At 44.8% G+C, this 70128-nt stretch overlaps 1 protein-coding gene across 1 annotated transcript; it reads right to left on the reverse strand.

Annotated features, from left to right (window-relative positions):
• Positions 1–20314: 20314 nt before the first annotated feature.
• Positions 20315–41422, reverse strand: psmb1 (proteasome 20S subunit beta 1). Its single transcript, XM_055639256.1, has 6 exons — positions 41203–41422; positions 39604–39711; positions 29194–29275; positions 28123–28252; positions 26133–26239; positions 20315–20662 (listed from the first exon to the last, which is right to left on the reverse strand). Exons 1-6 carry the CDS (start codon positions 41295–41297, stop codon positions 20477–20479), a joined length of 708 nt encoding a protein of 235 aa, XP_055495231.1. The 5' UTR covers positions 41298–41422; the 3' UTR covers positions 20315–20476.
• Between the last annotated feature and the right edge of the window lie 28706 nt (positions 41423–70128).

Raw genomic sequence — 70128 nt, forward strand, 5'->3', positions numbered from 1 at the left:
AACGGGGATGAGGAAACACTATTGCACACAGAGAGTTGTGAGTCTGTGGAATTCTCTGCCTCAGAGGGCGGTGGAGGCCGGTTCTCTGGATACTTTCAAGAGAGAGCTAGATAGGGCTCTTAAAGATAGCGGAGTCAGGGGTATGGGAAGAAGGCAGGAACGCGGTACTGATTGTGGATGATCAGCCATGATCACATTGAATGGCGGTGCTGGCTCAAAGGGCCGAACGGCCTACTCTTGTCAATTGTCTAAAAGACAATCCTACCCTATCTCAATCTGCTTCCTAACTCTCTATATTCACTCTGCAGGACACTTCTTGCCTATAGGGTGATTTCACTAAAGGTCACTGGAGCGTGGATCCGCACCCACGTGACCAAAATTCTCAGGTGGAGGACACATCCGGGTCCCGGTACATGTTAGTGGATGGGAAAAATCGCATTTTCCCACCCGTTAAAAACATAGAAAACGGCGAGGTTGAGAGCTGCAATTTACTGTGCCAGTCGGGGTGACTGTGAGGCACAGCTACCTAGATTTACAGGGGAAAATCTTTAAAAAAAAGCTACCTTTTTTATCTTTATTCATTTGTTAGATGAGAATTTTTAAAAGTGAAAAATCACTCGGTAAAAGTTCAAAATCGGCCATGGTTCTCAGGTTGGTTTTAACATGCAAAATCAAAACGCTTCTGAAGCTGCATTTACCATTTAAATAATGATAAACTATCAATGCATTTTTAAATAAATTTCACTCAGATGCAAGCTAAGGAATGTGATAATTATCAGCTGTCAGTTGGACAAAATTAGGACATTTTATTATTTGCCAAAATATGTTTCTCAATGTTTCTTGTTTAAAGCCTGCACATTCACCCAAACAACTTATGTATTAATTTATTTAAAAATGCATTGATAGTTTATCATTATTTAAATGGTAAATGCAGCTTCAGAGGCGTTTTGATTTTGCATGTTAAAACCAACCTGAGAACCATGGCCGATTTTGAACTTTTACTGAGTGATTTTTCACTTTTAAAAATTCTCATCTAACAAATGAATAAAGATAAAAAAGTATATAATGCCTTACTTTTGATGAAATTCAGCGGGAAAACGCGATATTTCCCGATATTTTGGACCTTTAAATATCCTCGGCAATTGTCGGCTCCTGACTTCCGGTGGATAGGCACCTTCAGTTCCCTCTTGAATTTACCTTACTTGCTATCTTTTTTTCCCCCTGTAAATCTAGGTAGCTGTGCCTCACAGTCACCCCGACTGGCACAGTAAATTGCAGCTCTCAACCTCGCCGTTTTCTATGTTTTTAACGGGTGGGAAAATGCGATTTTTCCCATCCACTAACATGTACCGGGACCCGTATGTGTCCTCCACCTGAGAATTTTGGTCACGTGGGTGCGGATCCACGCTCCAGTGACCTTTAGTGAAATCACCCTATATCACTTTCTCTATCACGTTAGCCTGCATAACTTCAGCTACGACAGCAGTTAATTTTGTGAATAAATTAGGAAAAGAGAAGAAAGTGGCCCGCAAATTGATCAGCCTCTGCCATCAGTTTGAGTTGGCATCGAGATCCAGAGTAAACAGCAGGAAGAACAATTGGCCTAACCAGTCCATCTCCTTTACCATCAGGTTTGTCTACCTGAAGGTACTGGAACCAAGGCATGTAAAATAATTCGCTGGAGCTGATAGACAAAGATTGGGACCATAGGAGCTTGATGACTGGAAACAACTTGATCCACAGGTGTGAGGTGCTTGCAGGGCTACTGCACTTGGCATTGGTGTGACCCAAGCCCCCATCTCCAGACCTGAAATCACCCAAGCCATTTACTAGTTCTGGATCAAAGATGAGGCAGGTCCAATGGGTCTTGATGCACAAATCCACAGACAATGAATGCAAAAGCATACCCAACATCGCATTCATCGACAATGACCTTCAGCTGCGCATAGAGCCAAAGTATATAGGCATCATGGGTCACCATGTGCTGAGATTCTAGCTCTCCCCGGTGTTGTGAAAGATGGGCCAGTCAGAGGACTGAGCAAAGTGCCAGTCAGCTGGACATTGTTGCACTACCTACCCGTAATGAAAGTGTTCCTCCAGACCAACACCTTTGACCATAAGGCACTGCTCAGCATGGAATGTCCTGCAGAACAAGGAATCAGTGAATCCTGTGAGATGGTTCTGAGCGTACTGCCCAGATAGTCTGGCAGAATGCCTCATCAGTAGAACTTACCAACAAACACCAAGAGCTTGTTTGGCTGGAGGTGAGAGGGGCCCTTCCAGCCAGAAATTTTCTATGCTAACAGTCTTATTCCTAATACCTGCTGCCCTTGGAATGGCTGCTATGGAGAGGACACAGGTGTCCACTTCTTTGCTGAATGTGGATTTGTTAAGAGGGTCTGATGAAAAATGCAAGATTCCTTGTCTTGGCTTTTCCCAAGCAGCTGGTTAACTCTCGATTTTTGGATTGTTACCTGGGACACATTTAGAGACAGATGTCAAGTGTGGCTGGAAGACCATCAATTTGGTGAAAGGTTTGCCTGAAAATTGTTGGATTTCCAGCACGGTGAGAGGTCTGTAAGGGAATGTTTTCGACTAGCACACAACAGGAGTATGCACTGAGGGATACATTGAAGCTTGGTACAGCCAGCATGGAACCGATGTGGGGGAGGACCACAGACTGGGTCCTTCCACTAGTGGACTTCAGGGGTCTGAGTCCAGTGGGGACGGTACCCGGACATGGCGCCGACAGACAAGAAGCCGAAGCAAAGAAGTCGAAGTCAAAGAACAGAATGGAAACAAGGGTGAAACGCCAGTAAACCGGAAGAGTCCGAAGACAAAACGCCTACTAACCGAAAGGATGGGATGCCTAAATCCCAAGGAACCAAAGAGCTGCGTCGCCTAAAAGCAAACTTACCGAATGGCTGCTCTGTCGAAATGCCACTTACCCGAAAGGCGGCGTCGCCTACAGGCCAAAGGTCCGACTGGCGCTCGACAGAAAAGTCCAATAACGGACTTGACGTTGCCGGAGGGCAAGACATGTCAGCGATTGGTCCAGATCCCCGCGTCCATCACATCACTATGAAGGCATGAACATTGTCCCAAACCTCCGCTCCACCCGACCCGCAGCCCGCGGAGGGTGGCCGTGGGAGAGTGGGGGCTATACACCTTTGGCCGCTTTCAACTTGGTGCTTGGGTTCAGATTGCCCAGTCACCTATGGCTTGTTTGGGAAAATGAATCCCACGCTCCCATTTCTCCCTTCCTTCTCACCCCTCTTCTCCCTCCTCCTATCTCTCCACTCTTCTTGTCTTCTCTCTCTTCTCCTCTCTCTCCCCCATCTGTCCCCCCCCCCCCCCCCCCCCCCCCCCCCCCCCCCTCCCCCCCTTCTCTGCCCCTCTCTCTCCTCCGTCTCCACCCGCGAGAGCGTCCCATAGTCACTGACCACGGTCGGAGGGAGGGGTCGGAGGGGGGAATCACCCTGGTGTGGAGGTTGGGGTCCGATGGAGGTGCATCGCGGTCTGTGACTGTGGGACGCTCCCGCGGGTGGAGACGTATGAGAGAGAGAAGGGGAGTAGAGAAGGGAGAGAGAGAAGGAGAGAGAGAGAGAGAGAGAGAGAGAGAGAGGGAGAGAGAGAGGGGGGGAGAGAGGAGGAGAAGAGAGAGGAGAAGAGAGAGAGAGAGAGAGGAGAGAGAGAGAGAGAGAGAGGGAGAGAGAGAAGAGAGAGAGAGAGAGAGAGAGAGAGAGAGAGGGGGAGAGAGAAGGGGGAGACGGGAGCGTGGGGTTCATTTTCCCACACAAGCCATAGGTGACTGGGCCATCTGAACCCAAGCACCAAGTTGAAAGCGGTCGAAGGTGTGTATCGCTCGGGACAGCCCCCACTCTCCCACGGCCACCCTCCGCGGGCTGCGGGTCGGGTGGAGCGGAGGTTTGGGACAATGTTCATGCCTTCACAGTGATGTGATGGACGCGGAGGTCTGGACAAATCGCTGACATGTCTCGCCCTCCGGCAACGTCAAGTCCGTTATTGGACTTTTCTGTCGAGCGGCACTCGGTTCTTTGGCGTGTAGGCAACGACGCCTTTCAGGTAGGTGGCGTTTCGACAGAGCAGCCATTCGGTAAGTTTGCTTTTAGGTGACGCAGCTTTTCGGTTCCTTGGGTTTTAGGCGACCCGCCCTTTCGGTTAATTTGTATTTGGGCATCCCATCCTTTCGGTTAGTAGGCGTTTCGTTTTCGGACGCATTTGGTTTATTGTCGTTTTGGCCTTGTTTCCATTCCGTTCTTTGGTTTCGACTTCTTTGCTTCGGCTTCTTGTCTGTCGGCGCCACATCCGCACACGAATGGGCACATCCCATAGATTAACTGCAGATAAACGCCGCACTATATCTTTTGCTTCTCTTCTGGCTCGGCGAACAATCCTGCTCAGGTGGACGGAACCTACCCCGCCCACTCATACTCAATGGCTGACAGATATTACGTCCTGCCTAAAGCTCGAGAAAATCAGGTACTCACTTCAACATTCAAATGGAAGATTTCAGAAAGCGTGGGGACCTTTTTTAAATGTATTCCAGACTTTATAAATGCTTGATCATCAAGCACAGTTTAACAGCTTCACAGTCTACCCATTCGTTTATCGTGGATTATTGTTGTGACAGGTTGATATTTGCATATGCTCACTGGCAGTGACTGGGGACGGATTATTATTTTTGGTATCTCATTTTTCTTTTATTGTTGTTGTCTTGTTATGTGCTAGCATAAGTTGTTTTTTATTTATTCTTTTTTTACACTCTGTCAGTAACAAATAGATAACTTTGCACTTTGTTATGTTTAGAAAACTAAATTAAAAAGATTTTGATTTTTAAAAAAAGCGTTTTGCACAGTTCTTTTACATTGAATATACATTGTATATATATATATATTTCATATAGGTATATGTATATATATATAAGTCATGTAGCGATCCACGCGTTGTGATTCAAAGTGATCTTTATTAAGGCAGAGAACAACACACACGCAACTGGGGAAGGATTTCTCAGAATTCTGAAAATATACTAGGGCACACCCCTTAACCATGTGACAACTCCTTCCCGCCAAACACAGTCACGTGACCCTGCTAGCCCTAGTGCCGAGGGTTCGCTCAGTAAGTGGCTTAACAACCGGGTGGCGCCACATGACCCCCCCCCCCCCCCCCTCCCAGAGGCACAAAAACAAACCTGCAGATGAATGAGGTGGCCCAACCTCGTACACCCATCACCCTTCACAGGGGACACAACCGGCATAGGCGAAGGCAGGAGTGGCCGGGACCATGGACACCTCCTACAACGTGGCTGGGCCACCTGCACTGGCTGACCAATGTCCAATTGAGCCGGCTGACCCTTATCCAGAACAAAAGTTGTAAGTCCATGTTGCAGCACTCGAAAAGGACCCTCGTACTGTTAATTTACGAGTCTAATACAATCCCCTTAATCTGGTTCCAGTCAATCACTCTGTCAAACACTGGTTTCTGAACTTCTTTTGTATACCATTTAACCATATAACCATATAACAATTACAGCACGGAAACAGGCCATCTCGGCCCTACAAGTCCGTGCCGAACAATTATTTTCCCCTAGTCCCATCTACCTGCACTCAGACCATTACCCTCCATTCCTTTCCCATCCATATACCTATCCAATTTATTTTTAAATGATAAAATCGAACCTGCTTCCACCACATCCACTGGAAGCTCATTTCACACAGCTTCCACTCTCTGAGTGAAGAAGTTCCCCTTCATGTTACCCCTAAACTTCTGTCCCTTAATTCTGAAGTCATGTCCTCTTGTTTGAATCTTCCCTACTCTCAATGGGAAAAGCTTGTCCATGTCAACTCTGTCTATCCCTCTCATCATTTTAAAGACCTCTATCAAGTCCCCCCTTAACCTTCTGCGCTCCAGAGAATAAAGACCCAACTTATAACCATATAACCATATAACAATTACAGCACGGAAACAGGCCATCTCGACCCTTCTAGTCCGTGCCGAATACGTATTCTCCCCTAGTCCCATATACCTGCGCTCAGACCATAACCATCCATTCCTTTCTCGTCCATATAACTATCCAATTTATTTTTAAATGATAAAAACGAACCTGCCTCCACCAGCTTCACGAAGCTCATTCCACACAGCCACAACTCTCTCAGTAAAGAAGTTCCCCCTCATGTTACCCCTAAACTTCTGTCCCTTAATTCTCAAGTCATGTCCCCTTGTTTGCATCTTCCCTCCTCTCAGTGGGAAAAGCTTATCCACGTCAACTCTGTCTATCCCTCTCATCATTTTAAAGACCTCTATCAAGTCCCCCCTTAACCTTCTGCACTCCAAAGAATAAAGCCATAACTTGTTCAACCTTTCTCTGTAACTTAGTTGCTGAAACCCAGGCAACATTCTAGTAAATCTCCTCTGTACTCTCTCTATTTTGTTGACATCCTTCCTATAATTAGGCGACCAAAATTGTACCCCATACTCCAGAATTGGCCTCACCAATGCCTTGTACAATTTTAACATTACATCCCAACTTCTATACTCAATGCTCTGATTTATAAAGGCCAGCACACCAAAGGCTTTCTTTACCACCCTATCTACATGAGATTCCACTTTCAGGGAACTGTGCACAGTTATTCCCAGATCCCTCTGTTCACCTACATTCTTCAATTCCCTACCATTTACCATGTACGTCCTATTTTGATTTGTCCTGCCAAGATGTAGCACCTCACACTTATCAGCATTAAACTCCATCTGCCATCTTTCTGCTCACTCTTCCAACTGGCATAAATCTCTCTGTAGACTTTGAAAATCTACTTCATTATCCACAACCCATCCTATCTTAGTATCATCTGCATACTTAATAATCCAATTTACCACACCATCATCCAGATCATTGATGTACATGACAAACAACAGTGGACCCAACACAAATCCCTGGGGCACCCCACTAGTCACTGGCCTCCAACCTGACAAACCACCATCCACCATTACTCTCTGGCATCTCCCATTCAGCCACTGTTGAATCCATCTTGCTACTCCACCATTAATACCCAACCATTGAACCTTTTTAACCAACCTTCCATGAGGAACCTTGTCAAAGGCCTTACTGAAGTCCATATATACAACATTCACTGCTTTACCCTCATCAATTTCCCGAGTAACCTCTTAAAAAAATTCAAGAAGATTAGTCAAACATGACCTTCCAGGCACAAATCCATGTTGACTGTTCCTAATCAGACCCTGTTTATCCAGATGCTTACATATATTATCTCTAAGTATCCTTTCCATTAATTTGCCCACCACTGACGTCATACTAACAGGTCTATAATTGCTAGGTTTACTCTTGGACCCCTTTTTAAACAATGGAACAACATGCGCAGTACGCCAATCCTCTGGCACTATTCCCATATCTAATGACATTTGAAATATTTCTGTCATAGCCCCAGCTATTTCTACACTAACGTCCCTCAATGTCCTAGGGAATATCCTGTCCGGACCTGGAGACTTATCCACTTTTATATTTCTCAAAAGTGTCAGTACTTCCTCTTCTTTGAATCTCATAGTTTCCAGAGCTACTCTACTTGTTTCCCTTACCTCACATAATTCAATATCCTTCTCCTTGGTGAATACCGAAGAAAATAAATTGTTCAATATCTCCCCCATCTCTTTTGGCTCTGCAGATAGCTGTCCACTCTGACTCTCTAATGGACCAATTTTATCCCTCGTTATCCTTTTGCTATTAATATAGCTGTAGAAACCCTTTGGATTTAGTTTCACCTTACTTGCCAAAGCAACCTCATATCTTCTTTTAGGTTTTCTAATCTTTCTTGAGATTCTTTTTACATTCTTTATACTCCTCAAGCAACTCATTTACTCCATGCTGCCTATAATTATTGTAGATCTCCCTTTTTTTCCGAACCAAATGTCCAATTTCCCTTGAAAACCATGGCTCTTTCCTATTTTTACTATTTCCTTTCAACGGAACAGGGACATAAAGATTCTGTACTCTTAAAATTTCACCTTTAAATGTACTCCATTTCTCTTCCACATCTTTCCCATAAATCAAAATGTCCCAATTTACTCCTTTTAAATCCTTTCGCATCTCCTCAAAGTCAGCCTTTCTCCAATCAAAAATCTCAACCCTAGGTCCAGTTCTGCCCCTCTCCATAATTATATTGAAACTAATGGTATTGTGATCACTGGTCCCGAACTGTTCCCCAACGCATACCTCTGCCACCTGACCCGTCTCATTTCCTAACAGGAGGTCCAGCACCGCCCCTTCTCTAGTAGGTACTTCTATGTATTGCTGCAAAAAACTATCCTGCACACATTTTTACAAACTCCAACCCATCCAGCCCATTTACAGAATGCGTTTTCCAGTCTATGTGTGGAAAATTGAAATCTCCCACAATCACTACCTTGTGCTTACTACTAATATCTGCAATCTCCTTACATATTTGCTCTTCCAATTCTCGCTCCTCATTTGGCGGTCTATAATACACCCCTATAAGTGTTGCTACCCCTTTCCCATTTCTCAGTTCCACCCAAATAGCCTCCCTAGACGAGCACTCCAATCTATCCTGCCAAAGCACTGCTGTAATATCTTCCCTGACAAGCAATGCAACACCTCCACCTCTTGCCCCTCCAATTCTATCACACCTGAAGCAACAAAATCCTGGAATATTTAGTTTCCAATCACAGCCCTCCTGCAGCCATGTTTCAATGATCACCACAACATCATACTTCCAGGTGTCAATCCAGGCTCTAAGTTCATCCACCTTTCTTACAATGCTCCTAGCATTAAAATATACACATTTAAGAAACCCACCCTCTCTTATTCTCTGTTTATTGTATTTTTCTTTTCTCTCCTCTACATTTTGGGTCAGAGTGCTACCATTCTCTGCCTCCTGCCTCACACACTGACTGCTAGCTTTCCCAATTTGAGTCCCTCCCCCCAACCATACTAGTTTAAAGTCTCCCCAGTAGCCTTTGCAAATCTCCCCACCAGGATATTGGTCCCCCTCGAGTTCAAGTGCAACCCGTCCTTTCTGTACAGGTCGGACCTTCCCCAAAAGAGGTCCCAATGATCCAGAAACTTGAATCCATACCCACTGCACCAGTCCCTCATCCACTCATATATCCTCCACCTCGCTCCATTTCTACTCTCACTGTCGCGTGGCACAGGCAGTAATCCTGAGATTGTTACCTTTCCAGTCCTTCTCCTTAACTCTCTACCTAATTCCCTAAATTCTTCTTTCAGGACCTCTTCTCTTTTTTTACCTATGTCGTTGGTACCTATATGCACCACAACCTCAGGCTCCTCTCCCTCCCATTTCAGGATTTCTTGGACCCGTTCAGACACATCCCTGACCCTGGCACCAGGGAGGCAAACTACCATCCGAGACTCCTGTCTGCGTCCACCGAATCGTCTATCCGACCCCCTGACTATAGAGTCCCATATTACAATTGCCCTCCTCTTCTTTTCCTTACCCTTCTGAGCAACAGGACCGGTCTTTATGCCAGAGGCCCGGCCGCTGTCGCTGTCCCCAGGTAGGCTGTCTCCCCCACCCTTACTAAAACATGAGTACTTATTTTCAAGGTGTACAGCCACCGGGGTACTCACCAGTCCCTGCCTCTGCTCGTTGCCCTTCCTAACTGTGACCCAGTTTTCTGTCTCCCGTGGTCTTGGAGTGACCACCTCCCTGTAACTCCTATCTATGACCTCCTTGCTCTCCCTGAGCAGACAGAGGTCATCGAGTTGCTGTTCCAGGTTCCTAACACGGTCTCTTAGGAGCCCCATCTCGACGCACCTGGCGCAGATGTGGACGTCTGGAGGGCACTCAGACTCCATGACCTCCCACATCTGACATCCAGAACAGTAAACTGCCCTGGCCCTCATTCTCCCCCTTATCCTGGATACAATACAAAGCCTTACCCGGGATACAAGCCAATCAGCTGCTTCCTCTAGTCCTGTAACGGCTGCTTCCTTTAGTCCATTCAACCAATCAGAGGCTTCCACCAGCCCCCTTAATTTGAAGTGTGATCTGCGAATGGAACGTTGCAGATTTTGGTCGCTCCTCCCTCACCAACGGCTCCTGGGCCTCTGTTGAAACAAGCCCCGCGATGGGTTTTTTAACTCACCACAGGAAGGTCGCTCCTCCCCCACCAACGGCTCCTGGGCCTCCTTTGTTCAACCTTTTTCTGTAACTTAGTTGCTGAAACCCAAGCAAGATTCTAGTAAATCTCCTCTGTACTCTCTCTATTTTGTTGACATCCTTCCTATAATTGGGCGGCCAAAATTGTACACCATACTCCAGAATTGGTCTCACCAATGCCTTGTACAATTTTAACATTACATCCCAACTTCTATACTCAATGGGGATATCTTTTATCCAGTGGGGATATCAATGGGGATATCAATGGGGATATCTTTTATCGGCAGTTTTATTCTGAACTGCCGCCGCGACGTCAACCGCCTCAACTTCTCCACTCCCCTGTCTCACTCCAATTTCTCCCCCCCTAAACGCACTGCCATTGAATCACTCCGCAAAAACCCAGATTGGGTTATCAAACCAGCCGACAAGGGAGGTGCCGTGGTAGTCTGGTGCGTCGATCTCTACAAAGCTGAGGCCACGCGCCAACTCTCGGACACCTCCTCCTACTTACCCTTGGACCATGACCTCACTGACGAGCACCGGGCCACCATATCTAGCACCATGACCGACTTCATCAATTCCCACGCCCTGCCCGACCAAGCTTACAACCTCATCATTCCCCAGCCCCGCACGGCCCGTTTTTACCTTCTCCCCAAAATCCACAAACCCGGCTCTCCCGGCAGACCCATTGTCTCTGCTTGTTCGTGCCCCACCGAACTCATCTCCACATACCTTGACTCCATACTATCCCCCTTGGTCAAATCCCTTCACACCTACGTTCTAGACACCTCAGACACTCTCCGTCGCCTCCGCGCATTTCACTCTCAAGGCCCTCACCCCCTCAACTTCACCATGGATGTCCAGTCACTCTACACCTCCATCCCCCACCAGGATGGCCTCAAAGCCCTCCGGTTCTTCCTCGACCAGCGGAGCAACCTATACCCAGCCACTGACACCCTCCTCCACCTAGCGGAGTTGGTCCTCACCCTCAACAACTTTACGTTTGACTCCTCCCATTTCTCCAAACACAAGGCGTAGCTATGGGCACACACATGGGCCCCAGCTACGACTGCCTCTTCTGACTGACATACACTACAAACCAACTGACTCACATGGCTATCTCGACTACACGTCTTCCCACCCTGACCCCTGTAAAGACTCCATCCCCCACTCCCAATTCCTCCGCCTACACCGCATCTGCTCCCAGGAAGAGACATTCCACACCAGGGCATCGGAAATGTCCTTGTTCTTCAGGGAACGGGGATTCCCCTCCGCCACCTTAGATGAGGCTCGTACCAGGGTCTCATCCATACCTCGCAACACTACTCTCTCTCCCCATCCCCGCACTCGCAACAAGGGCAGAGTCCCCCTAGTCCTCACCTTTCACCCTACCAGCCGGCAAATACAACAAATAATCTACCGCCATTTCCGCCACCTCCAACGTGACCCCACCACTCGCCACATCTTCCCATCTCCCCCTATGTCTGCCTTCCGCAAAGATTGCTCCCTCCACAACTCCCTTGTCAATTCTTCCCTTCCCTCCCGTACCACCCCCTCCCTGGGCACTTTCCGTTGCAACCGCAAGAAATGGAACACCTGTCCCTTCACCTCCCCCCTCAAATCCATTCAGGGACCCAAGCAGCCGTTCCAGGTGCGACAAAGGTTCACCTGTATCTCCTCATATTCAGCACCTCATATTCCGCCTGGGTTGTTTGCGTCCGGATGGCATGAACGTTGAATTCTCCCAGTTTTGCTAGCCCTTGCTGTCTCCTCCCCTTCCTTAACCCTCGAGCTGCCTCCTCCCATCCCCCCGCCCTCGGGCTCCTCCTCCTCCCCTTTTCCTTCCTTCTCCCCCCCAACCCCCATCAGTTTGAAGAAGGGTTTCGGCCCAAAACGTCGCCTATTTCCTTCGCTCCATAGATGCTGCTGCACCCACTGAGTTTCTCCAGCATTTTTGTGTACCTTCTATACTCAATGCTCTGATTTATATAGGCTAGCATACCAAAAACTTTCTTTACCACCCTATCTACATGAGATTCCACCTTCAGGGAACTATGCACAGTTATTCCTAGATCCCTCTGTTCAACTGCATTCCTCAATTCGCTACCATTTACCATGTACGTCCTATTTTGATTTGTCCTGCCAAGATGTAGAACCTCACACTTATCAGCATTAAACTGCAGGGACAGTCTCAGATCTACGCACTCGAGCTCTCAGTAGCCTCGCGCAAACAGAACATAAAGAAACAACCGACATGCCCAAACTAATTACTCGCACTTTTATACCCCTAAACGGAGGCGGGGACACTGGCGGGAAGCGAAAATATAATGGGATGGTCATCCCTACATGTCAACCACTTCTTACAGATAAGAGTTCACATTAAGAGTGCGCATGTTGTTCCATTGTTTAAAAAGGGGTCTAAGAATAAACCTAGCAATTATAGACCTGTTAGTTTGACGTCAGTGGTGGGCAAATTAATGGAAAGAATACTTAGAGATAATATATTTAAGCATCTGGATAAACAGGGTCTGATTAGGAACAGTCAACATGGATATGTGCCTGGAAGGTCATGTTTGACTAATCTTCTTGAATTTTCTGAAGATGTTACTCGGGAAATTGATGAGGGTAAAGCAGTGGATGTTGTGTATATGGACTTCAGTAAGGCCTTTGACAAGGTTCCTCATGGAAGGTTGGTTAAGAAGGTTCAATGGTTGGGTATTAATGGTGGAGTATCAAGATGGATTCAACAGTGGCTGAATGGGAGATGCCAGAGAGTAATGGTGGATGGTTGTTTGTCAGGTTGGAGGCCAGTGACGAGTGGGGTGCCACAGGGATCTGTTGGGTCCACTGTTGTTTGTCATGTACATCAATGATCTGGATGATGGTGTGGTAAATTGGATTAGTAAGTATGCAGATGATACTAAGATAGGTGGGGTTGCGGGTAATGAAGTAGAGTTTCAAAGTCTACAGAGAGATTTATGCCAGTTGGAAGAGTGGGCTGAAAGATGGCAGATGGAGTTTAATGCTGATAAGTGTGAGGTGCTACATCTTGGCAGGACAAATCAAAATAGGACGTACATGGTAAATGGTAGGGAATTGAAGAATGTAGGTGAACAGAGGGATCTGGGAATAACTGTGCACAGTTCCCTGAAAGTGGAATCTCATGTAGATAGGGTGGTAAAGAAAGCTTTTGGTGTGCTGGCCTTTATAAATCAGAGCATTGAGTATAGAAGTTGGGATGTAATGTTAAAATTGTACAAGGCATTGGTGAGGCCAATTCTGGAGTATGGTGTACAATTTTGGTCGCCTAATTATAGGAAGGATGTCAACAAAATAGAGAGAGTACAGAGGAGATTTACTAGAATGTTGCCTGGGTTTCAGCAACTAAGTTACAGAGAAAGGTTGAACAATTTAGGGCTTTATTCTTTGGAGCGCAGAAGGTTAAGGGGGGACTTGATAGAGGTTTTTAAAATGATGAGAGGGATAGACAGAGTTGACGTGGAAATGCTTTTCCCACTGAGAGTAGGGAAGATTCAAACAAGGGGACATGACTTGAGAATTAAGGGACTGAAGTTTAGGGGTAACATGGGGGAGAACTTCTTTACTCAGAGAGTGGTAGCTGTGTGGAATGAGCTTCCATTGAAGGTGGTGGAGGCAGGTTCGTTTTTATCATTTAAAAATAAATTGGATAGTTATATGGACTGGAAGGGAATGGAAGGTTATGGTCTGAGCGCAGGTATATGGGACTAGGGGAGAATATGTGTTCGGCACGGACTAGAAGGGTCGAGATGGCCTGTTTCCGTGCTGTAAATTGTTATATGGTTATATGGTTAAGGGCACTTACTTTGCCTTCTTGCAATTAATGTATTCAATATTTCACTCACCAAGAAGCAATTACTCTGTTTACTTTCAAACAATGCACATAAGAATTCACTTAACACACATACTATGTAGAAACACAAAATCCTCTACCCAATCACAGACCTGGGTTTAGTGTCTGTTTAACATTACCTCAGACTTAGTAGCCTTAGGCTTCTTTTGAACGAAAGCAGTTGAGAGCATTTTTACACATTTAGACTAGATAGCAACTTTTATCATTCCATGATAACCAACTCTTTGCATAAAGGATTCCATTACATGATCTTTACAAGCAGGATAGAATAACAACAGTTCGTGATTCAGTAGTCCAACGGTGATGATGATGGAGTTTCCATAAGTCTCTGCTTCCCGACTTTACATGGACGTAGCAGATTCTCAGGCATTCGACCAAGAGGTATTCACCTCCCAACTTTGCATGGGCGTGTATCCTCTTGAGCTCATCGCATTGGCATACTCTTCCTCATGACCAGCAGTCTGGGGTAACTAGAAGAAATCTCTTAAAAAGAAGTTAGCAGCTTAAGTTTTACCACTAATAATTTTGCAATGATGAAGATGGACCCACGCACTTCTCCCTTCTACCTTGGCAGCTGTCAGGGTTGTGAGGAGGACCTGTTAAGTTCCTTCCCACCGACCATCCATACTCTTTCTTACCCAATTCTTTATCATTACAAAATCACTCTAGATGAGGTAGTTAAAGGTGGCAGTTCAATGTACGCCGGTTGTATACTGGAATGTAAATCTCTTAAGACTTTAGTTAAAGATAGAACATAATCAGTCATTTCTGTGGTCATATGATGGAAATGAACAACTTTTGGTGTATTCTGGTTCCATGGGGTTCTGAGTGGACGATCATACACAATTTCTGCTGGGCTCAATTCTGCTCCCCCCGCTTGTGTAATGCGCATATGAAACAATGTTATGGGAAGCAATTTAAACCAATGAATTCCCATCTCCGCCCTTAATTTAGCTAATTAAATTTTCAATATTTGGTTAGCCCATTCAACAAGTCCAGCAGCCAGTGATCGATAGGCACAATGTAACCGCTGCTGGATGCTCATTTGTTCACAGAATTCTTTATTTACTTGTCCCACAAAATGAGGACCATTATCTGAACTCATCCGAATTGGAATACCATATCTCTCGCATAAGTACTTTGACTACAGTGGAGGATTTGTTATCCCACTGTCGGATAAGCCTCTATCCACTTACTACATTTACGATTACTAGCACATACCTATATTCTTGACATCTTTCCAACTCAATGCAGTCCATCTGGAGGGTATCAAAGGGACCTCCTATGGGTAAGGGAGCTTTCCCACTTCCACAGTGTACGCCTTTCCCAGGATTATGTTGTTGACAGACCAGACAACGGCCACTAATCCCCCGAGCCAGAGTCTGCAACCTCGGATGCCACCATGTAGCTAACAGCACATCGCCGTTCGCTCGGGCACAACTATGAGTTGCAAAGTGCACACAGTCAATAACCCATATAGCCAATTTGTCAGTTATACAAGTTTGTCCTGCCGGAGTAACCCACAATCCCGACATACAATCAATTTTGCAACCGAGTTGCTTCCACAGTTTAATATCGGCCTCAGGAGTGTCCTCCTGTAATCTAATAACATCTTCGATAGTTGGCATTGGCTTTTCCGAGGGAGACTTGTCTTTTCCTTTTTTTCTAGTCTGCCTCATCATTTTAGGTACAACCACCCTGCGCCACCGGGATATTTCTTTAGCTTCATGGTCAGCACGACGATTTCCTATATCTACTGGGATTGACCCTTCATGTGAGCACTACATTTCATTACAACTTGGCAACATTAAAATTTGTAACAGGTCCAACATTAATTTCTGGTGGGATATCTGTGTTCCCGTTGAAGTCAAGAATCCTCTATTTTTCCACAATTGGCCAAAATCATGGACTACTACAAATGCATACCTAGAGTCGGTGTAAATATTCACCCTTAAATGTTCTGCTATGATACAGGCTCCTATTAAGGCAAACAGTTCTGCTTGTTGGGCTGAGAATGGCATCTCAAAGGCAGCTGCCCCTATAATATTTCCTGTTTGCTCTATAATGGCATATCCAGAAAGCCTTTCTCCTAGGCGTCCGATTGATGCACACCCACCGACATACAGGGTTAGACTAGGGTTTGTCATAGGGATGTCTGTTCAACCTCCCCTATAGAAGTGTCTTTCTTGATTACAAATAAGCAATCATGCCCTAGTTCAATCTGTTCAGGTGGTTTATCGAGAAAGGACGTTGGGTTGATGTTAGTGCAGTATTTGAACTGTAATTTGGGATTATTTAACAAGGATATTTCATACTCATTCTGGCGAGCCATGGTGAGATGTTGAATCTGCAGCTGTCCCAGCAAGGCAGCAAATGAATGAGAACTGGATACTGTAATGTGCTGCTGTAAGGTAAAATTAGCAGCTGATTGTAAGTTGTTGAAGATCGCAGTCAAGATCTGTGTGCATATGGGATGTCCTTGTGCCACAGGATCAATCTTGGAGGAGTAGTAAGCTACTGGTCGATGCTTGTCTCCATGTTTCTGTGTTAAAACTGCAGTGGAGCAATCGGAAAGAATGGTACAGTAGGATTGAAATGGCCTGTTACAAAAGAGGCCTCCCTAATGCTGGTGGTGCTTGTAATAATGACTTCTTCAAATTTTTAAAGGCTTCTTCAGCTTCTTCAGATAATTGAAATTTGCCCTCCAAACTCGCAGTCCTTTGGTTGACGCCCGCTGCCCAACCGTCCGCCCGCCCCGCTCCCCTCCTCCTCCTCTCTTCTCTCTCCCTCCTCCTCTCCTCCCCCCCCCCCCCTCTTCCCCCTTCTCTCTCCCCTCCCCAGCCTCTCTCCTCCACCTCTTCCCGTCTCTACCGCCTGTGTGTGTGTGTGTGTGGGGGGGGGGGGGGGGGGGGGTGTGTGTGTGTGGGGGGTAGATACTGTGTACTTTATGTGTACTGTTACATGTACTTTATGATGTTTTTTAATATGCAATGTATTTTTTATGTAATGTTGTCCCTTGTCTGGACCTTGAGTCTGAAATAAAGTTTATTATCATTAATCTTATTGTAGCTTCAGATACACGACTAAGCAAGGGTTATTCCATTCACAGCCGTGAATTGCCCAAGTGCTACAAATTGTGAGTTTAAAAACGTGTGTTACAGTGAACACTATTTTGTTTTTCATAAACCCACGTTTCTCAATCAATGGCTTTAGAGTGTTTTTCAAACTGTGATAATGGGTTTATTTGAAGATATATCCTGACCTGAAATACCAAGAGCCAAGTTCCCATTACAGATGAAGCCTTACCCACGGATTTCCCCCGACTATTTCTCAAGATTGAAACATCTGCATCATTGTGTAACTCATCTATTAACTGTTCTTATAGATAAATGAACGCATGTACTCAAATACTGCACTCTTTCTTCCCCCTCCCGCAGGTAGCTTTAGTTAGAGCCAGGTTCAGCCATCTCGTGTGTTCCATTAGTGGATGACCACACTTACGGCCTCTTGTCCGAGGAAAAAGGAAGAACATGTAAGGTTTAGGAAGACTAAATAATTTGGGGACTTTGAGGAATATGAAGCAGGAGAGAACTCAAAATTGGAATTCTGGGGTCAAATGGGCCTTGAATGCACTGGGCAAGTAGGATTAAAGAGAATCTCAAAGCATTTTACACACATATTAAAAACAAGGGTATCTGGGGAGAGCAGGACATCTCAAGGATAAAACAGGGGCTTTGTGCTTTTGAGTCAGAGGGTGTAGGTGAGGTACTAGAAAAGTACTTTCAATTAGCATTCACCAAGGAGGACATGGGGGACAGGGAGGGTGGTGTGGAGTATGCTAATATGCTTGGGGACTTTGAGATCAAGACGGCTGTGGTGTCCTTTTAAAGAGGATAAACCAGGGGGAGTGTACCTGAGGATTACACCTGCTGGATGTGCGTCCAGCAGCATCTACTGAGTGAGGGAACTGGAATTGTGGCTGGATGACCATTTGCCTCACAACACCGGACACTCAAATTTAATCCTGGCTATGGTTGCTGTCTGTATGGTGCTTCTTATTTCTCCCTGTGACCACGTGGGTTTTCGCCAGGTGCTCCGGTTTCCTCCCACATCCCAACGACATGCAGGTTCATAGGTTAATTGGATTCTGTAAAATGGTGCATGGTGTGTAAGGCTCATAAGGCCAAAGGGCCTGTTTTCACGCTGTATCTCTTAAACTATTAAGCTGCCAGAAGAGGCTTTAGACGCAGGTAAAATGACCTTTTACAAACATTTGGAAAAATATGGACAGGGTGGGTTAATATGTTATGTACTTATTGCAGGCAAATGGGACTAGCCTAATATGCCAAAGTGCAGCATCAATAAGGTGGGCCAAAGAGCCTATTTCTGGGCTGTACAGCTCTGTGACCTGAGACTCCAGAGCCTGATGAGATCGTATGCAGTTTATTGAGGCAAGAGAGGAAATTGCAAGGGTTTAGACAAGTGATCATTGTATCCTTGCATAATAGTCAAGGTCCCAGATGACTGGAAAGTAGCCAGTTTCCAGAAACAAATGTTGTTTTGTTGTTTAAGGCAACAAATGGGGATAATCCAGGAAATTCGACTGGTGAGCCTCTTATCAATGGTAGGGAAGCTATTGCGGGGATTCTCATGGTTAAGGATTAACTTGTATTTGCAAGAGAATGGTATACTTAGGCAGTCAACATGGTTTTGTCCAGGGTAGGTCATATGTTACAATCGGGTTTTTCAAGGTGATTGAGCAAGGGTAGTGTGTGTTGTGTACATGGAAATTAGTAAGGCATTTGACAAGACCCTTCATAGTAGGCTGATCCAAAATATTAGGATGCATGGGATTCACAATGTCTTGATAGCTTGGATTCTGAAGTTAGAGGGTATTGGTGAAAATATGTTGTTTTGGCTGGAGGTCTGTGTCCAGTGGTGTTCTGTAGAGACCTCCTTTAGACAAATGTGGCTGTTGGTTAGTAATCTTGCAGACAACAGAAAATTGGTAGAATTGTGGACAGTAAAGGTAGCTGTTAACATGTACCACAGGATATTGATCTCTCACTACGAGTAGAGAGATGACAGACGGAGTGGGAACTTGTGCGGTATTACACCATGGGAGGTCAAATGCAAGGCGAAAGTATAGTTAATGGCAGGGCCCTTGTACTGAAGTACAAGGGATTTCGGGGTCCATAGCTTGCTGAAAGTTGCAATACATGCAGCTAGAATGATAAAGGACACATATTGTATGATACCTTCATCGGTTGGGGAATTGAATATAAGAATATAAGTGTACAAAACTTTGGTTACCCACATTTGAAATATAATGTGCAATTCTGGTAGCACCATTACATGAAGGATGTGGAGGCTTTGGAGAGGGTGCAAAAGTAGTTTACCAGAATGCAGCATGAATTAGAGGATATCAACTTAGATTGTTTTCCAACTTGGAGTGCTGTAGGATGAGGGAAGATATGATACTTTCTAAAATTGCAAGCATTGATAGGATAAAGCCAGAATCATTTTTGCTCACAGTGGAAATGGCAGGGCATATCTTCAATGTGAGCAGGGACAAGTTCAAAGAGATATGGAGGGCAAGTATTTTACACGGTTGGGTGCCTGGAACACACTGCCAAGTGTGAAATAGAAGCAGGTGCAATTGTGGCATTTAAATGAGTTTTAGATAGGCACTGATGCAGTTTATGGAGGCATATGGAGTATGTGCAGGCAGAAGAAATTTGTTTAATTTGGCATGATCTTGAATTCAGATGTGGGCTGAAGATCCTGTTCCATACTGTTCTATGGTCTCCGACATGGTGTTAGATAATTTGGTTTAATCCTTGTGAGCAGAGCAATAGTTGTCACGGATTCAACTCTCTATCATTACGCTTTCAAGATAATCCATGGGCTAGAACTGAGTTCTGTACTCTCAGGCAATGAGAAGGTAAGAACAGTACAGCACAGGAACAGGGCCTTCACCCAACTATATTTATATCAAACATAAGTCAATGTTTGAATTGTTTTCTTGTCTCCTTGGACCTGTGCAAAACAGTTATTTCTTCATAAAGTCCTCCTTCCACTTGTCACCATTAAATGTTGGGCCAAGTAGCTATTCTGTGGCTCTAATATTGAAGTTTATTCAACTGTAAAACGTAATGGATACCGTTTCTAAACTTCTAGTCAACCAATGCACTAATCTCTCCCTGGATTTGTTCTCAGTGATTGTTCAATTAAGTGCATCAGAATGGTATAATTATCACTAATACCTTTTAATAATTTGCGATTAGGACAGAAATGGAATAGGATTAGAAAATAAATGCCTGGATGATGAGATGCAGGTACACTCAGAAGCATTATTGACATGAATTACTAAAATCAGCTATGCTATCCTGAATGGCCAGGGCTGTTGGTGTTAATCCTTCCGAAGAGGCAGCGACTCCTCTCTGATTCCGTCTTTTGTAATGAAGCAGATCTTTAGACAGTCACCAGTATAAACGTCTCTCTCAGCTGCAGAGATGAAAACATCTTTAATTAGCTGTGTTGCTTTTTCTAGCGTGAGGGGAAGATGTTCTACCGACTCCATGTTCTTGAAACCAATCTGGTAAAGAAAATGCAGAAAATTAGTGCTACTTCCAAACATTCATCATGTTTAACCAGTAGTTTTAAATTCATTAACAATAGTACATGCAAGATTTAATTTAAAGAAAAAAAAAAAGATAAAAGGAAAAAAACTTAATGGAAAATTGTTTTATTTTGAAGTCTTGTGACGAGACTACGTGAAGAACCCGCCAGCGCATTAATACGTTGTCACATTGCGCGAGATACGAATACATTCGGAAATGCTCCACCAGAGATTTAACTGTGAAGGAAAGGTTTTTTTTGCAGGAACGGTTCTTGTTTCAACGCGGGCGGGTTTGATTTCCAAAAATGGCCAAACCAAGTAACAAGAAGAGATGTGCCGCTGAAAATTCAGCGGGGAATGATGGCAACGAAAGAGGTTGCTATCGAGCTCAGAGATGCTAACAGCGGGCTTGGAGATGCTGACAGGCACGGCCTGCACAGCAACCACTGCTAAATGGGAGCAGGTGGCCCACCCCGGTCTCGGAGTAGCTGGCAGACGCGACCTGCACAGCAACCTACGCTAATAGCTCAGAAAGGGAGCAACTTGTCGAACCAGGCTCAGAGACGTGAACAAGCGCGGCCTGCACAAGTAACCTCCACGAAAGCCCCAAAAAGGAGCAGCTTGTCGACCCAGGCTCGGAGATGCGGGCAGGTAGGGTCTGCACAACAACCTCCGCAAATGCTCCGAAAAGGAGCAGCTTAACGACCCCGGGCTCGGAGACGCTGGCAGGGTGGCCTGCACAGCAACCTCTGCGAAAGCTCCAAAAAGGAGCAGCTTGTCGATCCCGGGCTTGGAGACGCTGGCAGGGTGGCCTGCACAGCAACCTCCGCGAAAGCTTCGAAAAGGAACAGCTTGACGACCCCGGCCACGGGGAAGACCAAGTCGCAATTGGCTGTCCAAAAGGGCAATACTGGCCAGGGAGGCACTGCATGAACATCCAAGGTTGACGTTAACAGTCGACTCATAACAGTGGGGATAACTTAGTGAGATGCTGGTGATGGGGAGGTGTACTGCACTGATACAGGCAGTTCAATTTAGATATCTGAGGATATCTCCCGCTTAGAGGCTGGGAGTTTGAGGATTCCTTGAACAAATGGATAATACCTTTCAGCTCTCGACTAAAAAAGAGCTGCCAGCACTCGTGATCAAAATTCGCCATTCCTTCACGGATAGGTGAACCAAGGAAAAAGGGAGGAGGAGGAGCCAGAGGGCGGGGGGGGGGGGGGGGGGGGATGGGAGGAGACAGCTCGAGGGTTAAGGAAGGGGAGGAGATAGCAAGGGCTAGCAAAATTGGGAGAATTCAATGTTCATGCCCCCCAGACGCAGGCTACCCAGGCGGAATACTTCCTCCAATTTCCGGTGTTGCTCACTGGCAATGGAGGAGACCCAGGACAGAGGTCGGATTGGGATTGGGAGGGGGGAGTTGAAGTGCTGAGCCACCGGGAATTCAGGTAGGTTCTTGCGGACGTGGCGGAGATGTTCGGCGAAACAATCGCCCAACCTCCGCTTAGCCTCACCGATGTAAATCAGCTGGCATCTAGAGCAGCGGATGCAGTAGATGAGGTTGGAGGAGATACAGGTGAACCTTTGTCGCACCTTGTTGCGAGTGCAGGTATGGGGAGAGAGAGCAGTGTTGCGGGGTATGGAAGAGACCCTGGTGCGAGCCTCATCTATGGTGGAGGAGGGGAATCCCCGTTCCCTGAAGAGCGAGGACATTTCCGATGCCCTGGTGTGGAACGTCTCATCCTGGGAGCAGATGTGGCGTAGGCAGAGGAATTGGGAGTAGGGGATGGAGTCCTTACAGGTGGCAGGGTGGGAAGACGTGTAGTCCAGATAGCCATGTGAGTCAGTGGGTTTGTAGTGTATGTCGGTCAGAGGTCTATCACTCTGGCAATGGAGTAGCATTATATACTTGACTTCATACCAGCTGAAGGAGAACATGCTGGACAATGCTGGAAAGTATGTTAATCATGATAGCTGCCAGACGCGTGATGTACCGAAGGTTAACATCACTATCTCTGACATTCTGATTGGCTAAATGAAATCTTAAGATTTAAAGCCTCAGAGAGTTCGAAGACCTCTCACTAGAGGGATTTCAGTGTTTGCGAGGTCGGTGGATGGAACACAACGTTCTGAAGTGCAGCAAGACACCTTAGCACTGCTGTGATAGGATATCACCCCCACCAAGTTTGTGGCTGAAACCGCTGTATTGAGGCTGGTTTGAGCACCAGGCCTACACAACTAAGACAGAGCCAGAGGCCATTTTTAGGTGCAGGTTCACAGCGCTCACCATGGATACAGCGCGTGCCACACACTCAGTCTCAGGCCACGATGTCAGAGCCAGAGGAAAGGGACAGAACAAAAATTAGTGTCAGCAGATGCTGTCAATCAACCACCTAATCCTGTTGAGGTGAGTATTATTCCTACAGCTGCATGAAATGTACGGAAGTTGGAGGTATATTGAGGCTTTTCAAAAGTAAGTGGGAAAAGATAACCATTGACCCTTTCATTTAACTAGCCATAAATGGTTATAAATCTGACTTTCTGCCTGATCGGTTTCCTCCACGGCAAGAAAAGCCCAAATTCCTTTGCAATTGGTCTAAAGAGGAATATATAGCTATCCAAGTAGAGGTAGTGAAATCACAAAAAAAGGATACGATTGAGGAGATTGCTCATGAACAAGATGAATATATTTCCAACATCTTCACAAAGTCTAAGGAAGATGGAATATACCGAATCATTCTTGATTTGGCTAGTCTGAACATGGGCTTGGAATATAACCCTTTTAGAATGGATTTTTCATTCAGTAAACCTGCTAATTGAGGATTGCTTTATGGTCTCAATCTATCTCAAAGATGCATTCTTTCCGGTACCAATACGAGAGTGACAGGAAATAGTTGCCCCGCTCATCATGGGAAAGATGATATGACACAAAGATAGCTGTTTTAGCAACCTAGACATTCCTAGAAGATCTAGGATTTGTTATTCATCCATGAAAGCAAAAACTATCGCATATCCAAGCTTTTGGCATAAACTCTTCAGATAGTCTGTGACCCTACCTACAGATAAGAAACAGAATTTTGGAGATGCATGCATAGGCTTACTTAAGAATAAGAAGTCTACAATACGACAGGTTGCGAGGGTGATAGGCAAGCTGGTAGCTGCCTTCCCAGCTATGGGGCCATGCATTTTAGAGGCCTGGATCGTGAGAAGGTTCTTGCCCTAAAGTTGAATATGGGACATTTTGATAGATGTACGAGGCTGATGACAGTCGATATCCAAATACCAGTGGGGAATTGAGCACACACAAGGTACACACAGCTGGGGTGTAACTGACATCTATACTAGTTGTGGTGGCAGGTGGAATGAAGCGGACTTGAGACATGGCCATAAAATATAGCATCAACTATTTGGAAATGCTAACGGCATTCCAGACATTGAGAACATATAGTGGGAATGACCATGATATGCAAATTAGACTACATCGGGACAATACAACAGCAGCAGCGCATGTTAACCATATGGGACCTGTAAGTCTCAAGATGTGATGCACTAGCAAAGTCTATTTGGGCGCTGTATACAAGAGGAAAATATGGGTGGCAGCTGTACATCTGCCATGTAGGTACAAAATTAAAGCAGACACCAGGACAAGAAATTCTTCATTCTGCCTTATCGGAAGATGCCTCCAAAAGATAATTCAAGACGACGCAACATGAATTATAGTAGTGCCAAATTGGCCTACTCAACTATGGTTTCCATTGTAAAAAGGTCTGCTGAAAGAAGCTCCTATATTTGCTCACAGACACGAACAGTGGTTAGTTCAACCTATCACTCGTGCACCGCATCCACTGCATGATTGTATTGATTTATTAATTTGCAGGATTTGAAGAGACCCTTCGGGCTTATAGGACTATCCAGGACAGTTGGTGTGATCACTGCAGCTTGGCAAGATGGCACACAAAAGCAGTATGCTACCTACATAAAACAGGGGGAAAGTTTTGTGAAGAGACACATGTGAGCTACTTTAAAGCAGAAGTAGCAGAGGTTTGGGGGTTTCTGTTAGTTTGGTTTTATGAGAAGCGACTAATTTATTGTGCAATGAACACTGCTTGCAGTGCCTTATCATCGTATCTAGTGCTTGGAGTGGGACAAAAAACGATTGGCTCTCACCCACTGATGTTTATGGAAGGTGTCTTTAATATGAACCCTCTAAAGCCTAGATATCAAGTTGGGTGAAATGCGTAATCAGCATTATATTTTTTACACAAATTGGCACCAGCTGCATCCCTAATGTTGGAGCAGCTACTCATAAGTTAGTCATGCTTATGCCACTTATTTCAGCAAGAAGAGCTCAGTCTTTACACAATCTCCGTCTGGATAACTCGGTCATATCGTCATTATGGGAACGAATTCATAAAGCAGAGCAGGCACGGTTGGGTAAAAGTTGGAGGTGGCAACATACCCACCAGATCGGAGATTGTGGGTGTTAATTATGTGAAAAGGTACAGTGAGGTTACTAAGAGATGAAGGAAAAGCTTTCCTCATAGCTATAAAAAAGTCTCACAAGAGAGTGTTGGTGCAAATTATTTCAAGATGGATAGAATATACGCTGTTGAAAGCAGGAGTGAACACAAAATATTTTCAAGTCACACTCTACCAGGGCTGCTGGCACGTCGGCAGCCAATAGAATGGATGTTCCTCTTGATTACATTCTTGCAACAGCAGGAGGGTCAGATGAATGCACTTTCGGAAGTTTATAATAAACCGCTTAACAGATCTGGACGATTACAGATAGAATTCTGGACAGTGTTACATGAGCGGTTTGTTTATAACTCCAAGGCTAATGGGACTGTGGTCCAGTTAAGGGCAATGTACATGTATGTAAAGTTAGCATAATGTGTTAATGGCCAATGTCTTTTCTACCATTTATGGTTTATCCGTGTAGTGTGTTCACATAGATTGGTTTACTGCATGAAACCAGCTTCAAAGGCTTCACGTAGTCTCATCACAAGACTTCGATAGAAAGATTAAACGAGAACTTACCATTTGAAACTTGATCTTTATTTTATGAGAGGTTGGAGTGAGAGACAACGTGCTCTCCACTCCCAACCCTGAATTTCATTCGATATGTCAAGGGTTATTAATCTTTCTATAGCTTGAATCTGGTTCAAGTGGACTGTGGTTTCATACAGTAGCTCAGAAGATTGATGCACATACGGGCTGGCGAGTTCTTCACGTAGTATCTCACTCCAACTTTTCATAAAATAAAGATCAAACTTCAAACGGTAAGTTCTCGTTTAATCTTTCTATTTTCATGCCCTTTCATTATAGATTGACAAATCACTATTCCATTAATCAAGACTGCAGACTGGCTCACACATCCCAGACATACTCGCATTCTATTCTTTACAAATGTTGTTAGAGACAACGAGTGAAAAGGTATTACCTGGTTGTCTAGAAGCGGCTGCAGCATGGCACTGGCCGAGCCGCCAGCTTTGTAAGCATCTCGCTGATAGGATCCCACAGGATCAAAGCTGTAAACCGCACCCTTCCCTGCATTAAAAGAGTGCAACACATGATTACCATCTGCTTTAATCGATCCATTTTTACCTTTATTTTCAGTGCACTGGCAAGTGCTTTTATATTTGATCAAATTGATCTGGCTTCCTAAAACATTCCAATACAAATGAAAAGTTCAAATTGAATTCTAGTTTCAAGTCCATAAACAGTGTTCTCAAAGTAATATCCAAATAAATTCATCCATGTCTGCTGACTGCTCAGTTCTTAAGGGAGGCAACAAATAAGGCCTCAATCACACAAAAAGCAACGTAGCAGTGAAATGTTCCGAGGTTTGAAGCCTGGATTGTACTGTCAGTACCAAATGGCTAGCATGACCCAGTGAGGCAAAACTGGCAGTTCAAATAACCCAACATAGAGGTTGGACATATACATTATAGGTTTATACCAGAAACTTCACCCTTTCTGTTCATATTGAGGGAGTGCAACATAAGTTTACAAAGCTAATTCCAAGATGGCAGGACTGTCATATGCTGAGAGAATGGACCAGATGGGCTTGTATACTGGAGTTTAGAAGGATGAGAGGCAATCTTATTGAAGCATATAAGATTATTAAAGGACACACTAGAGGCAGGAAACATGTTCCCGATGATCAGGGAGTCCAGAACCAGCAGCCACAGTGTAAGAATAAGGGGTAAGCCATTTAGAACGGAGAGGAGGAAACACTTTTTCACACAGAGAGTTGTGAGTCTGTGGAATTCTCCGCCTCAGAGGGCGGTGGAAGCCGGTTCTCTAGATACTTTCAAGAGAGAATTAGATAGGGCTCTTAAAGAAAGCCGTCAGGGGATATGGGGAGAAGGCAGGAAAGGGGCACTAATTGGGGATGATCAACCATGATCACATTGAATGGCGGTGCTGGCTCGAAAGGCCTACTCCTGCACCTCTTGTCTATTTACACACTGCATTTCGTGGCTTGTTCAGTTACCATTTTCCTTAGATTGTAAACTTTGCTAAAATGTCAATAATCTAAATAAATAAGTTAATGTTAATGACTACGAACTAAAACAGTAAACAAAAGGCCCAGGCATTGACGAACCTCTTGCTAGTCAAATGCTTATGTCAGCTGCAGTTACATTCCCTGATGAGATCTGACCATTGTTGGCAAAGCCAATATTTAGTGTCCAACCTTTACTCTTCTTGAGGTCATGGGGATATGCACACCATCCAATTGACCGTCACATTAATTCACTACCCCGCCCTCATAGCCTGCTCAAATAGCTGGACTCAACATCAAATACTCCAACTAGCCGTAACTAATTCTTTCTGCCTGTATCTAGACTGGCAATTTCTGCACATCACCGTTTTGCTCAGGTTTTCCTCTGTGCTTTATGTAAAGTCTGGCCTACTGGCAATGTGCCACAGCCTCACCAGTAAGCAATACATTGCACAAACAAAGAGGCTAAACCGAACAACTGCCACATTAGATCACCTAGTCTCACCCTTTCAGAGATATTCCCTTCGTTCTACTCATTCTTCCCCTCATTCTCTGCTACCCACAACTAACATGTTTTCTCTCTTTCCCAGTACAAAGGAAAGGTCCAGACCCAGAAACATTAACACTTCTCTTTCCACAGATGCTTCCTGACCCAAGTATTTCCAGTATTTTCGGTATTCCCTTCATATTTACTCTGTCTGCAATTTTTGATGTTTTACTTACTGAGGATTAGAGTAGTTGTTAAGCTTGAGAAGTGTCCAAAAGGAGGAAGATACTCAGGAGAACAAGTAGTTGAGGGTTTAAGAAGTTAATGCACAGCCAAAGTATGTACTGCATTGGAGCAGGGCACCATGTTACCATGTGAAATGCCTGGATGACGAGAAAGTAAATGGACGTTACAGTACAACTACCGTTGAAAGCTCACCTTCTTCATCAAGGCCACCGATGATATTGTAAACATAGTAAGGAAAAAACCTTCGAGAGTACAGAATGGTGGAAAGCATTGCTGCTATTGCTCCACTTGTCATTGTCTTATTATTTGAATGTTTATACATCTGAAAATCAAGAACATAGAAACAGTAACCAATATACAAAAACTTTGGGGCTGAAAACAGAAATTATATGGTAGATTTCCAGTACCCATCTTTAAATTGCCCAACGAATCACCGGTTCCTCGCTCCCCTCCATTGAGTCTGTCCAAAGCAAGCGTTGTGTGCGGAGGGCGCTCAGCATCGCAAAGTACTGCTCTCACCCCAACCATGGATTGTTTACCCTCCCGGCATCCAGGAGGCGCCACAGGTCTCTCCGTTGCCGGTCCAGGAACAGTTTCTTCCCTGCGGCGGTCACACTACTCAACAATGTACCTCGGTGACTGCCAATCACCCCCCCCCCCCCCCCCCCCCCCCCCCCCCCCCCCCCCCCCCCCCCCCCCCCCCCCCGGACACTCCTCCCACTCCTCCCAGGAAAAACACTATGTCTGTATACATGTAAATAGATTTATTTATTGAAATCATATTCTATGTCGCTCTTCGAGGGAGATGCTAACTGCATTTCGTTGTCTCTGTACTGTTCACCGACAATGACAATTAAAGTTGAATCTGAATCTAAATGTTGTAGGAATCAATCCTGTTTCAAAGATCTTTGCGTTTACAGCACAGCTATTACTATTTTGACACTTGAGTGACCAGGTAGGTTGAGGTGTTTGAAGGACACTTTTCCAGAGAGAATACACTTCAGAGGTCTTGATTCAAATATAGATCAGCAAAGTAGAAGGAAATATACAATGTAATTAAGCATGTTACACCCGATAAGGGCATACTTGTCATTGCAACTGAGGCGAAAATGGGAGATGATCTATCCTTGATTTATAAATTTTCATCTCTACGTTTATACCAAGGAAATATACATCAGTTAAAAGTATACCGTGATGATTTCTTACATGCAACCTAAGACAGTCTCACGAATAAACAGCATTTAATTTTATGACTGCAAATACCTTTAATCTTGCATCAATGATTTTTGTCAGTGTAAGACAATCGCCATGGAATCCAGTACATCCAATCACTGTGTGATCCGTCCTAATCACAAATTATTTAAAAGAATTAGTGATAATTATGCCATTCTCATGCAATTAATTGAACAGAGAACAAATTCAGGGAGTGCTTAGTACACCAATTTAGATACAGTGCAGAAACAGACCCTTTGGCCCGTCGCTTCCGCAAGCACCAGCGATCCGTACAAAGTAACACTACCCTACACACACTGGGGACAATGTTATAGTTATATACAATTAACTGTCAATTAATACGTGTTAGAGGTTATGGGGAGAAGACAGGAGAATACGAGGGAGCGATAGATCAGCCATGATTGAATGGTGAAGTAGACTTAATGGGCCCAAACAGTCTCCATCATGTTTTAGCTCCTGAATATACTTCAACATTAGATCCACAGGCTTACAAAGAACAAACCGTTTTGCACAGGCCCGAGGAGGCAAGAAACCAATTCAAACATTGTGACTTATGTTCAACTCGTCCTGTACGGTTCTTGCCTTCTCATTACCCGAGTGCAGAGCACAATTCTAGCCCATGGATTATCTTCATAGCATAACGATAAAGTTGAACCAATGACAGTGACAGAACTATTACTCTGGTCCAATGATTCAAACCAACATCATGCCAAATTAAACTAATCTCTTCTGCCTGCAAATACGCCATATCCATCCATAAACTGCTTCAGTGCCGAGCTAAAATCCCTTTAAATGCCACAATTGCATCCGTTTCTATTCCACACTTAGCAGCATGTTCCAGGCACCCAACAATGTAAAATACTTGCCCTGCACATCTCTTTGAACTTGTCCCCTCTCACCTTAAAGATATGCCCCTCTCACCTTAAAGATATGCCCTGTCAATTCCACTCCGAGGGGAAAAAAGATTCTGACTGCAAAAAAAAAGATGTGGACAGCCTGTAATGGCACTACCAGAATTACACATAACAATTCAAATGCAGCTAACCAAGTTTTGTAAACATGACTTCCTTCTTATATTTAATGCTCCAACTGATGAAGGCATCATACAATACGTCTCCCATATCAATCTATCTACATGTATTGCAACTTTCAGGAAGCTATGGACTTGGACCCCAAAATCCCCTGTACTTCAGTGCAAGGACCCTACCATTAACTATATACTTTCCCCTTACATTTGATCTCCCATGGTGCAACACCTCACACTGTCCCACCGAGTCTGTCATCGCGCCACTCATAGCTGTAACAGATCTATATCCTGTGGTACATGTTAACAGCTGCCATTACTGTCCACAATTCCACCAATTTTCTGTTGTCTGCAAGATTACTAACCGGCCATACACATATGTCTAATAGAGGTCCCCTCAGAACACCACTGATCACAGACCTCCAGCCAGAAAATATTTTCACCAATACCCTCTATCTTACTTCAGAACCCAAGCTACCAAGTCATTGTGAATCCCATGCATCCTAATCTTTTGAATCAGCTTTCTATGAAAGATCTTGTCCTGGGGTGGGGAACCTTGTCATGTTGGAATGCCGCATTAAGTTAGCTGTAATCTAATAAGGCCGCATCCAAGAAACTTCAATTAGATACACTTCAAAATGTACATTATTTTGTAAAAATCTAACTACGTACTAACTTAGTACATAGAAACTTAGAAAATGAAAAAAAATTGTTAATTCTTTTAATGACTTTGGTGTGACTGCTTTTTGTGGGAAAGCATTTGAATATTTGGTCGCAGCATGGAGGTACGCAGTTTCAGCTGATCTTCGAGATGGGTATCCGTCATTTGTGACCTTAAGGGCATCTTGATTTGGGTTAGGTAGGAGAATGTAGATTTGCAGCAATAAGTGGTTGAAAAGCAAGAAAGCATTTTACCATGCACGTAAAAGTTAACGTACATTCTAGTATCGCATTAGAACTAAATCATGAGCATAACAGGTGTTAAAATAGCCCTCATGACTTACTAATATTTTAATTGGGGCCGACAGTCGGGGAGGATTATTTCATTGAATCTTCTTTTACTCTTTGGTATTTTAACTACGTTCATTTTAAGATTAAAATAAAAATAATAAGACGAACAAAAACATAAATAAAAATAAAAGGATATGTTCTACAAAATTTGGATTCATTCAAACGGCCGCACTTAATGGCTTAGAAGGCCACAGGTTCACCATCCCTGATCTTGTCGAATGCCTTACTAAAGTCCATATGGACAACAAACACTGTCCTACCCCACACTTGTTGTTTTACCTCCCCCGATGACTCCATTCAAGGACCCAAGCAGTCGTTCCAGGTGCGAGAGGTTCAACTGCATCTCCTCCAACCTCAAGCATTGCATCCACTGCTCTAGATGTCAGCTGATCTACATCGGGGAGACCAAGCGTAGGCTTGGTGATCGTTTCACCGAACACCTCCGCTTGGTCCGCATTCACCAACCTGACCTCCCGGTGGCTCAGCACTTCAACGCCCCCTCCCATTCCGTATCCGACCTCTGGCCTGGGCCTCCCCCATGGCCAGAGTGAGTACCACCGGAAATTGGAGGAACAGCACCTCATATTCCGCTTCGACAGTCTGCATCCTAGTGGCATAAACATTGAATTCTCCCAATTCCGTTAGCCCTTGCGGTCTCCTCTCCTTCCCGGCTCTCCCTCAGCCCTCAGGCTCCTCCTCCTCCTTTTCACTTTCTTCCCCCCCCCCCCCCCCCCCCTCCATTAGTCTGAAGGGTTTCGGCCCGAAACGTTGCCTATTTCCTTCGCGCCACAGATGCTGCTGCACCCGCAGAGTTTCTCCAGCACTTTTGTCTACCAGACAAAACCATGTTGACTGCCTAATAATACCATTCTCTTGCAAATACCAGTTAATTCTAATCATGAGAATCCTCTCAATAGCTTCACTACAACTGACATGAGGCTCACCAGTCAAATTTCCTGGCTCATCCCCGTTTGTGACCTTAAACAAAGAAACATTTGTTACTCTCCAGTCCTCAGGGACCTCATCGGTGATATGCAAGGATGCACTGATAGCTGTCTAGACTCCAGCAATCTCCTCTTGCCTCTCTCAATAAGCTGGAATAGATCTCATCAGGCCCTGGAGACTCGGGTCATGGAGCTGTACAGCCCAGAAACAGGCTCTTTGGCCCACCTTATTGATGCTGAACAAGTTGGCATATTGTGCCAATCCCATTTGCATGCAATAAGTAAATAGCACTCTTAACCGTCTGTGTTCATATGTTTCCAAATGGTTTTGTAGGAGACATCCTTGCTTAGGCTCGTTACTGTTAGTATATTTTATATATTGTTCAGATATTTCTTGCATAATTGTTTTGTATGCTTGGGGATGGGCTTTTGATACATAGATGGGCATGACATACATCGGATGAGACTAGCAAACCACAGGTCAACTGGAGACAGAAAGGGAGAGAAGGAATACAGTTTTTTACCAGTTCAGATAGTAAGAACGGAAAGCTACAATTTGTATAATAAATAAAGAGGATCTGGTATGTTCACTTTGTTTTTACAACAACTTCATTAAAGAATCAATTAAAACTGGAGATAACGAATGGAAGATTTGTTTTGTTATCGACTGTATACATATGGTCACTCCTCCCTGCCTGTGTAGCAATGACAATAGAAAGGATTGAAATTGCCATTACTGTAAATTTAAAAAAAAAATCATAATTATACCCACTTCTGTAACCTTTACATAGAAACATAGGAATTAGGTGCAGGAGTAGGCCATTCGGCCCTTCGAGCCTGCACCGCAATTCAATATGATCATGGCTGATCATCCAACTCAGTATCCCGTACCTGCCTTCTCTCCATACCCCCTGATCCCCTTAGCCACAAGGGCCACATCTAACTCCCTCTTAAATATAGCAAATGAACTGGCCTCAACTACCCTCTGTGGCAGAGAGTTCCAGAGATTCACCACTCTCTGTGTGAAAAAAGTTCTTCTCATCTCGTTTTTAAAGGATTTCCCCCTTATCCTTAAGCTGTGACCCCTTGTCCTGGACTTCCCTAACATCGGGAACAATCTTCCTGCATCTAGCCTGTCCAACCCCTTAAGAATTTTGTAAGTTTCTATAAGATCCCCTCTCAATCTCCTAAATTCTAGAGAGTATTTTACTCTAGAGAGTACTTTACTGGCAATTCAATAGTTTAAGCAATACAGCATGGAAACATGCCCTTCGGCCTTTAGCCTTACACAACATGAGCAATTTTATATGCCAATTAATCTACAAACCTGGGGTGTGGGAGGAAACCAAAGCACCGGGTGAAAACCCACATGGTCACGGGAATGGAGAAGCTCCATAGCCAGGATTGAACCTGCCTCCGTCGCTGCTAGGCAACTGGTTGTCCAGCCACAACTTCAGTTCCCTCACTCAGTAGAGACTGCTGGCCGCACATCCGGTAGATGTAATCCTCAGGTAGTCACCCTGACTTATCCACCTTAATGCTCTTCAAAAGGACACAACCACCCTCTGCTTGATCTCAAAGGCCCCAAGCAAATTAGCACACCCCACACTAATTTCTCTACCCCCCCCCCCCCCCCCCTCTTCAATCATACCCAGGGCATTCAAGGTCCATTTGACCCAGGAATTGCAAGTTCTCTCCTGCTTTATATTCCTCAAAGACCCCCAGTGATTTCATCTTCCTAAACCTTACTTTCAAGAGCGCTTGTATACAAAAACAGGGATCTAATGCTGAGGGTCTATAAGGTGCTGGTAAGGCTGCATTTGAAATAGCAGCCTGGATGAGGTCAGGAAAAGACCAGACGCCCAGCTCGGGTGCGCACCATGCCCAGCACAGGAACGGGCAACCGACCAACAGATGCAGGGGATGGAGTAGCCACTGGAGGAGGTATCCTAGACGGAAGGCGCCCTCGCTTGCGGGGCCGCACTACCAGCACCGGCCAATCAATGTCAATATGCGCCGGCTTCAGCCGCGCAACCGAAACACTCACGCCGACCCCCCCCCATGTCCAGGACGAAAGTGGACGAGCCATGCATTCAGGCTTGGTTTTACAACACTCTTACCCCTTATACCAATTATGTTGAAAAGAGCCCTTTTTGATTTTTGCCTGGTTTTGTCAGCCTGCTTGTTTATTTTTCACTTGATTACACACTCTTACGCTCAAACATTTAAGAAAACCTTTCACATTTAGCTCCATCCTCTACTATCCATTCATAATACCACACCCCCCTTATTCAGTTTAAAGCCCACCCGGTGTAGCAGTGGCCAAACTGCCTGCCAGAAGGCCCAGGACCCGGAAAGGACCCTCGTACGGCCGCTGGAGGGTTGGCCGATGAGTATCCCTGCGCAGGAAGACAAACTGGCAGTCTTCCAGAGCAAAGGGAACGTGCAGACGGAAGGACCCATGACGAAACGTGGGCACAGGCGCCAGCTTGCCCACCGTCTGCCGAAGGCTGCTCCACCTGGCCCCGTGCCAGCGGGATGAACTCCCCGGGCACCGTCAACGGAGACCCATATACCAATTCAGCGGAGGAGGAGGCCAAGTCCTCCTTGGGTGCAGTGCGGATCCCTAGCAAAACCCACGGCAGAGCGTCCACCAAATCCTGATCATTGAGCAACCTTGCGTTGGCGGTGAAACCGCCGCACGAGTCTGTTCGCCTGCGGATGATAAGCCGTCGTGTGCTCGAGACAAACTCCCAGGAGGCGTGCCATAGCCGACCACAGTTCCGACGTGAACTGAGGCCCCCGGTCGGATGTTATGTCCAGCAGCATCCCGAACTAGGCGATCCAGTGCACCACCAAGGCCGGAGCGCAAGCAGCCGTTGAGGAATCAGCCAGTGGAATGGCTTCAGGCCACCGCGTGAAGCGGTCCACTACCGTGAAAAGGTAGGTCATGCCTTGGGACGACGGCAGCTGCCCCACGATGTCCACGTGAATGTGGTCGAACCACTGCCAAGGGATGGCAAACTCCTGCAACGGATATGAGTGTGTCGCCACACCGTGGCTATTTGGCTCCTTGCACAGCCCATGCCACATGAAGCGGGAGGCTACAAGGGTCATTGTCGCCCGGATGGAGGGATGAGTCCGTGGAGCACCTCAAACACCACTCCGTCAACGAACTGCTCCGACACTGCCCCAACTGCCTCCTCTGAAGCGTTCACCATCAGGGCCAGTCAGGGTATCCTCTTGTGGATGGATGAGCATCGTGGCCCCAGCCAGGGCCTCCTTAGCACTCTCGAACGCCGCCACAGCTTCTTTGGACCACTCAAACTCCTTGCAATAACCAGCGATCAGGTGGAAAAGCGGGCGCATGATTGCAGCCGCTGCTGGCAAGCAACAGTAATAAAACGCAACCATCCCCACGAATTCCTGGAGGTTCGTAACCGTGGTCGGACGGGGGAACCGGCGGACAGCATCCACCCTGGCTGGCAGCGGCACCACCCCTTGTGGTTACGTGGTGGCCAAGGAAGTCGATGGCCGACACGCCAAAATGACACTTGGACAAGTTGATAGCCAACCCAGTCACTGAGGCGCTGACACAGCTGACAGAGGTGGATGCAGTGCTCCTACCGCAAACGGCTGGCCACGAGTACGTCGTCCAAGTAGACGAATACAAAGTCCAGGCCACGGCACAAACAGTACATAAGCCGCTGGAAGGCCTTTGTGGCGTTCTTTAACCCAAACAGCATCCACAAAAATGCAAATAGTCCAAATAGTGTAATTATTGCCGTCTTCAGGATATCATCGGGGTGAACCGGAATCAGGTTGTACCATCGCACGAGGTCCACCTTGGAGAACACCGAAGCTCCGGCCAGATGGGCATTGAAGTCCCGAATGTGCGGGACCGGGTACCTGTCGGCGACGGTCGCATCATTCAGGCGATGGTAATCCCCACACGGGTGCCAGCCCTCTCCCGCTTGGGGACCATGTGGAGCGGTGACGCTCACGGACTATCAGAGGGGCGCACCAGGTACCATCAGGCGGAACTCCTCCCACACTAGACGGAGCTTGTCCGGCGCGAGATGACGCGCCCGGGCATATACAGGCGGGCCAGTAGTCAGAATATGGTGCTCCACCCCGTGCTTGGGGGCGGAGGAGCGGAAGTGGGGTTTGAGGATGTCCGGAAAATCCGCCAGGATACGCGCAAAAGTCGCATCCACGGACAACAGGGGACCATCAGGGATCACCAACGCGGAGGAAGACCGGCTTCAGCATGGCAGAGTGCACCAGGCGCCGCCGCTTGACATCCACGAGGAGTGAATGGGCTCAAAGAAAGTCGGCGTCCAGCAGCGGCCGGGAAACGTCGGCGATGACGAACTTCCACGAAAAGCAGCTGTGGCCCAAGTTGAGGGAGATGGTATGAATCCGTAGGTGTGAATAGCGCTCCCTTTCGCTGCGGTGAGGAGGGGGCCGTGTTTGCCCACACGGATGTCAGCAATGGAGGGAGGCAGAACACTCACTTCCGCACCACACAGAAATCGAACCCCTGTGCAGCGATCCCAGGCGAAGACGCGAGGAATATGGCCGACCGCCGAAGGAATCACTGACGACCGGCTCCTCCGTTTCCTGGGAACGCACAGGGGGGGGGGGGGGGGCGACATTGCCCGACTGCAGCTCCCCAGCGGCGGTGATAATAGCACCAACTCCCTCTGCTGCCGTTTGGTGGAACTGCAGGTGAAGTTGGCTGGGCTGAAACTAGGCGACCTCTGCTGCCATAGGATCTAACTGCCGACGGGCCATGCTGCAGAGACGTGCCTGCGCTGAAATGCCGGCCGGAGTTCACTGCGGGGGCCGTCCGGGAGCAGCAGAGACCCAGTCAATAGCAGCCCCGCCTCCTGATGCCGCAAACAGGACGGCCAGCGCTTCCAGGTCCTGCTGACGGGACATCCACAGCTGGTGGGCATGCTCAGCCAGCGCCTGCGTGTCAGCAAAGGTATCAGTGGCGAGCTGCAGGCGGATGTCGGGTGGGAGCTGCTGCAGGTAAGCATATTTAAATAAAAAAAGGTTCGTGGCCACCCATAAGGGCGAGCACGTCCTCCAAGAGGGCCGATGGCCACCTAGGCCGTCCATTCAGAGAATCCGAGCTGCCCGCTCAGACTCACCAAGGCCAAACCTCTTGATAAGCAGTTGCTTAAGGTCGTTTAATGAATCATGGCAAACACACAGAACGACCGCGAGCAGCCCCCGGGAAACCCCGAGCCAGGCAATCGTCCCTGTCCCTCAAGAGCCGAGGGGGGTGAACCAAGAAGTAGCCTAACCCCCAGGGACCCCCACAATGAGCAATTATGGGCACAATATCTGAAGGATGTGCTGGCTCTGGAGAGGGTCTGGAAAGAACTATCCCAGGAATGAGTAGATTAACCTATGATGAGCGTTTGTCAGCACTGGGCCTGTACTCTCTGAAGTTTAGAGAATAGTGTAATAAGTACATAGCGCTCTTAACACTCTGTGTTCATATTTTTCCAAATGTTTTTAAAAAGTCATAATTATACCCACTTATAGAGCCTCTTCTGGCAGCTCAATAATTTAAGCGATATAACATGGAAACAGGCGCTTCTGCCTTATGAGTCTTACACACAATTGACAATTTTATAAAGCCAATTAACCTACGAACCTGCACGTCTTTGGGGTGTGGAGCATACAGAATAGTGAAAGGCTTGGGTAGAGGGGATGTGGAGAGGATGTTTCAATTAGTGGGAAAGTCTAGGACTAGAGGTCATAGCCTCAGAATTAAAAGAGGTTCTTTTAGGAAGGAGATGAGGAGAAATGTATTTAGTCAAAGGGTGGTGAAAATGTGGAATCAGTGGATATATTTAAGGCAGGCAGTTAGATTCTTGTGCAAGAAGGAACTGCAGATGTTGCTTTAAACCAAAGATAGACACAAAAAGATGGAGTAACTCAGCGGGACAGGCATCTGAGAGAAGTAATGGGTGACGTTTCGGGTCGAGACCCTTCTTCAAACTGATAAAGATTCTTGATTAGTACAGGTGTCAGAGGTTATGGGGAGAAGGCAGGAGAATGGGGTTAGGAGGGAGAGATAGATCAGCCATGATTGAATGGCAGAGTAGACCTGATGAGCCGAATGGCTTAATTTTACTTTCCCTTGTGACCATACATATGCTTTCTTTTTCTTCTTAAAAGGGGCTGTAATGTGGTCAACCAATTAATGGAACATACAAGATGGCTGAACCTGGCTCTTACTGCCTTTGATCAGCTAATGCTACCTGGGGGAGGGTGAAGAGTGCAGTAATTGAGTACATGTGTTCATTTACCTATAAGAACAGTTAATAGATGAGTTACACAATGATACAGATGTTGGAATATTGAGAAATTGATGAGGGGGAACTCTGTGGGTAAGACAGCATTTGTGGTGGGCAATTGGCTCTTGGTATTTCAGGTCAGGAGACATCAAGACCAGGCAGAAAGGCCCTGAACTGAAATGTCATTGATCCATTTCCCTCCACGAAGGAAATTATTGTTGACTTCAGGAAGAACAGAGGGGGCAGACATACCCCCATCCATATAAACGGGACTGAGGTGGAGCGCGTCTCCAACTACAAATTCCTCGGGGTACACATCTCGGAGGATCTGTCCTGGTCCCCCAATACCACCAAACTGATCAAAAAGGCGCAGCAGCGCCTTTACTTCCTGAGGTGGCTCAAGAAAGCTCACCTGTACCCCCAGATCCTGACCAACTTTTACTGCTGTACCATCGAAAGCATCCTGACCACCTGCTTCACGGTATGGTACAGCAGTTGCACCGCAGCGGATAGGAAGGCACTACAACGGGTGGTGAAAACCGCTCAGCACATCATCGGTGCCACGCTCCCTGCCATGGATGCCCTCCACCGAAAACAGTCTGAGACGGGCCAGGAAGATCATCAAGGACCACTCTCACCCTAACCATGGACTGTTTGCCCTCCTCCCATCAGGGAGGCGGTACAGGAGCCTCAGGTCTCGAACTAGCAGGATGAGGAACAGCTTTTTCAACAACACACTTACATTGCTGAACTCGGAGTACCGTCGCTAGATATCTTTGGTCTCTCCATCCACATTGTTAACCAGTACTCTTCTTACGCTAATGTATGCTTGTTCTGTATTTTTCTGTATTCTTTTTTCATTCCTATCTTGCACTATGACTATGACCAGACGCTAAACTGCATTTCGTTGTACCTATACTTCTACCTGTGCAATGACAATAAAGTTGAATTGAATTGAACATATGCTGCCTGATCTGCCGAGTCCATTAGCTTACTTTTTAACTACACAATAATGTTGAAATAAACCCATCATCACAATTTGAAAAATACTCTAAAGCCATTGATTGAGAAACAGACATCCTTAAGAAAAACAAAATAGTGTTCACTGTAAAATACCAGTTAACATACATGTTTTTAAACTCACAATTTGTAGCACTTGGGCGAGTCACGGCTGTGAATGGAATAACCCTCGCTCAGTCGTGTATCTGAAGCTACAATCGAAAAATCTTCCCCAGCTAAAGCCAGCACGGTTCTGAAATGATGAAAAATAAAAGGTGGGTGAAGGATAAACAGACACAAATGTCAAGATCATCATTCCAAATAAAGATGTAACTTTAGATTGAACCCATCCAATTAGAACCTCAGTGCAGCTATAGTACTCAACTAGTATCCTGCATCATGAACTCACAATACACAAGGCATATTGTAGAACCAAATTAATTACAGGCTGCAACCAGAGGCAATGCAATTTCCCAAACCTAAAGTGTTCTCTTAAAACCCAGTTAAGAAACCAATCATGGGGTCTAGCATTAAATAACATGATCAAGACAAACTTTATTACTATTTGAATGAACAGAATTTGAGAACAAAAAGGACAAAACCCTCAGATTCTAGATTTTATAACATACTCTAATATTACAAAATGACTGAATCAAAGTACAGGATGACATGAATGGGACTAAATGATGGAACCAATGAGTTAAAAAATCAATCAATTTACCCTCATATGGTCAGCAAAGCCAAACATATTGCTAATATCCACAAACTGGAGTGAAGTTAAAAAAAAACACACACACAAAATGCTGGAGTGAATCAGGTCAGAGCATCTCTGGAAGACATGGCTAGGTATTTCAGAGAGAATTACTTTAAAGTAGGCATATCGTGAGATTTTGAAGTGGAGCAGTAAAATGTAGAAACAAGGAAGTGCAGATGCTGGTTTCCCAGATAAACATACAAATCTATCTTTGTTTTCCAGAGTTGCTGTTCGACCCGCTGTGTTACTCCAGCTTTTTGTGCTGTTTTTGCAAACTAGCATCTGCAGTTCTTCACGTTTACATTTTACTGGAGTGGAGTAATTGGGTTGAGGATCGTTCAGCAGAGACTCAACTGATAGAATGACTAATTCCAATTTATAAATATTTAAAAAAAAACATTTTCGATGTCTACATAGCGAATTGCATGGAAACTCCTTAAAACTGTGGGCACAGAGATGCGCAGAATGGTTTCAAATGCGCAAATCCGAAACTGATCGGGTCCTGGGGGAAAAAAGCACCCAAGGCCCGAAAACCACGGCACTCTGCGATTCGACGTGGGTTTTCATTTTTTTTTACTTTAACGGGTTTTATTAAATCGGTAATGACTACCCTAACATCAGTTAGAAGAAAGGTCTCGACCCGAAACGTCACCCATTTCTTCTCTCAAGAGACGCTCCATGTCCCGCTGATTTACTCCAGCATTTTGTGTCTATCTTCAATTTAAATCAACATCTGCAGTTCTTTCCTACACAGTAACTCCAGACTGTCCCGTTGTCGGGCAGCTGGGGAAAGAGACCGACATCGAGCTCGGTTCCTGATCATGAGCAGTTGCCCGTTTCACCCTTCCGCTCCCCATCCCATCCCCACACTCCTTCCTCTCCGCATCTCCCTCCCTCCCGCTCCGCTGCTCCTTCTCTCCGCCCACAGCGGCCTAGGGCCCAGCGTGATCAGCAAAGCTCGCTATAGGACTTTTGGCGATCAGCACTCACCCTCCATTGAAGGTGTAGGGCGAGAAACGGTGTTGCGTTGGTCCCGAGTACTGGTACTCCTCCAGGCTCCTCGTATACCCATACGAGCCCAGCATTTTAATCTCCAGTTGGTCTTTATCCAAATCAAAGTGGCACTGCTGTCGCTTCCCTGCTGCTGTCTCACGGTTAATATGGCGGCCTCGGCGTCACAGCCAAACCCTTCCCTCCTCACACCGGCGCAACGCGCAGCCGCCGACCCGATGTCACTCGCATCCTCTTTTGGTAGCGGAGCCAATTAGGGGAAAGGTTGAAGAAGGTCTGAAGCAAAGATCCTATAGCAGAGCAAGATGGGTTGCTCTCACGCAAAAGTGAGGTACGCTCATGGGCGGATTCATGGGTGATTTTATGCCTCATTTTAGCAACCTGCCTCCGCCATCTTGCTCCGCTTTCTTGCTCCCGCCTTCTTGCTTCCGGCCAAAGATTGGATCGGCAGCGAGGAGAAGGAGTGCGGGGCAGCGGGGAGAGAGGAGTGCGGGGCAGCGGGGAGAAGGAGTGTGGGGCCCGGGGCAGCGGGGAGAGAGGGTGCGGGGCCCGGGGCAGCGGGGGGAGAGAGTGCGGGGCCCGGGGCAGCGGGGAGAGAGAGTGCGGGGCCCGGGGCAGCGGGGAGAGAGAGTGCGGGGCCCGGGGCAGCGGGGAGAAGGAGTGCGCGGCCCGGGGCAGCGGGGAGAGAGAGTGCGGCGGCCCGGGGCAGCGGGGAGAGAGTGCGGGGCCCGGGGCAGCGGGGAGAAGGAGTGTGGGGCCCGGGGCAGCGGGGGTGCGGAGTGCGGGGCAGCGGGGAGAGGAGTGCGGGTCCGGGGCAGCGGGGAGAAGGAGTGCGGGGCCCGGGGCAGCGAGGAGAGAGAGTGCGGGGCAGCGGGGAGAGAGAGTGCGGGGCCCGGGGCAGCGGGGAGAAGGAGTGCGGGGCAGCGGGGAGAGAGAGTGCGGGGTCCGGGGCAGGAGGAGAGAGAGTGCGGGGTCCGGGGCGGCGAGGAGAAGGGGGGGGCATAGGAGGGGACATTGTAGTAAGGGGGCAGGCGAGAGAGTGCCGGGGGGGATAAGGCCTAGTGTGTGTGAAGTTGCAGGGAGGTTTACAATGTTTCTTATTTACAATGTTTCTTATTTAATGTCCCTTGTCTAGTCTGAAATAAAGTTCATTATTGGATTAGAAGAAATATAATTGTGTGTGTTATATACATTTATATAATTTTCATGCATGTGTGTTTATAAGCATTTTATTCTTTAACAAGAATCAACAGAATTATGAACTAACAGAATTATGAATCTAACCCTATAATCACGCACAAAAAGTCCCCCCCTGTTAACCACCCTGCGAGTCGGGTCGTTTCCGGTTACTACAAAATCAACTCAAACACTGCTTGTGAGCCATTTAAAAAGAAATGATTTAAAAAACATTAAAAAAGACAATTACCAGAATCAAATGTTATTCTTGACAAGAAGTTTGAACTGACAGATTTATGAATCTAACCGACACAAACTGTTGCCCCACAACATTGATTACAGTGCGAGTCGGGTTGGGTTAGGTAGGCTCAGGTTGCTAAAATGAGCGTGGAAAAATGCCCATGATCCCCTCCATAGCGTACTACACGTTAGTCCATTGCATTTAGCAGGAGTAGCCTATCTTGCTCTGCTGTAGGGTCTTTGAAGAAGGGTTTCGGCCTGAAACGTTGCCTATTTCCTTCGCTCCATAGATGCTGTAGCACCCGCTGAGTTTGTCCAGCATTTTTGTGTACCTAGGGGAACGGTAATTCTGGTTTAGTGTTGTGTAATGAACCGGATTTGATAATGGGACTCAAGGTAAAGGAACCACAAGGTGGTAGCGACCACAATATAATGTTTTAATCTGCAATTGAGAGGGAGAAGATGAGATCGAATGAGTCGTTCAAGTGAGTTTATTGTCATGTGTCCCTGATAGGACAATGAAATTCTGGCTTTGCTTCAGCACACAGAACATAGTAGGCATTTACACAGAACATGGTAGGCATTAATAATCAGAGTTTTGTCCGAGCCAGGTTTAATAGCCTGATGGCTGTGGGGAAGTAGCTATTCCTGAACCTGGTTGTTGCAGTCTTCAAGCTCCTGTACCTTCTACCTGAAGGTAGCAGGGAGATGAGTGTGTGGCCTGGATGGTGTGGGTCTTTGATGATACTGCCAGATTTTTTGAGGCAGCGACTGCGATAAATCCCCTCGATGGAAGGAAGGTCAGAGCCGATGATGTACTGGGCAGTGTTTACTACTTTTTGTAATCTTTTCCTCTCCAGGGCGCTCAAGTTGCCGAACCAAGCCATGCTGCAACCGGTCAGCATGCTCTCTACTGTGCACCTGTAGAAGTTAGAGAGAGTCCTCCTTGGCAAACCGACTTTCCTTAATCTTCTCAGGAAGTAGACGCGCTGATGAGCTTTCTTGATAATTGCATTAGTGTTCTCGGACCAGGAAAGATCTTCAGAGATGTGCACGCCCAGGAATTTGAAGCTCTTGACCCTTTCAACCTTTGATATAAACGGGTCTGTATTGTAGCTGAGCAAAGGGGACTACAGAGGCATGAGGGAGGAGCTGGCCAAAGTTGATTGGAAAGGGATGAGTGTGGAACAGCAATGGCAGGAATTTCTGGGAATAATTCAGAAGATGTAGGATCTTTTCATTCCAAAGATGAAGAAAGAATCTAGGGGGAGAAAGATGTGATTGTGGTTGACAAGGGAAGTCAAGGACAGTATACAACTAAAAGAGAAGACATATAACATTGCAAAGATTAGTGGGAAGCCAGATGATTGGGAAGCTTTTAAAGAACAACAGAAAGTAGCTAAAAAGGCAATACGGGGAGTAAAGATGAAATACAAAGGTAAGCTAAATAATATAAAAGAGGACAGCAAGAGTTTCTTTAGTTATATGAAGAGTAAGAGAGAGACAAGAGTGGATGTTGGACCATTTGAAAATGATGCAGGAGAAATGACAATGGGAAATAAAGAAATGGCAGAGGAGTTGATTAACTTTTTTGCATCAGTCTTCACAGATTCGTGATTAGTACAGGTGTTCGAGGTTATGGGGAGAAGGCAGGAGAATGAGGTTAGGAGGGGGAGAGATCAGCTACGATTGAATGGCGGAGTAGACTTGATGGGCCAAATGGCCTAATTCTGCTCCTATTATTTATGACCTTATGATCTCCCCTTTCCCATCTCCCCCCCCTCCCCCTTCTGACCCCATTCCCCTCTTTCTCCCCTGGTCCTCTGGACATACTTATTTATCTCCTCTCCTTCCACCCACATCCCTTCCCCTAGCTGGGGAAGATGCTGGAGTCAATAATAAAAGATGAAATAGCAGTACATTTGGATAGCAGTGGCAGGTACGGTCCGAGTCAGCATGGATTTACGAAGGGGGAAATCATGCTTGACTAATCTTCTGGAATTTTTTGAGGATGTAACCGGGATAATAGACAAAGGAGAGCCAGTGGATGTAGTGTACCTGGACTTTCAGAAAGCATTTGATAAGTTCCCACATAAGAGATTATTGAGCAAAATTAGAGCACATGGTATTGGGGTTGGGGTGCTGAAATTGATAGAAATTTTTTTGGGCAGGCAGGAAACAAAGGGTAGAAATTAACAGGTCCCTTTCAGAATGGCATGCAGTGACTAGTTGGGTACCGTAAGGCTCGGTGCTGGGATCACAGCTATTTACAATATATATTAATGATTTGAATGAAGGAATTAAAAGTAACATTAGCAAATTTGCAGATGACACAAAGCTGGGTGGCAGTGTGAACTGTGAGGAGGATGCTATGAGGATGTAGGGTGACTTGGGCAGATTGGGTGAGTGGGCAGATGCATGGCAGATGCAATTTAATGTGGATAAATGTGAAGTTATCCACTTTGGTCTCAAAAACAGGAAGGCAGATTATTATCTAAATGGTGTCAAGTTGAGAAAAGGAAAAGTACAACGGGATCTGGGGGTCCTTGTTCATTAGTCACTGAATTGTTCATCAGTTCCCCATGAATTGATCATGGGGAACAAGGACATGGCAGACCAATTGAATACCTGCTTTGGTTCTGTCTTCACTAAATAGACTTAAATAATCTGCCGGAAATAGCAGGGGACCGGGGGTCAAATGAGAGAGGAATGAGTGAAATCCAGGTTTGCCGGGAAGTGATGTTAGGTAAATTGAATGGATTAAAGACCAATAAATCCCCAGGGCCAGAAAGGCTGCATCCCAGAGTACTTAAGGAAGTAGCAGCAGAAATAGTGGATGCATTAGTGATAATTTTTCAAAACTCTTTAGATTCTGGAGTAGTTCCTGAGGATTGGAGGGTATCTAATGTAACCCCACTTTTTAAAAAGGGAGCGAGAGAGAAAACGGGGAATTACAGACCAGTTAGTCCAACATTAGTAGTGGGGAAAATGCTAGTTATTAAAGATGGGATAGCAGCACATTTGGAAAGTGGTGAAATCATTGGACAAAGTCAGCATGGATTTATGAAAGGTAGATCATGTCTGACGAATCTTATAGAATTTTTCGAGGTTGTAACTAGTAGAGTGGATAAGGGAGAACCAGTGGATGTGTTATATCTGGACTTTCAGAAGGCTTTCGACAAGGTCCCACAGAAGAGATTAGTATACAAACTTAAAGCACATGGTATTGGGGGTTCAGTATTGATGTGGATAGAGACCTGGCTGGCAGAAAGGAAGCAAAGAGTAGGAGTAAACAGGTCTTTTTCAGAATGGCAGGCAGTGACTAGTGGGGTACCGCAAGGCTCAATGCTGGGACCACAGCTATTTACAATATATATTAATAATTTGGACGAGGGAATTGTGTGCAACATCTCCAAGTTTGTGGATGACACAAAGCTGGGGGGCAGTGTTAGCTGTGAGGAGGATGCTAGGAGGCTGCAAGGTGACTTAGATAGGCTGGGTGAATGGGCAAATGCATGGCACATGCAGTATAATGTGGATAAATGTGAGGTTATCCACTTTGGTGGCAAAAACATGAAAGTAGACTATTATCTGAATGGTGGCCGATTAGGAAAAGGGGAGATGCAACGAGACCTGGGTGTCATGGTATACCAGTCATTGAAAGTAGGCATGCAGGTGCAGCAGGCAGTTAAGAAAGCGAATGGTATGTTAGCATTCATAGCAAAAGGATTTGATTATAGGAGCAGGGAGGTTCTACTGCAGTTGTACAGGGTCATGGTGAGACCACACATGGAGTATTGCGTACAGTTTTGGTCTCCTAATCTGAGGAAGGACATTCTTGCCATAGAGGGAGTGCAGAGAAGGTTCACCAGACTGATTCCTGGGATGTCAGGACTTTCATATGAAGAAAGACTGCATAGACTCGGCTTGTACTCGCTAGAATTTAGAAGATTGAGGGGGGATCTTATAGAAACGTACAAAATTCTTAAGGGGTTGGACAGGCTAGATGCAGGAAGATTGTTCCCGATCTTGGGGAAGTCCAGAACAAGGGGTCACAGTTTAAGGATAAAGGGGAAATCTTTTTGGACTGAGATGAGAAAAATATTTTTTACACAGTGAGTGGTGAATCTGTGGAATTCTCTGCCACAGAATGTAGTTGAGGCCAGTTCATTGGCTATATTTAAGAGGGAGTTAGATGTGGCCATTGTGGCTAAAGGGATCAGGGGGTATGGAGAGAAGGCAGGTACAGGATACTGAGTTGGATGATCAGCCATGATCATATTGAATGGTGGTGCAGGCTCGAAGGGCCGAATGGCCTACTCCTGCACCTATTTTCTATGTTTCTATGAAAGTAAGCATGCAGGTACAGCAGGCAGTGAAGAAAGCGAATGGCATGTTGGTCTTCATAACAAGAGGAGTTGAGTATAGGAACAAATAGGTCCTCCTGCAGTTATACAGGGCACTAGTGAGACCACACCTGGAGTATTGTGTGCAGTTTTGGTCTCCAAAGTTGAGAAAGGACATTATTGCCATTGAGAGAGTGCAACGTAGGTTCACAAGGTTAATTCCCAGGATGGCGGGACAGTCATATGTTGATAGATTGGAGTGGCTGGCCTTGTATACTTTGGAATTTAGAAGGATAAAAGGAGATCTTATTGGAACGTATAAGATTATTAAATGTTTGGACACGCTAGAGGTTGGGGGAGTCCAGAACCAGGGGCCATAGTTTAAGAATAAGTGGTAAGCCATTTAGAACGGAGATGAGGAAAAACTTTTTCACACAGAGTTGTGAGTGTGGAATTCTCTGCATCAGAGTGCGGTGGAGGCTGGTTCTCTGGATGCTTTCAAGAGAGTTAGATAGAGCTCTTAGCGATAGCGGAGTTAAGGAATATGGAGAGAAGACATGAACGGGGTACTGATTGTGGATGATCAGCCATGATCACATTGAATGATTGTGCTGGCTCGAAGGGCCGAAATGCCTACTCCTGCACCTATTATCTATTCACAACTTGCAATTCTTGAAACCTTATGTCTTATACATTCTGAATGTTCATCTCTGGCCTTTGTCCAACCATTTGTCTATCAATACCACCACCCCCTCCCCCACCCCTCACCTGAAACTACCTATTACCTGCCAGGCTTTGTCCTGCCCTTCCTCTCTTTCAGCTATATTCCCCCACCACAATCAGTCTGAGAAGGGCCCTGACCTGAAACATCACCTATCCATTTTCTCCAGAAATGTTGCCTTACCCACTGAGTACTCCAGTGGATAAGGCAAACGAGCACCTGCAATTCCTTTCTTCCGTGGGCAGCACGGAGGCATAGAGGAAGAGTTACTGCCTTACATTGCCTGAGACCCGGGTTCGATTCTGACTATGGACGCTTGTCTGTACATTCTCTGTGACCTGCGTGGGTTTCCTCCCTCACTACAAAGACGTACAGGTTTGTAGGTTTGTTGGTCTAAAGAAGGGTTTCAGCCGAAAACGTTGCCTATTTCCTTCGCTCCATAGATGCTGCCGCACCCGCTAGGTTTCTCCAGCATTTTGTCTACCTTTGGGTTAATTGGCTTGGTTATAAATGTAAAATTGTCCCTAGTGTGTGTAGGGTAGTGTTAATGTGAGGGGATCACTGGTTGGTGCGTACTCTGCGTACCCGATGTGCCCGTCTCTGCTGTATCTCAAACCTAAACTAATCTATAGGGAGGTTTCACGGTAGTCGGGTCACGGCCCATGACCCGTATGTTGCTACGCTACACCAAGAGGAGTACACGCGATGAACTGCAGGTACGTACTTACCATTGTTTCCAGCGTAGCGAGCCCGTTAAAACCCACCGAAATGGTCAATTTTTGCTCTGTAAATAATTATGGAAATCGGGATAAGTGTGAGAGACATTTAGCCTACTTCAGAATTCCAAAAGTGAGGAGAAATGACGGTGGATAGAAGTGAGAGCTGAAGGGACAACAACAGACAGAGTGCTTGGAACATTGGCTGTTTGCTCACTGCATTTCATCAACTAAGGAATTATTTGTGTTTTTTCTTGATTCCTTTGGCATCTAAAAAGTTTCAGAAGTGATAAATCTGGCTGTAAAATTTTAAAATCACCCATGGTTCTCAAGTGGGTTTTTAAATACAAAAAGAAACGCCTCTGAAGCAAAATTTAAGCCAGATGTATTACTTCTGAGACGTTTTAGATACCAAAGGAATCAAGAAAAACCACAAATAATGACTTACTGTTGATGAAATGCAGTGAGCAAACGCAATAATTCCCAATATTTTCAATTCCGATATCGGCACGGTCAATGTTCGCCAAGCACTTTAGCTGTTGTAGTCCCTTCAGCTCTCACTTCTCTTTACCTTCATTTCGCTTCACTTTTGGAATTTTGAAGTTGGGTACATGTCTCTCACGCTTACCCCGACTTCCACAATTTTTTACAGCGCAAAAATTCAACATTTTGGCGGTTTTTAACTGGTAGGAATGTACGCGTTTCTTGCATTAATAACATATACTGGAAGTTACGGATGTCCTCCAGATGGATTTTGCGGCTCCATGCGTCAAGCCCTATGACCCAGTGACCTTACGTGCAACCTCCCTATATAAAATTCTCCATCTATATGGCTGTACCTGCAGATTAATGATCTTGCTGAAACTCCTCTCTGCACCTTAAAAATAAACTTTCATGGTAATGAAATATATATATATATATATACAACTAGACTAAGTGGGACCCGTTGGGTCCCAGCATCACATGGGAGGGCTGGTCAGCAATACAATATTCCACCTCTCCACCAATTCCAATACCTCTCCCCTGGGGGGGGGCAGCTTTCTGTTGCGCTAGTATGGCTGTTGCGGGCCGAGGGTACTGGTTTCCAGAGGGCTAGTATAGACATTGTGGGCCGAATGGATTCTTGGGCTGGCAGCCAACTGTTGCAACGATTTAAAAAGACAAGCCAAGGCAAACAATTTGCTTGCAGCAACCTGACAACCACAATTCATTTTGTGAACACAAACTTTTTTAAAAAGGCGAGGCAAACAATTGGGCAGCAGCCACCTGACAACCAAAATTCATTTTGTGAACACAAACATTTTTAAAAAGGCGAGGCAAACAATTGGGCTGCAGCCACCCGACAACCAAAATTAATTATGTGAACACAAACTTTTTTTAAAAGGCGAGGCAAACAATTGGGCAGCAGCCATCTGACAACCAAAATTCATTTTGTGAACACAAACTTTACATAAAAAGGCAAACAATTTGGCAGCAGCCACATCGAGGGGACTCACCATGGAGTAGACGTGCGTTCAGTGTTATTCACAGCTCAGAGAGCCGTGACCCTCTCGCTTCCTGGGTCTGGCAGTGACTGAGTAAGGCAGGACACTTCCGGGTTTTATAGTCCCTCCCCCCTGCCGCCAGCGGGGGCAGCAGAGGAAAATGGGGATTTAAAAAAAAATCATTAATATCTCTCTGATTTTTCATCGATGGGAAAAATCCTCTGGTCCCGGAAGATGGATGGGGGCTCTGAGGTGGCCAAAAATGACATCCGTAGGTGGCGGTGATCTCACGGAAATCGCAGCACAGTGGGCCAAAAACGGTCAAGATCAGACTTGTAATATAGATATAAAATTATGCATAACTCTTAATACATTCTTAGTGTTAAAATATTGTTAATGTTATACCCAGTAGTATTGGAACCTCCCTTTTTCTTTTCACATAACATCATTGCCACTTATGCTCTCCTGGGGTGATATCCCTTCCTTTGTTTGAGGGATGTCCCCACTGGACTCAGCCCCTTGAAATTCAGTAGTGGAAGAACCTAGATCAGGGGTCGGCAACCTTGTTTTCCTTTTTTTTTTTGTTTTTTACATTTAAACATACAGGTGCACAACCTTTTATCCAAAAGCCTTGGGACCAGACACTTTTCATAATTCAGAATTTGTCGGCCTTCGGAATGGAAATTTTTTTGCGTAGATTTTAATGGCTGGCTCAGTGGTAGAGTGCTCGGCTCATATCCGCAAGGTCGCGAGTTGGCGCCTTGATCCCGGCAGTTACTCGGTCATGAGTTTGAGTCTTCAATATAGTCTTTTCTTGCAGAATAAATGTTTATATGAAATGCAGTGTAGGAGAGGTGTACTGACTGTGTGGGCAGAACTTTGGAAGTGATTGCCCACCAGTCTAAAAAGCCGCTGTGTCTCCCTGTCCCTGGGATGGCAGGGGGCGATCAAACAGCACAATACCCCCCTCCCCCTCCAACTCCAGAGGAATCCTCTCCCCGATGGGCTGCTACGGCGACAAGTGGCAATATTGCAACAGCCCGAGCTGCACCACCCCAAGAACAAGACGTACCTTGCACACCATCAGCTTCTGCCCCTACGTGTTCCTCTGGGGTTGGAGCGGGGCTGGGCTGGAGTTGCTGCTGGCTGTGGGTCTCTGGGATCTCCGTGCTTGCAGTGGGCCTGGGGGTCGGTGTCCCATTGGTCCTGACGTCTCCGGCCACCCCCCTGGACTGGAGCTGAGACTGGGAACTTTGGGGATTTTTTAAAAAACATTAATATCTCTCTGATTTTTCATCGATGGGAAAAATCTTCTGGTCCCAGAAGACGGATGGGGGGCTCTGAGGTGGCCAAAAATGACATCCGTAGGTGGCGGCGATCTCTCGGAAATCGCAGCACAGTGGGCCAAAAACGGTCAAGATCAGACTTGTAATATAGATGTAAAATTATGCATAACTCTTAATACATTCTTAGTGTTAAAATATTGTTAATGTTATACCCAGTAGTATTGGAACCTTCCTTTTTCTTTTCACATAACATCATTGCCACTTATGCTCTCCTGGGGTGATATCCCTTCCTTTGTTTGAGGGATGTCCCCACTGGACTCAGCCCCTTGAAATTCAGTAGTGGAAGAACCTAGATCAGGGGTCGGCAACCTTGTTCTGCATCGGGGCCGGGACGAATGTCTGAGCGGATGGTGGGCTACATCTATCATGTGTACACGTGGTTCCCGCCCCCCGGATGGCAGGCATAAAATCGGGGCATAGATCCCGCCCCTTCAAGGACGCCACCCAGAGCACTGGCCACTAGTTCGGGGCAACGATGGTTACGGGCGCTCATGAACATGGCGCACCAAGGGACCATTACCTTGACTCTGTCATGAAGGCGGTGGCTCAAATACTCATACTCACTCGTCCCCGGCCTATTGACAACCCCGATCCCGACAGTGTGTTTAAGAAAGAACTGTAAATGCTGGAAAAATCGCAGGTAGACAAAAATGCTGGAGGAAACTCAGCGGGTGAGGCAGCAACTATGGAGCGAAGCAATAGGCGGCGTTTCGGGTCGAGACCCTTCTTCAGACAAGTTTCGGAGCAACGTCAGCCGCTTCTGAAGAAGGGTCTCGACCCTGCAACTATTCCTTCGCTCCATGATGCTGCCTCACCCGCTGAGTTTCTCCAGCTTTTTTGTCTATCTCCGATCCCGACAGTGAAGCCCAGACACAGAAGGTGTGCTGTCGTTCCTGCGGCTTTGTGCAGGATGCGGTACAGCCCAAAGATTACAGAGGAGCAAGATAGACCACTCCTCGAAAAAAGCGTAGTATGACGTGTGTGATTGTTGACGCCATTTTATAGGGCATTTTATTGGGTTGCCCCCACACTGTCATGGCGTCCTCATCTAAATCTTCATCTCACTGCTCTGCTATCAATTGTTCTAATCGTTAATCTAAACGACCCAACCTGACATTCTTTAGGTTCCCCAATAAAAAAGAAAGGTGAGAAAATATTATCGATATTCTGTCGTGAAAATGTTATTTTCTGGTCTCCCATCAACGGCCACTGGGAAACTAGGTTTGTCGGTACATTAGAAAGTTATTAGACTTATTTTTAATAGGTCTTTACTTACCATAATATAAATACAATTTTAACACTTCTGTACATTTTTGGTTTTGTTCTTGTAAGGGGTTGGTCTCCAAAATATGGCCCACGGGACACGGGCCCAGTGACCATGAGATTTTTCGAGCTCAGTTTCGAGTCCGAGAATGCGACGGCTGTTACCTGTTACGTCCCTCGAATTGTTGAGACATCACAAGCCCGCCGTGAAGAAGGGATGCAATCAAAGATTATACAACTCTGCTCTATCATCTTTGGGTGCAATGGTGGGCCGGGGGGTTCGGTGGTGGCTGCAATCAAAGATACTAGAGGAGCTCTGCTCTATAATCTTTGGTCGGAATGGGACGGCTGCGCGTTATAAAGTGCTATCGTTCCAATCTCCCTCTCCCTCCCCCCCCCTTCTCCCTCTTCCCACCTTCTCCCTCTACTACCCCCCCCCCCCTCTCCCTCCCCTCCCTCTCCCCCCCCCCTCTCCCTCCTCCCCCCTTCTCCCTCTCCCCACTCTTCTCCCTCTCCCCCCCCTTCTCCCTCTCCCCCCCTTCTCCCTCTCCCCCCCCTTCTCCCTCTCTCCCCCCCTTCTCCCTCCCTCCCCCCCCTTCTCCCTCTCTCCCCCCCTTCTCCCTCTCCCCCCCTTCTCCCTCTCCTCCCCCTTCCTCCCCTTCCCCCCCTTCCCTCTTCCCCCCCTTCTCCCTCTTCCCCCCCTTCTCCCTCTCCCCCCCCTTCCCCCTCTCCCCCCTTCTCCCCTCTCCCCCCCTTCCCTCTCCCCCCTCCCCTCTCCCCCCCCCCTCTCCCCTCTCTCCCCTCTCCCTTCTCCTCTCTCCCCTCCCCCCTCTCCCTCTCCCCCCCTTCTCCCTCTCCCCCCCTTCTTCTCCCTCTCCCCCCTTCTCCCCCTCCCCCTTCTCCCTCTCCCCTCCCTTCTTCCTCTCTCTCCCCTTCTCCCCCCCCTTTCCATCTGCCCCCTTCTCCCTCCCCTCTCTCCCTCTCCCCCCTTCTCCCTCTCCCCCTCCCTTCTCTCGATCTCTCTCTCTCTCTTCTCTCTCTCTCTTCTCCCTCCCTCCCTCTCCCTCCCTTCCCTCCCCTCCCCTCTACCTCTCCCCTCCCTCTCCCCCCCCCTTCTCCCTCTCCCCCCTTCTCCCTCTCTCCTCCCCCCTTCTCCCTCTCCCCTCTTCCCTTCTCCCCACTTCTCCCTCTCCCCCTTCTCCCTCTCCCCCCTCTCTCCCTCTCCCCCCCTCTCCCCCTCTCTCTCCCCCTCTCCCTCTTCTCCCTCTCCCCCCTTCTCCCTCTCCCCTCTCTTCTCCCCTCTCCCCTTCCCCCCCCTTTTCCCCTCCCCCTTCTTCTCCCTCCCCTTCTCCCTCTCCCCCCCTCTCTCCTCTATCCCTCCCTTCTCTCGATCTCTCTCTCCCTTTCTTCTCTTCTCTCCTTCTCTCCCTCCCTCCCTTCCCTCTCCCTCCCTTACCTCTCTCCCTCTCCCTCTCCTCCCTCTTCCCTCCCCCCCCTTCTCCTCTCTCCCCCCTTCTCCCTCTCCCCCCTTCTCCCTCTCTCCCCTTCTCCTCCCCCCTTCTCCCTCCCCCCCTTCCCCTCCTCCCCCTTCTCCTTCTCCCCCCATTCTCCCTCTCCCCCCTCTCTCCCTCTCTCCCCCCTCCCTCTCTCTCTCTCCTCCCTCTCCCCCTTTCTCCCTCTCCATCCCTCTCCCTCTCTCCCCTCTCCCCCACGCTCCCTCCCCCCCCCCCCCCCTCCCCCCCCCCCCTCCCCCCCTCCTCCCCCCCCCTCCCCCTCCCTCCCTCCCCTTCTCCCCCCCCCTTTTCCATCCGCCCCCCTTCTCCCTCCCCTTCTCCCTCTCCCCCCTTCTCCCTCTATCCCTCCCTTCTCTCGATCTCTCTCTCTCCCTTTCTTCTCTCCTCTCTCCCTCCCTTCCCTCTCCCTCCCTTACCTCTCTCCCTCTCCCCCTTCTCCCTCTCCCCCATCGCCCTGTCCCCTTCTCCCTCTCCCCCCTTCTCCCCCCTCCCCCCTTCTCCCTCCCCCCCTTCTCCCTCTCCCCCCTTCTCCTTCTCCCCACATTCTCCCTCTCCCCCTTCTCCCTCTCCCCCCTTCTCCCTCCCCCCTTCTCCCTCTCTCCCCCTTCTCCCTCTATCCCTCCCTTCTCTCGATCTCTCTCTCCCTTTCTTCTCTCCCTCCCTTACCTCTCTCCCTCCCTTGCCTCTCCCCCTCCCTCTCTCCCTCCCTTTCCCCTCTCCCTCCCTTGCCTCTCTCCCTCCCTTACCTCTCTCCCTCCCTTACCTCTTCGTGAGAGTTGGCAGCTCTGCTATGCCTTGGGTCCAAAAGAGGATAGAAAGAAAATACTTAATGGTCTTTGTAGGAAGATTTTAATAAGCTCTTCTACATTTTTTTATTTTTTTTACATTTAAACATATCAGGTTTTCTTTTATTATTTTTTTTACGTTTAATCATACAGGTATCAGGTTTTTTTGGTTTTTTTTTAAAATATTTTATTTTATTTGAAGTACAGTCAATGGCACCAAAGTGCCAAATATATATTTTCATAATACATTTTATGTACAACTTTTTTTTATTTTTGTTACATTGAAAAAAGATGAGAATAAGAAAAATAAGTTAGATAGTAAAGGATAGAAATATGTGAAATATATAGTGTGTGAAGAAGGAAAACGAGTAAATGAAGAAAGTTGAGAGAAAATAGAGAAAATAAAATAAAATAAAAAATAAAAGGAGATCTTATAATCTTGACCAACCCTCGTCCAGTCCTGAAACAGTTATTTTTTACAATTGTGTTGCACCATATGATTCCAAAAAAAACGACGAATGGAGACCAACTCGTTATGAATTGGTCTGATTTATCCATTAGGAGGAATCGCATTTCCTCAAGATGAGCGGTGTCCAACATACTTGCAATCCACATTTTAAGCGTTGGTATTGATGTACCCTTCTAAAATTTAAGTATTGATTTTTTTATTATTATTAAACCATAGTTAAGGAATAGATTTTGAGATGTGTTCAATTTATTCCCATCTTCCATTACACCAAATATAATCATTTCAGTATTAGGTTTCATTCTTGTCTTGAATAATTTTGTAAATATTTCAAAAATATAATTTCAAAATCTATAAAGTTTTATGCAGGAAACTAAGGAGTGTGTTATAGTTGCCTTTTGGGCTAGACATTTATCACAAGTGGCGGATATATTTGGATAAAATTTGTTCAATCTTGTTTTTGAATAATATAATCTATGTACAATTTTAAATTGATTTAGATTATGTCTTACATTAATTGAACATTTGTGAATATATATCAGGTATTTTTCCCATTTAACCTTCGTAATTTTTATCATTAATTCCCGTTCCCACTCTTCTCTAAGTGCCTCTGTCGATGGTAGGTCTATATTTAGAATACTATTATATAAATAGGATATTAATGTTTGTGAGTCAGCTTCAATATTCATTGCTTCTTCCAATAAGTCAGGAGTTACTTTTTGATATCCTTGTATATATTTTTTCACGAAGTCGCAAATCTGAAGATATTTAATATATTGGTTGTTTTTCAATTTAAATTTTAATTGTAATTGTTAGAATGATAGTAGGTTTCCCATTTCGTACATATCCCCGATCCTTCTAATTCCGAGACTTTCCCATTGGTTATATGTCTTATCAATAATAGATGGTTTAAATAAAGGGTTATTCGCAATTTGGCATTAACAGTGATAGATTTCTTAATTTTAAAGATAATTTTATTTGTTTCCAAATTCTTATTGTACCATATATAATTGGGTTCTTCTTATATATTGTGTTATTCAGTTTTTTGGGGGAAAAGAGGATCGTTCCTATATTACATGGATGGCAATCCTCCTTCTCCATTTTTATCCATTCTGTCTGTTGGGTAGAACTATCCAACCAATAAACCATATTCTTAATATGCACTGCCCAGTAATAATACATAAAATTCAGAAGTGAAAGTCCCCTGACCTCTTTTGGTTTACATAAGTGTTTTTTTGTGATTCTATGTGATTTATAGTCCCAAATATAATTTGTAATGTTAGAGTCTAATTTTTTAAAACAATATTTTGGTATATATACCGGTATAGACTGAAATAGGTATAGTAATTGTGGTAGGAAGATCATTTTTATTGCATTTATTCTACCTAATAATGATAAGGGAAGTGTTTTCCAAAATTTAATCAGCATATTAAGTTTATTTAATAAAGGTATGAAATTAGCATTGAATAATGTTTTATATTTTCTAGTAATCTGAATACCCAAATATTTAAATGTTTCTGTTGCGATTTTAAAGGGGAACTTCAATAAGTGTGTAGGTTCTTGAGGTTTTAATGTCATGATTTCACTTTTGTTCCAGTTTATTCTATATCCAGAAAAATACCTAAATTCCTCTATTAAATTTAATAAATTTGGTTTGCTCGTTTGTGACTTTGTAATATATAAAAGTATATCGTCTGCATATAATGAGATTTTATTCTTTGAGTCCCTGGTATTATAGCCCTGAATATTCGGATGAATTCTTATACTTTCAGCCAGGGGTTCTATCATAAGGGCAAATAGCAGGGGTGATAGTGCACATCCCTGCCTATTACCCCTTGATAGTTGAAATGTTTGAGATAACATGTTCATAGTTAAAATTCTTGCCATCGGTTTATCATATAATAATTTTACCCATGTTATAAAATTCTCTCCCATATTAAATTTTTGTAGTACTTTATATAAGTATTGCCAATCTACCTGATCATATGCTTTCTCTGCATCCAAAGAAAGAATTGATACATCTTCTTTCTCTACTTTATGCGAGTACATTATATTAAACAGGCGTCTCAGATTATTAAATGAGTATCTTTTAGGTATAAACCCCGTTTGATCAGGGTTTATCAATTTACTAATATATTTGCTTAATCTTCTTGCTAAAATCTTTGCTAAAATTTTCTGATCTGTATTTAAAAGTGATATAGCTCTGTTCAAGCCCGGATCTTCTAAATCTTTATCTTTTTTTGGAATAAGCGTAATAGTTGATTCTGTTAGTGTTTCAGGTAGTTTGTTTTCTTTAAAAGCATGGGAGTATAAATTAAATAATTAATGGGTCGTTATCTCCTGAAATTTTTTATAAAATTAATTATTAAACCCATCTGGTCCCGGTGTCTTACAATTTTTCAGCGATTTTATTGTTTCACCTATTTCTTTGATTGTAATTTGAGCTCCTAGTTCCTCTTGTTCCAAAAGGTCCAGTATTGGAAGATTACAGTTATCTAGAAATTTTTTTATTTTACTATCTTCTATTTTAATTTTAGATGTATATAAGTTTTGGTAAAATTGGGCAAATCAATTATTAATATCTTTAGGTAGTATTAGTAATTCACCTTTCTCTGATTTAATTTTGGTTATAGTATTTTCCTTTTCTTGTTTTTTTCAATTGGCGACCTAAAAGCTTATGTGGTTTGTCACCAAACTCAAAATGTTCCTGTTTTGTAATTTGGAATAGTCTTATTACTCTTGCCGATAAAATTTGATTAAGATTAAATTTCAGTGATACTACCTTATTGTGTTTATCTGTCGTGGAATCTTTGGCATTATCCAACTCTAACTGTCTGATTTCTTGTTCTAACAACGATTGTTCTGTCTTATTCTTTTTATTTTGAAAACTTTGATATGAAATTATAATTCCTCTCATAAATGCCTTAAAAGTTTCCCATAATAAAGAAGGCAGAGTACCTGGTATATCATTTGTATCGAAAAAAAGTTTAATTTGTTGTTTTAAATATTGATAGCCTTGCACGTCATTTAAAATATGTGTATTAAACCTCCAAAAACATTTTTTACCCGGCATTCCCTCAAATTTTACTGAAAATGTCAACGGAGAGTGATCTGAGATACTACTAATGTGGTATGTTGGGTTGTTTGTATATGGCATTAATTTCATATCCACTAAAAAATAATAAATTCTTGAATAAGTTTTATGCACCGGAGAGTAAAACGAGTATTCCCTTCCAACTGGATTAGCAGATCTCCATACATCTATTATATTAGTATTTTTTATATATGTATTTAGAAGTTCGCTAGTTTTAGATTTTAAATTACTCTTCTTTTGTTTTGATGATTTATCTAGATATGAATCTAAAACACAGTAAAAATCCCCCCCTATTATCACATTTTGGTAATTAAACTCTGATATTATGTCAATAATTTTATCAAAAAATTGGGGGTTATCAAAATTCGGAGCATAAATATTTATCAAAGTTAGTGGGGTTGCATAAATTTCACCCAAAACTATAATATACCTTCCCTCTTTATCTGATATAGTATTCTTTAATTTAAAAGGAATACCTTTCCTAATAAGAATAGCTGTACCCCTAGATTTAGAAGTAAATGAGGAGTAGTATGTTTGTCCTATCCAATTCGCCTTTAATCTTATTTGTGTTTGTTGTTTCATGTGTGTCTCCTGCAAAAACATTATGTCGCTTTTCAACGATTTTAGTTGGGCAAAAATGTTACCCCTCTTAATTGGTTCGTTGGCACCCCTTATATTCCAACTACAAAATGTAATTCCTCCATTCTTTATTTGTCTATCGTCTTGCATTGTAATCAGGGTAATATTCCTGAATCATATGGTGCAACCAAATACCTCAGAATTTTAGAACTTGGGTGGTCATCCCGGTTTATTAGATTTATATTGCATCTCCTTCTTGTAAAGTGCCTTAGAAAAAGAAAAAAAGAATGTGATATACAATTACTTTCAAAAAAATTAAACAGATAAAAATCTTGATTGTGCTTTAAAAAAAAAGGTGCTATTAAGGTATCTAAGGGAAGATACCTTAAGGACGAATAGCCATCAATGATGGCAAAAAATGTTTAGATCTCTGTGATGTTGTTATACATTGAGCTCCTCCCCCTTGGTGAATCCTCATAAAAAGTTACATACCGTTTCATATTTTGTATTTTCTTATATGAGTTTATCAAACCAGCGCCAGTGACAGCCGAGAGAAAATTAAAAAAAAAACAACTAAATTGTCAGGAAGAAACATAAGGAGTAAAAAAAAACAAAAAACAAATATAGAACACAACATATACACGATTATATAAGTACAGGTGCACAACCTTTTATCCGAAGATCCAAATAACGAAAACCTCCAAATAGCGGACATTTTTTCGGTCCTTGAAGAAAGGTCCTTGAAAACGTTCACCGAGGGCGGCCCGCAGAGGTGACAGCGGAACCTCCGGTCGGTCCCTGAAGAAAGGGGAACTAAATCCCCATTCATAAAAGAGAAGGTGAGGGTATATTGCGCGGGAGGATTAATAATTGACAATATGCTGCTACCTGCCCGCCGAGTTAAAAAGTTCCCACGGTAGACTCACGATACACAGTGTATCGTGAGTCTTGCGTGGGAACTTTTTAACTCAGCGTGCAGGCAGCAGCAGATTGTCGCTCCCTTCAGTTTCACCCCACCTACACCCGTCTGCGTCCCGGCCATGTGTGTGACCCCTTCCCTCCCCTCTCCAGCTCCCCGCTCATTGCACCGGCGCGGGGGCTTCGCACTGTCTTCACGTCGGCTATGCTAGCAGCACAGTGCCAGTCACCGGAGACGTCAGGACCAACGGGACACCGACCCCAGGCCCACTGCAAGCACGGAGATCCCAGAGACCCACAGCCAGCAGCAGCCCAGCCCCGTTCCAACTCCAGAGGAAAACTGCAAACTGGCCAGAGACGTCAGGACCACCAGAAGCCGTTCCCTGAGCTGCGCCCCCTCATCGGGACACCGACCCCCAGGCCCACTGCAAGCACGGAGATCCCAGATCAGCAACTCCAACCCAGCCCCGTTCCAACTCCAGAGGAACACGCTCCCCATATGGGCAGAAGCTGATGGTGTGCAAGGGACGTCTTGTTCTTGGGGTCGCGCAGCTCGGGCTGTGGGCGAACTGCCACTTGTCGCCATAGCGGCCCATCGGGGAGCGGATTCCTCTGGAGTTGGAGGGAGAGGGGGGTATTGTGCTGTTTGATCGCCCCCTACTATCCCAGGGACAGGGAGACAGGACGTTCACCGAGGGCGGCCCGCAGAGGTGACAGCGGAACCTCCGGTCAGTCCTCGAAGTAAGGGGAACTAAATCACCATTCATAAAAGAGGTGAGGGTATATTGCGCGGGAGGGTTAACAATTGACAATATGCTGCTACCTGCCCGCTGAGTTAAAAAGTTCCCACGGTAGACTCACGATACACAGTGTATCATGAGTCTTGCGTGGTAACTTTTTAACTCAGCGTGCAGGCAGCAGCAGATTGTCGCTCCCTTCAGTTTCACCCCACCTACACCCCTCTGCTTCCCGGCCATGTGTGTGACCCCTTCCCTCCCCTCTCCAGCTCCCCGCTCATTGCACCGGCGCGGGGGCTTTGTACTGTCTTCACGTCGGCGATGGCAGCAGGTCAGTGCAGTCACCGGAGACGTCAGGACCAATTGGACGTCGACCACCAGGCCCACCGCAAGCACGGAGAACCCAGGGACCCACAGCCTGCAGCAGCCCAGCCCAGCCCCGCTCCAACTACAGAGGAACCTGGGTTGCGGATGATGGGGCGCAGCTCGGGGCGTCGTAGGGGCCCATCGGGGAGCGGGTTCCTGTTGGTCCTGACGTCTCCCGCCACTTGCTATCCTCCGGGAACTGTACCGCCCTTGCAGGAGAGTGGGGTTGTTTGCAGTTGCAGAGGGAGGGGGCAAGGGCGGTACAGTTCCCAGTCTCAGCTCCAGTCCAGGGGGGTGGCCGGAGACGTCAGGGACACCGACCCCCAGGCCCACTGCAAGCACGGAGATCCCAGAGACCCACAGCCAGCAGCAACTCCAGCCCAGCCCCACTCCAACCTCAGAGGAACACGTAGGGGCAGAAGCTGATGGTGTGCAAGGTGGGCTTGTTCTTGGGGTGGCGCAGCTCGGGCTGTGGGCAAACTGCCACTTGTCGCCGTAGCGGCCCATCGGGGAGAGGATTCCTCTGGAGTTGGAGGGGGAGGGGGGTATTGTGCTGTTTGATCACCCCCTGCTATCCCAGGGACAGGGAGACACAGCGGCTTTTTAGACTGGTGGGCAATCACTTCCAAAGTTCTGCCCACACAGTCAGTACACCTACACTGCATTTCATACAAACATATATTCTGCAAGAAAAAACTACATTGAAGACTCAAACTCGTGACCGAGTAACTGCCGGGATCAAGGCGCAAACTCGCGACCTTGCAGATATGAGCCAAGCACTCTACCACTGAGCCGGCCATTAAAATCTACGCTAAAAAATTTCCATTCCGAAGGCCGACAAATTCTGAATTACGAAAAGTGTCTGATCACAAGGCTTTCGGATAAAAGGTAGTGCACCTGTATATATGTCCTTCAAATTTATCCAATCTTAATCTAATCTAAACTTTCCAATATATATCCCTCCAGGATTCTTATATAATATCCCATTCTATAACTACCATACATCATACAAGCCGGTACCAAAGGGTTAACTACCGTACAAGCAGGTGCCAAGGGGTTAAACTTTGAGCTTTTCATTCAAGGTTGAATATAACCAAGTTCTCTGAATAACACATTCCAACGAGATAAGCTTTTTGATTGTCTGGTTAGCTCGGCCATTTTAATCAGTTCAAAACTCTGTAAAAAGTTCAATCTTCTTCCTTGTCGGCAGCTTGCCCCAATGTTTTCTTAACGATGTCCTCTGCATACTTTAAAGCTTTTCCGGGATCTGCAAATGAGCTTTCAACGCCGTTATAAGATACCTTCATTTTTCCGGGAAAGTAAATTCCATATCTTACTCCCGGGACATCCCTCAAAGTGTGTCTTGCCGGTGTAAACAATCTCATTTTCTGGACTGCCTCAGGAGAGTAATCGCGAAATATTCGCACATTATCCCCATGGTATGTCAGCTTCTTCCCATGAGTGATCTTTTTCAATATAAATTCCACTGAAGAGATGTCACGGAATTTCACAATTATCTGTCTTGAATAATTTGTTTCTCTTGCAACATACCCAACTCGGTTAGTGACGTCTATTCTTGGTTCTTCTGACAGTTCAAAGACATCTTTGAGTAAATCAGTAACGAAAGTACATGCTTGAGATTCATGTCCCTCTCGTCCTTCCTTTACTCCGAGAATCCTCAAGTTATATCTCCGAGTTCTTGATTCCAGGTCCAGACATTTATCAGTCATTCTTCCAAGTTTTTCCTCTTCAGTTTTCTGTGATTGTTTCAAACTCTTTATTTCCGAGACAATCTCTTTTATCTCATTCTCCATCTCTTCCATTATCTCATCCAGCTTTCCGATATCATCCTTTACACCTTTAAATTTCTTGTTGTAATCATTTTCAATTCTGACACACTCTGATTTTAATCTCTTATCAAATTCCTTATACTGCTTTTTCAGTTCTTTTAACTCACTGCAAGTATTATCAATTTTTTGAGAAATTTTCTCCATGCTAGTCTCCATACTCTGCTTGTTACTCTCCATGCTAACCTCCATACTCTGCTTGTTACTTTCCATGTGAGACTCCATACTTTGCATCTTCTCCAGTGTAATGTTAATTGTAGCATTCATATCTAAAAGCAATTGCTTCACCTCTTTCTCCTTCTTGTCTCCTTTTGTTGCCATTTCAAACAGAGACCCTTGGCTGTAAGAATCTTCTTCTTCTGAACTTCTTCTGTCGTTTGCAGAGTATCCAATACTTTCTCGAGCTGAAGGCTGATAGTGTTTTTCTTCTGGCGCCCTTGAACGATTATCTCTGCTCATTTAAACTCATTTAAACACCCGATTTCACCATTAATCTCCCCGATTTTCACGTCACCTTCTGATGATATCACCCTTACACAACACCAGGCGACTTCGGTGAGTTTTTAAAAAAAATCGGTGCTGAATTAAAACGGCTTTTACAATTTTTTTACGGGGGAGAAGCTCAAGGCCGCGCCTTAATTCTCCATGACGCCGCCGGAAGTTTTCAAGCTCTTCTACATTTAAAGTAAATTGACATATTAGAGGCAAAAAGTATCTTCAATATACAGGTCTCTCCACACAACTGAAAACAATTGCACTTAAGTGATACATCATCCATTGTGCAGGCATGTAGTTATGATTATTTTTTTTCTTATTAGTTAATCCTAAATGATATCTCCTGTAATTTCAGATGTCAACAGTGGGTCCAGAATACTCGTCGTCAAGATCTCCTGCACCGAACTCCGGAGTACCTGTCAGCCAACTGTTGTCTTTGTTCTTTACACTTTGAACTTGACCAGTTTTTCAACAAGCAGAACAAGAACAGGCTAAATTGGAATGCAGTTCCAACGCTCTTCGATATTCATAACCCGCCGATACGTCTGTCTTCCCAACGCAGGTTACTCAAGAGGAAGAATGAGAACCTCCCATCCTCACCAACGCCTTTAAAATAGCAAAGAGGCAAGTAATTTTCTCCTTTTTAAATTAAAATATATTCTCTCACTTTGGCTAAATATGAAAAAATTGTATTCAAACTGATATGATTGCTAATGGTCAATATGTAATGGCATCTATGGTACTTTTATTTTCAGTTGTGAAATGTTCACAAAATTATAATCACACATAAGGCTACAGTGTGGCTGATGGAATGCATACTAGTATTTAATTCAAGTAAGAACATCCATTTAAAACTCATGGATAATTATTACAACATTTAAATTGATTTAATTTATAAAAAATCTTTAAAAATATCAAAATCATGATTTTATTCTGGTAGATTGAAATTGGTGCATCACATCTATTTTTAATTATAATTAGTAGTAGACGCTGATTTATTTACATGTATATGCTTAATCTTTTTAAATAGTATGCTTGCCATTTCATTTTCCCCTTTTTCATTTTTTATTGTCTTGGCAGTGCCACACAACATTCTTATTGCTCAGCTGCAGACAAAGTTCCTCGGAAAGAACCCAGCAGTGTCTCTACAACTCCTGAAACACCTGATCTTCAAATTACACGAAATGTAAATGACAGCAGAGCTCTGAAGAAGGAAAGCCAGCGTACTTTCCGCCTCAAAAAAAGAGTACAACAGATTAAATGATCAATGGGAAAGAATACTATAGAAAGTAAGTCAATCAGTGACTTGATCAGAGGGGCTGGTGAATTTTTACAAGAACCAGCACTGTCTTTCTTTGTGTCGCAGTTGCGTAATGCGTCTGGACATAGAAGTGCAAGAGGAAGATGATGGAGTTATTCAGACAAGGTAGTTGCCTTGTCCCTCTACCAACAGAGTCCCCAAGCATATCAGTTCTGCCAGTGCGTTTTCACGCTTCCATCAATCTCATCACTATGTAGGTGGTTGTGCAATATTGAAGTGAGGCCTGGGTTTCCCCCTAAGATCTTTGAACTTTTGAAGGACAGGGTTGCTGGGGTGTCAGAGAGGGATACATTATGTGTAGTCTCCTTTCACAAAATGAGTTTACATGCAAGCCTCTCTTACAATATTACTGAGGATTCAGTCGAGGGCTTTGAGGACTTTGGATCTCTAGGGAAGACATCAAGGCCTGCCAACCATGCTCTCGTTTTCATGGTTAGAGGCTTGATGGGGAAATGGAAGCAACCTGTAGGTTACTTTCTTTCACGGGACTGCACAACGGCTGACAAACTGCAAACATTACTCAATGAATGTTCACAGAAGGTTAAGGCTATTGGACTACAGCCTAAGGCCGTGACCAAGGCCCAAGCAATGTTCGACTATACTCCAACTTGGGTGTGACGGAAGACCATCCTTTCTTCGTCCACGGTGGAACCAATATCTATTGCATGCATGACCCACCCCACTGGTTGAAAAACACTCGATCAAATTTGGAGAAATATGTTTTTGAGGTCAAGGGAGAGGATGGCAGAAAAAAACATATCAAATGGGCAAATATTTATTATGAGCATGATTCACAGTTGCCCATTAGAAAAGCCCATAAATTAACCAGAGGCCATTTTGTTTTAAACAGCTTCTCTAAAATGAGAGTCAACATGGTGCTTAGCCATTCGGTAGCAGCTGGTGTCTACACCTATGCAGCTCTTGGAAAGTTGCCTGGGGAGGCTGTTTATACGGCAGAGTTTATTGAAATGGTCGATGGACTTTTTGACTCCTTTAACAGCAGGTTTTACAAGGACCCCAAAAAGTTAAGGCGGCCAATGTCAGAAAAGTCTGTATCTAAGTCATTCTTTGAATCGTGCTTAACTGTACTCCAAAGCCTGACAGTGCTTGGAGCTAAAAATGTGTTGTTTGTCAAGGGATGGCGGCTTGCAATTTCTTGCATTTCACAGCTTTGGCAGCACATCAAGGAAAGCACAGACACCCGTTTTATGTTCACATCCAGGATCAATCAGATGTAAGAGTAAACCTAGCAATTATAGACCTGTTAGTTTGACGCCAGTGGTGGACAAATTAATGGAAAGAATACTTAGAGATAATATATATAAGCATCTGGATAAACAGGGTCTGATTAGGAACAGTCAACATGGATTTGTGCCTGGAAGGTCATGTTTGACTAATCTTCTTGAATTTTTTGAAGATGTTACTCGGGAAATTGATGAGGGTAAAGCAGTGGATGTTGTGTATATGGACTTCAGTAAGGCCTTTGACAAGGTTCCTCATGGAAGGTTGGTTAAGAAGGTTCAATGGTTGGGTATTAATGGTGGAGTAGCAAGATGGATTCAACAGTGACTGAATGGGAGATGCCAGAGAGTAATGGTGGATGGTTGTTTGTCAGGTTGGAGGCCAGTGACTAGTGGGGTGCCACAGGGATCGATGTTGGGTCGACTGTTGTTTGTCATGTACATCAATGATCTGGATGATGGTGTGGTAAATTGGATTAGTAAGTATGCAGATGATACTAAGATAGGTGGGGTTGTGGGTAATGAAGTAGAGTTTCAAAGTATACAGAGAGATTTATGCCACTTGGAAGAGTGGGCTGAAAGATGGCAGATGGATGTTAATGCTGATAAGTGTGAGGTGCTACATCTTGGCAGGACAAATCAAAATAGGACGTACATGGTAAATGGTAGGGAATTGAAGAATGTAGGTGAACAGAGGGATCTGGGAATAACTGTGCACAGTTCCCTGAAAGTGGAATCTCATGTAGGTTGGGTGGTAAAGAAAGCTTTTGGTGTGCTGGCCTTTATAAATCAGAGCATTAAGTATAGAAGTTGGGATGCCATTCATTGTGATCGTGGCTGATCGTCCCCTATCAATAACCCGTGCCTGCCTTCTCCCCATATCCCTTGACTTCACTAGCCCCCTAGAGCTCTATCTAACTGTCTCTCAAATCCATCCAGTGACTTGGCCTCCAACGCCCTCTGTGACAGGGAATGCCATAAATTCACAACTCTCTGGGTGAAAAAGTTTTTTCTCACCTTAGTCTTAAATTACCTCCCCTTTATTCTAAGACTGTGACCCCTGGTTCTGGACTAGCCCAACATTGGGAACATTTTTCCTGCATCTAGCTTGTCCAATCCTTTAATAATTTTATATGTTTCTATAAGTTCCTCCTCATCCTTCTAAACTCCAGTGAATACAAGCCTAGTTTTTTCAATCTTTCCTCATATACAGTCCCGCCATCCCAGGGAACAATCTCGTGAACCTACGCTGCACTGCCTCAATCACAAAGATGTCCTTCCACAAATTAACAGACCAAAACTGTACACAATACTCCAGATGTGGTCTCACCAGAGCCCTATACAACTGCAGAAGAACCTCTTTACTCTATACTGAAATCCTCTTGTTATGAAGGGCAACATTCCATAGCTTTCTTTACTGCCTGCTGTACCTCTAAGCCAACTTTCAGTGGCCGGTGTACAAGGACGCCCAGGTCTTGCTGCACATCCCCCTTACCTAACCTAACTCCATTGAGATAATAATCTGCTCCCTTGTTTTTGCCGCCAAAGTGGATAACCTCACATTTATCTATATTATACTGCATCTGCCACGCATCTGCCCACTCACTCAACCTGTCCAGGTCACCCTGCAACCTCCTAACATCCTCTTCACAGTTCACACTGCCACCCAGCTTTGTGTCATCCGCAAACTTGCTAGTGTTACTCCTAATTCCCTCTTCCAAATCATTAATATATATGGTAAACTGTTGCGGCCCCAACACCGAACCTTACGGCACTCCACTCGCCACTGCCTTCCATTCTGAAAAGGACCCGTTCACTCCTACTCTTTGCTTCCTGTCTACCAACCAATTTTCTATCCATGTCAACACCCATGACATACCATGTACTCAAGATGGACGACTCCTGCGAAAAACAATCGACAGTCGGCAATGTAGGCAACACGATTTGTATTTCTTCAGGTTCCCCATTAAGGAGGAAAGGTAAGAAAACTGTTATTACTTCTGTGGCATATTGAAAATTTTATTTAGCCTGTTCAATCTCTCACTGTAGTTAGATCATTGAGCTCAGATAGTCGAGTCCTCATGGCAACATCCTTGTAAAAATCTTAAGAGAATTTTCTTTCTACATCTCTGTTATTTATTTATTTTTTATTTTAGTAATATTTTTAGAAGTAGACATATTATAAAGTATAGTTACATATTATAGTAAAACAAACTTTTCATATACATCAGTCATACATTATTAAAATATTCAATTGTCGATTACTTCTGCTTCTAATGTTTTTTTTTATATAGAAAAAGAGAGAAAGAGAGAAAAAAGAGTTACAAATATAAAAAATAAACAAAAAGGTGGAATGGATTACTTATAATACATCATTGGAGATAGGTTCGTAGATTATAAAGTATGACTTTTCATCTAATCCTTAGCAAGTTTCAGTTGGGTTTTCGTGCTGGGCCAATCTATCCCGTCAGATAATTAATGCATGGAGCCCATATTTTATCAAAAAGTTCTTGTTTGTCCATTAAGACAAGTCTAGATATAGGGTCTCTGACATTTCCACAATCCACATTTTAATTGTGGGGGTCATAGGGCCTTTCCTAAATTTTAATATTAATTTTTTCCCGGTTATTATACTGTAGTCGAGGAAATTTATTTGGCTTGTTGTGAGTGTTAAACTTTGCTCTGATATTCCAAGTATTATTAATTTTGAGTTTGGATCCAGTTTTGTATTAATAACTTCTGAAATTATTTCAAAAATATCAGTCCAGAAATGTTTAATTTTTATACAATTTGCAAACGTATGTGTTAAATTAGCATCTAGATGTAGACATTTATCACAAATAGGAGAGATTTGTGGGAAGATTCTATTTAGTTTTATTTTAGAGTAGTGTAATCTATGTAAGACTTTAAATTGTATTAAAGCATGTCTGGCATTTAACGAACATTGATGTATATGTTGTAAACTTTCGTCCCACAAATCTTTCGTTATAGGATGACCTAATTCATTTTCCCATGTGTGTCTATATGGTTCCGTCAGTGGTACCTCGTTGTTTAGGAGGGTGTTATAAATATAAGCTATTAATTTTTCAGTGTTAGGATGTTTGTTCAAACATTCATCAAGGATTTCTGGTTCCCTAGTCCTGTAGACTTGTGTGTTAGATTTAACATAATCTCTAATTTGTAGATATCTGAAGAAATTATTTGAGTACAGTCCATGATTCTGTTGTAACTCCTGAAATGAAAGAAAAGTGCCTTTCCCATAAAGATGTCCAATCTTTTAAATTCCATAATTTTTCCCTTGTGTGAAACCCTTATCCAAAAAGGATGGTTTGAATAAGGGATTATTTACAATGGGAAGGCATAGTGGTATATTATTCAATTTTAAAACTTTTTTTAATTGTTTCCAAATTCGTATTCCACTTGTATTATGGGGTTTTCCTTATAGTTTTTTTTGTGCAGTTTTGTGGGGGCAAATATGATCGGTCCAATTTCAAAAGGTAAACAGTCTTCCTTTTCCATCCTTAACCAATCTGGTTGTTGATCCATTTCTTCCAGCCAGAATTCATGTTTTTAATATGGACTGCCCAAAAATAAAACAAGAAATTTGGCAAAGCCAAACCTCCATTTATCTTTGACTTACATAAATGTTTTTTACTTATTCTATGATTCTTATAATCCCAGATAAAACTTTTAACAATGAAGTCGACTTTTTTGAAAAAAGTTTTTGGGATGTATATCGGGATTAAATGAAATAGGTACAGTAGTTGCGGTAAGAAGATCATTTTTATAGCATTAATTCTACCAAACATTTAAATGGGAAGTGTTTTCCAGTATTGAATATTCTTGTGTAGTTTATTCAGTAAGGGTGGAAAATTTAGTTTAAATAAAGAGGTATATATCTTAGTTACATAGATTCCTAAGTATTTAAATTTATCTTTAACTATTTTAAAAGGGGATTGTTGTAATGTATGTAGATTGAGTTTTGTTATTGGCATGATTTCACTTTTATTCCAATTAATTCTATATCCCGAGAACTGACCAAATTGGGTTATTAAATTTAATTGATTTGGAATACTAGTTTCTAACTTTGTAATTTATATTAGTACATCATCTGCATATAAGGAAATTGTATTCCTTGTTTCTCTAGTGTTATATCCGTATATTCCTGTATGGGTTCTAACACTTTCTGCTAAGGGTTCGATTGCAAGAGCAAATAATAGTGGGGATAGTGAACATCCTTGTCTACAACC

The sequence above is a fragment of the Leucoraja erinacea genome, chromosome 8 (assembly GCF_028641065.1).
Source record: "Leucoraja erinacea ecotype New England chromosome 8, Leri_hhj_1, whole genome shotgun sequence".
Taxonomy (NCBI): domain Eukaryota; kingdom Metazoa; phylum Chordata; class Chondrichthyes; order Rajiformes; family Rajidae; genus Leucoraja; species Leucoraja erinaceus.

What these genes read in the sequence shown, in the direction of transcription:
- psmb1 (XM_055639256.1), bottom strand. Translation starts at nt 41,297, where the DNA reads ATGCTGGGCTCGTATGGGTATACGAGGAGCCTGGAGGAGTACCAGTAC. An exon ending in CCCTACACCTTCAATGGAGG is followed by an intron (nt 39,712 to 41,202) that starts GTGAGTGCTGAT and finishes TCATCATTTCAG; the next exon opens with AACCGTGCTGGCTTTAGCTG. An exon ending in TCATTGATGCAAGATTAAAG is followed by an intron (nt 28,253 to 29,193) that starts GTATTTGCAGTC and finishes CTTGATTTTCAG; the next exon opens with ATGTATAAACATTCAAATAA.